Source organism: Pseudopipra pipra, chromosome 3, assembly GCF_036250125.1.
Source record: "Pseudopipra pipra isolate bDixPip1 chromosome 3, bDixPip1.hap1, whole genome shotgun sequence".
NCBI classification, from domain to species: Eukaryota; Metazoa; Chordata; class Aves; order Passeriformes; family Pipridae; genus Pseudopipra; species Pseudopipra pipra.
Window position 1 is genome coordinate 112191220 of NC_087551.1, and position 72089 is coordinate 112263308.

Sequence of the window (72089 nt, forward strand, 5' to 3'; positions counted from 1 at the left end):
AAAAATGTTTCCCTGTGTTTTAATTTGTGATCGCTGCCTTTTGTCCTGTCACTGGGTACTACTGTGCTAATGTGGATATGACCAGGAAAGAAATCTTGTTCCTTTTACCTAAACAAAATATTCAGTTCATGGTAACTTTATCCATAGCTGAACTTTAATTAAACCAGTCCTCTGATGGTTACAGACTCATCAACTTTCCCTGGAACACCTTCCTCCCCTAGTTATCATCCTCCATTACTTAGAGTGCACTTCCTGTAACTAGTTGGTACAGGGGCAAGAGTAGAAATCCTTCTCATGTCACTAGAAATACTTCCACCCTTTTCCTGTAGGCATGGAATGCCCATTTTCTGTCATCTGAAAGGAGTATTTACCCTGAATTTTTATAGTCACCACTGTGAGATCCCAACAAAACAAAGGTGTGAAACTGCACCTATGCATGGCATGAAGGTGAGGGCAAAGTGGATTCAGAGAGGAAGATGGGGAGGCAGAATGTGTCTCAGCTGCCTAAGTGTATGGACCATGAGACATACAGACCTGAATCCTTCTGGACATGTGAGTCAAGGCAAGGAGGGATCACAGAATCAGCCACCAAAATTGTGGAGAAAAAATTTACGTCTTCTGAAAAGAACATTTTTAAGATTTACACCTCCTTCCACATCACTCCAGACAGCCACACAGTGCTCTAAAAGTGGAGTGAAACACTACCAGTCACAAATGTTAACAAATTTGTTTATACATTTGGGTTTTATGGCAGGTTTCAGTTGGCTGAATATGGTCATGTAGTGACATTTGAGGTATCCTGAGATATATCCACAGTGTGGGCTGGCCTGGCAGTTGACAGGAGATCTGTGTACTTATCGAGCTGAAGAGTCCTCCCAAATGTCACTGAAGTAAGGAAACTGTCTCCAGTGCCCCTACAAAGAGCCAGGACACAGACAATCATGTCATTGCATTTGTCTTAGAAAACTCTCTGATCTCTGTGGAACAAGCACCTGGAGACTGTTCACCTCCTGCTATGATGAGTTTGTCTATGGCTAATCAAACAACTCAGATTATCTATAGAGAAGCCAACAGATTTCCTTAATCCTTAGCAGTGAATCTGCTCTTTCCAAGCCCTGAACATCTTTTAGTTCAGCTGATCGTTGCTCATCCTCTTATGGTTTACAATGCAGGTCATGAACTTGGAGTATAATATTCCAGCACTTACGTTTTTAAAGTGCAATCCATGTAGCATTTTAGGCTGAGAAAACACTCAATTAGAAAGCAGCACGACAGTCGCAGTACAATGTTATGTGACAGGGCAAGCAGGAGAAGTAATTGTATTTGTTTAATTTAAGAAATCGAGTGGACAAGGGTATCCAGACCTTTCTCTTACCCTTATTACTTGTTTCAATTTTGTTGCTGGTATTTTTCCTCCTGTTTAATAGGCAAGGCAGCTGACAACTGAATTAGTACTCTTCCCTTAGTGTGCCACTGGCTCATGACAATAGCCTTAGGGGTAAGATATAGATAACTGAGAAGTTTTCTCACTGTTGTGATATATTTTTTCATATGGTTAATAAGGCAATTGAAATGACATCCTGTCACAGTGGTAGAATCCCGTGATTTTGTGATGTCCCTTGCGCTGCCACTAGGAGATGCACTGTATTAATATCCCCCTTGTTTTTTCTTGGAGAACACGTTGAGAGGATATGACAGTCTGCAAAATAAAGCGTCCTTTAGTATTGCTGAGGATTAGCTGCTGTTTATTATCACTAATGGGAAAAGGCTTAGGGCTGAATTGTTGTTGCTCTGCTGTGGATTTTTTTCAAAAGCCTCACAAAGAGCGCCCTTATATTCTAATCAGGGAGTTCAGCTAAAGAAACACAAATAAGAGAATCATCAGCAATTAAATAAAGATTAAAAATAATGACTAAATCTGCATAAAAAGATACTTAGTAAACTGCTTATGAGCAATTACATAGTTTTCCTTAAAAAAAGCCTGTCAAAGCATGTTGGATGCAACTCATTTCCAAAATAACCACGTTAAGGTCGTGATGCCAAGTCCTGCTATTGCTGCTATAAATCAAGGTATTGGCACAGAAGGCCAGATCTCTGTTTTCACCAGCATGACCTGTCCTGCAGGGTGTGAAAGGCAAAGTGAGGAGCCAGTGCTGAACACCCAGTGAGAGCAGGGCTTTTGTCAGCAAAGATCTCCATCAGCACCACACTCTGTTCTAACATGGTAATTGATTATTTCCAAAAGGCCTCTGCACCATCAGTTCTGATTTCTACAAAACCAGTGCCTCAGTTTAAGTGTCTGTTGGAGCCACAGTGGCCACAGGGAAGGAGGTGATTGGAGTGGCAGGGACTGCCCTGTTCTCAATGGACTGGCAATTACCCCTTGGCCAGGCAGAAGTGGAGGGTGGATTTATGCACAGGCACATATTGTTCAAGTGGCCCATGTCTCTGGGCATGCTGGCTGCACTCGAAGGGCTCCAGCTTGTGTGCTGCAGGTTATTAATCTGATCAGTGTCTAAGCACAGGGCTTTTCAACTGGAGCTTTGCTTGCTGCACACAGACCATTGGAAGTCATGTATAGTTCACAGCTCCTGAACTGGGTATTGGAAAACTCCAAGGACATAGATTAAAAAGTAGAATTTTCTCTTTATCATCAAAATCGAGGGACAGCGTATGTATATTTTTATATTTTTATATTTCTTTTTTGCTTTACTGGTGTTGAAATTTATCAGAGATCTGGAGCTTCAACATTTCTCCCCAGCTTTGAGGATCACCACGTGCTCAGACCTGTCACATTCCACACTTTAGGAATGCTCTGTGTTTATTCAGCCCTATATCATTACACCTCAGGTCTCAACCACTTCTTCCACTGTGTGACCTGCCTGGCTTGTTCCAGGCAGTTGGCATGGTTTTTTTAGCCAACAGCCAGTAGAATCTGGTGTATGAGATGGAGACAATGGTGTCAAGCAGCCAGAGAGTACAACTTAATGAAAAACCTTCATGTTCACCAAATGACACATCATGGCCCCAAAAGTAACCTAAAAGTAATCGTCATCTCAATGACTCTAAGAGTCTTTTCAAACTTAAATGACTCTATTCTATGATCTCATGACCAGATCTTGTTCTGCAGGCTGAGGATTGTGAGTGAGTTACCAAATATAGTGATGGTCATGTAGGTGTGCTGGACACAACTCAAGGGTGTTTAATGACACTTGAAATGCCAACTGCTGACCTGCTACCCCAGAAGGAGAAAGGCCACCTTGTGTCACAATTGGCCAGCCTTCCATATGGCCTGGATGTCCTAGAAGGTCTCAAGTAGCACTGGACTCCACTGTATTAGAGTGGGCCCACTTAATCTATTTTTGTACTTCTTTTTCACTTATTTTTGTATTATAAACCCCTGGGCTTCATGCAAGCTTGTAGCTGAGTTTAGAGGCAGGAACTGATCCCCTCTGCATTTTCCTGGAAGGAACAAAACTACTCACAATTTCAACAACACTTTTTTAATAGTTTCATTGAAATAGAGTGCTAGAAAAGAGGAAACAGTAAATGACTTGGCAGAGACCTTTCTTTTTCAAGTTAAATGTTTGAACTTTCCATTTCAGAGGATGTTTTATTTTGAAATCAACTTATATTTTTAAAAGGAATAATAAAGAAACAATAAATTAGCCCCAAATACTTTGCTACTTCAGCTTTTACTGACAGGAGCCATGATCCTACAAGAAGGTATATACAATTTAAGACTAAAGTCTCTTCACCTTTTTGTCACTGTTCAGGTTCTGAGAATAATACATCTACATTTTTTTGCAGGATGGAGGCCCAGTTGAGCTATATCTGATATTCTGTATTTGGAAGCAATGAGCGTATAAATAAAACATCTGAATAGGCCTGAATATTTAATGGTATGTGGGAAACACGACAGGAGGGATGCAGGGTACTGCAGACCAAACAGTAAAGTTCCAGTAACTTAGAGGAAATTTAGAGTTAAATAATGACATATGAGTATCTAGACAGTGATCAGTAATATTTATTTGCTCTTTAAGCAGAATCAAATTCTATGAGACCAGATGGATGGGAATTCAAAAAGATAATACTTTGTTCATGCAACTGATGCTGTGGACATCAGCATCAGAGACCAATAACAAAGTGTGTTTGTTGGAAGGAAAGTCCTCTGAAGCTGCACTTTGTTGTCTGCTATAAAAAACCAACACATGTAATAAGATTTCCACTTCCATATTTTCAGTGAAGAAATTGTTCCCAATATCTAATCTAAACCTCCTCTGGTGCAACTTGAGGCCGTGTCCTCTGTCCCTATTGCTTGTTACCTGGGAGAAGAGACCAATCCCCACCTGGCCACAACCTCCTGTTAGGCAGTTGCAGAGAGCAAGAAGGTTCCCCCTGCACCTCCTTTTCTCCAGGCTGAGCCCCTCCAGCTCTCTCAGATGCTCCTCATCAGACTTGTGCTCCAGACCCTTCCCCAGCTCTGTTGCCCTTCTCTGGACTCGCTCCAGCACCTCAATCTCTTTCTTGTCATGAGGGGCCCAAAACTGAACCCAGAGTTTGAGCTGAGGCCTCACCAGTGCCCAGCACAGGGGGACGGTCACTGCCCTGGTCCTGCTGCCACACTATTGATTACACAGACCAGGTGCCATTGGCCTCCTTGGCCACCTGGGCACACACTGGCTCATGTTCAGCCTCTACCAACCAGCACCCCCAGGACCTTTTCTGCTGAACAACCTTCCAGCCAGTCTGCCCCCCGCCTGTAGCACTGCTGGGTTGTTGTGACGCAAGTGCAGGACCCAGCACTTCACCTTGTTGAACTTCATAAAATTTTCAGTCGATACATTGAAGCCACAGACAACACCGATTTTCTGTAGCTGGTTGGAAAACTGTACTCCCTGGGATCCTGGAGTGCTGTGCCAACCCAGAGCCAAAACTGTAAGAGGATTACAGTCCAAGTAGGGTGCACATTTATGTGAGCATTACTTAACCTGGCTGGGTGTCAATTTGCAGAGTTTTGACAAGAGTTCTTTCTGAGAGTTTGCAGACACTGACCTGTTCTGCATTGCACTATTTTTTTTTTTCCGCATCATGATTTCAATGGAACAGCTCAGGGAAAAAAAAAGTGTTACTGAATAAGAGCAAATAGATCAGACCTGAACCCTTTGAAGGTTTCTAGAGCTTGTGGTATTGACAGTTTCTTTCCTGAATTTGCTTTGTTTTTGTGCCTGGTGAGGATCTGACTGCTGTTTTAGAAACTACTAGCATATTCTACAGAGCACTAAATTTTACAGTACCCCTACAGTAAGCTTAATACCTTTTATCTTGAATACTGTAGTGCATGTACCTTTATTTATAATGTATTGTACAGCCTGTGATGCTCACTAGTGCTGTATTTTTACCATTAACACTCCAGGAAATTAAAGCACTGTAGCTTACATTAGGACAGGGGCAATTCAAGGTAGCCTTACTTGTCAGGGCAGCTTCAGGGAGCCTGAAGTGGTCTGTAAGATTATAGTGAATAAACTGTTACTAGGCCAAAACACTAGAAAAACCCAAATTAGAAAATACAGGCTCACAGAAGGTCATAATTTTACTTTTCAGTTAATTTTTGAGATGCACAGTAGAGGTGGAAGGACATTAAGAGGCAGCAACCAGTGACTGAAAGAAGAGACTTCTCTTCAACCTGGTGGTAATAAAAAGGAGAGAAAAATATAGGAAAGAGTGAAAAAAAACCTGAAAAAGAAAAGCTTGAAGGATGGAAACCACGAAGGAATTCATAGTATCCAACTTAGAAACATGGCTGTTACTTAATTTAGTTGTGTGCCACTCTCTGAAGACACCTAGTCTTTCTCTAGAGTTCAAGTGGAGGTTGAGGTTCCTGCTGTAGGCAGTTGGGCTCCATTTCTGCTCCAGATGGTGTAAAACCTCTAAAAATGAGCAAATGCTCTTGACTCATAGTGGGGATGAAGTGAGAAGACCAAGCTGAGTGATACAAAGTCCCTGGGGGACAGGAGAAAATATCTGCTGAGGCCATAACAGAATTGTGATGGAGGAAAGGAATAAATACTGAACGTATGTGCTGCAAGGAGGGTGGAGGCAGCTCTATCATGTACTGTGACATCTGTTGTACATCATCCGAGGCTGTTAGCCCTGAGAATAAGGAACATGCTAAACTGGTTTTGGCTGGGATAATTTTCTCCATAGTAGCTGGTATGGGGCTGTGTTTGGGATTTGTGGCCCAAACAGTGTCAATAACACAAGGATGTGTTTTTTATTGCTGAGTAGGTCTTACACAAGGTCAAATTCTTTCTGCTCCTCACTTCCCCTCAGCAGCAAGAAGGCTGAGGGTGCACAAGGAGTTGGGAGGGGACACAGCCAGGACAGCTGATCCCAGTTGACCAAAAGGATATTCTAGACCAGATGGTGGTGTGATTGGCAATAAAAGCTGCTGGGGGAAGGTGGAAGGTTGGGTGACATTCAGTCTTATGATGTTTGTCTTCTCACATGGACATTACATGTGATGGAGTCTTACTTCCCCGGATGTGGCTGAACACCTGCCTGTCCATGGGCAGTAGGGAATGAATTCCTTGTTTTGCTCTGCTTGTCTGCACAGCTTTTACTTTACCAAGAAAACTCTCTTTATTTCATCCAGCAAGTTTCTTCATTTTCACCCCTCTTATTCTCTCCCTCATCGAACCAGGGGGAAGTGATTGAGCAGCCGTGAGGGCTCACCTTCCTACTGGGGTTAAACAATTCCAGGTGGTAAGATCTTGGGTTACCCAGATAGGCAGTGCAATGCAATGCAACCAGAGATTTCCAGCTGGGACTGAATACTCTGGAGTTGACCAACCCTACCTGAGGATTTGTACCTGCACAGAACTAAGACAATTTTATCACCTGAAGGAAGGTCCCGTATCCAAGTACTACCAATTTTTTTGCATTTATTTTTACATCAGAACCAGCACCTTTGGGAGGAGCACTTTTTGTTATTCTACAAAATAGATTACAAGGAATACAGAGGTCCTGATCCCACTGACAAAGCGCGTGCTGCTGATCAATGACAAACTTGTATTGACTGAAACACCATCAAGCCCAAAAGATGAAAGCAAACCAGGAATGCAGTGATCTTTTTTTGTTTGCTGGCAATGAACTACGCTGCAACAGACAAATGGGGTTGATTCTGCTTTCCCATCCCAATGTGTAAATGAGGAGTAATGCCACTGAGTTCAGTGGAGTTTTTGTGAGTAAGTGGAAAATCAGATTCAGGAGCACTATTGAACCCAAACCCACATCTTGTAGGAGGCTGCATTTCCAGTTCTTTCTCACAGGAGCTCTTTGTTTGTATTTTTCCCCTCTGTGTCTCTCTTTATTTTCCTTTCCTTTGAAGTCTTAAATCCTAGAGGTGACCAATCTTTCATCCATAATCTGCAGCATTCAAATTAAAGGGAATGGTCTATAGATTCTAGGATTTTCTTCACACTATGGCTAAATCCTAGTAGAGTCCCCTATGAGCTAAGAAAGCCAGGAGAAGAGTGTGAAGTTAAATTGATCTAATCAATGTGCCACATGCAATCATGTTGTGTTCATTACCAGCCAACAAACAAGCTAAAGCCTTAGATATATTTCTCCTCCTTAGTACACTGTTGTTTTATCAAGTGATGGGTCAGCCAAACATGTTCAGCAACCTCAGTAATTCCTGTTCCTATTAATCATTTTGTAGCCTTGAAATTTCCAATCCCATAATCTTCCTGAAAACAGAATACTTCTGAAATCCTTTTTGTGTTATGTTAGGAATAAATGTGATCATTTTTCATAGCAAACCTGTCTATTGCTTTAAAGAAAATAGATAGACTGTAAATAAGTGCATTTTCCTGCAGTAACATTAAACAAAAAGGTTAAGCTCCCACTGACAGGAAAGATGTATTTGCAAGTGATTAGTTATATTTCTACCATAGTGCTTGTCTGTGTTCTTCTTTTGATGTTTAAACAAAGCTCTTGAACACACTGGGTTGTAGTCTCTGATGTTGATTTATAGGTAGGACTGAATTCCAAACACTGAACTAGTAGGCAGGCATTAATAAAAAGGAGAGACTTTCTTCCTGCTGGTTAATATGTGACTAAGCTCTCCTGTTTTAGGCCTCAATCTGTCAAGAACAGGTGTATAATAGGGGAGTCCTTGAGGCGCAAAGACTGGAGCTATACACAAAGGGTTTTGTTCAGCTGCACTCAGGACAAATGTTGAAACACCAATTTACAAAATTGTTTTGACACAGAATTATTTTATGACTATTATGACACAGACATAAAATTATTTAGGTTATCCAGGCCCAAGAGGATTGGTAGGAACTCCAGATGGGCCTAACTAATGTAGGTAATTGGGCAACACAATGGTGGATGAAATTCAACACAGACAAGCGGAAGACAAAATGTGTTGGGAGAAGAGTTTAGGTGCTAAAAATCCCATAGACTTCAGAGAGGTCAGATCCTTCAAGAGCTGACAGGAACTGAACAAATTCTACCCTCTCAGTCAAAATATCTAGCTCAGAGTAGATGACAAATACGTAGAGAATAGGGATCAAATTAAATCTGTCTTTTATATCCCATTTTCAGTTGTAAACAACCTCTTACATTTCAGAAGGTGGCAAATCATCAACAGCCAAGTTATTACCTTGAAGAAAATTCTCTCACAACCAATATCAGTCTAAAGTTCAGAAACATGAAATGGGATTGTAAACGTTGCCTAAATATAGGAGTATGTCTTCCTGAACATGCTAAAGACATACCACTGTTGATTCCTTCCAGGTACTTGAACCGGGGCCTTTGAATTCCTCCTCCTGCTGCTGCAGGCACAGACTAAATAATTATTCTAACAGTTGAATTAAAACATGTAGATAAACAGAAGTCAAATTACACTTAAAAGAATCCAGAAGCCAAGTACATGTGCACTGGTCAGGTGCCACTAAACATCCTCTCAGTGCTGGGAAATTCCATCTTATTTTAAAGTTGTGTTTGTATAAACTTCAGTTTCCAGACATTGGATCTTGTTATGCCCTTGTTAGCAGGGATGACAAGCTCCCTGCTATCAAACATTTCTAAGCACCTTACGCAGTGATCAACTCACCTCTCCACTTTCCCTTTGATAATCTGAGTTGAGCTCCTTAAGCCTGATATCGCAGAGCTTGTTTTCCAACCCATGGATCAGTTTTGTGGCACTCCTTTGAACTCTGTGTAGTGTATTCCTATCCTCCTGAAAATTAGCTATGCCCTCTGAAGGAAAGAAGTTTATGGTCACAGCATTCCACTGCCCAGCTTCAAATTACCTGAACCCCTTTTATGGATGCAAAATTATATCAGGTCTCTTTGTGGTGTTTGCACTGTGGTATAATAATGTAAATTATTTGCATGTCCATGAGATACTTAAAATTTAATCATTTAATACTTTACTCCAACCTTAAAAGGTTGGACTCGATGACGTCAGAGGTATTTTCCAACCTAAATGATTCTGTGATTCTGTGATACTTGACTATGTACCTGTTTGGTGTCTCTGCTAGGGCATGTAACTGCTCTCTAAAGGACAACAACCTCTCAGGACAGCAAAGCTTTGTCTGATGGATTTTTCTTATCGAGAAAAAAACCCTTTTGAATGATAGCATCATGATCGGATGTCATTCCATTAAACATATAGGAAGTGCAACAGAAATTCTTACTTTCTGATGCCCTTACTCCTTCAGGATTCCAATTCCTTACACTGCAGCCCAGAAAAGTTATTTATTAATTTTACTATCCACTGGAGCTGATTTGTTAAATTTACAGGTAAGAGCTGTTAGAAGCCCCATTTGTTTAGAATATTAAAACAACATCATGTTCTTAAACCCATTGTGACTGCATTTGTAAACAAGCCTTGAGGTTTTCAACTCTTTTTCTGAACCTTATTGCTGCTTTTTAAACAAGACCCCTCAGTGACTCAGCAGTAGGTGAGACAAATCAGTTTGTCACCTGCAGTTTGGAAACAGCAAAGAATCCGGTGTATCCCCCTTCTGCTGCCAAACTGATTAAATACAATTCTACAGATTTCAGTTGAGCTAAGGAAGGTTATGTAAGATGAGAATCTGTAGTTTTACTTCTATTTTTGTAGTGGTGTAAGATTGTACTACTGATGTCAGAGTAACTAAGACCAATGAGTCCATAGGTTGAAGTTGTGTTGGGACTCTACAGCTGACAGCAAGCACTTACGGAACATAAAATGGTGTAGGGTTTGATTTCCTTCCTTTCTCAGAAAATGCTTCAAGAAGACTAAAAAAAGCCTGGGAAACATTGTCTTCAGTTCATTTCTTATGCCTGTTTGCTCCCTTAGTGAAGGGGGAACAATTAGATGAGTTCTGAAGGGCTGATTGGGTTTTCACCTGAACAAATGACTTTAAGGTTGACTGCTGGGACAGCTGGGAGTGTTCTGCCTGGAGAAGAGAGGGGTCTCCAAGGAGACCCTCTAGCAGCCTTCTAGTACCTAAAGGGCCCCTACAAGAAAGATGGGAAGGGACTTCCAACAAGACCATGTGGGACAAGGGGGAATAGCTTTAAACTGAAAGATGGTTGATTTAGATTAGACATTAGGAAGAAATTCTTCCCTGTGAGGGTGGTAAAACACTGGCACAGGTTACCCAGAGAAGCTGTGGCTGCCTCATCCTTGGAAGTGTTCAAGGCCAGGTTGGATGGGGCTTGGAACAGCCCGGGATAGTGGAAGGTGTCCCTGCCCATGGCAGGGTTTTGGAACTGGATGATCTTTAAGCTCCCTTCCAACCCAAACTATTCCATGGCTTTATGAATGTTAATCAAAAATTACATTTGTGAGCTACAGTCGGGGCCTTAAATTGGAATAAAAATTTCTGGAAGAATTAAGGATGTTAAAAGGAAATTAGAAAGAAGTCATCATAATCTGGACCAGCCTAACAAAAAAAATAAAGTGCTTTTTTTAAGTGTCTTTCAGCACTAGAAATTGTTAAATCACAAATGAAATTGTGAAATTGATTTTAATAACAGCATGAGTCTTTCCCCACTTTTGTATATAATTGCTAGAAAACTCAACATACAAAACACACAGCTGAATGCACTCCTCGAGGTCCCCATGTCTTGTGACTGCAATCCCCCCTCTCTGTTATTAAAGTAGATGGGAAGGGGACCTGGGAGAGAAGAAACAGAACTGTGCTGGGGAAAAAATAATAATAAGAAGAAATCAGGATGCCTTACTGAACAGCCAGAGTCGTTTTATGTGGAGTTTTCCCCTCCAGCAACCAAATGGAACCCAAACAAGCCTATTTCTCTGAAAACTTGTCCCACCCACCATTCCCCAACTAAAATACATTGTAATAATATCATAAAACAGTCGAGGATGAAGAGTTTATTCTGATGGACTGCTCAACATCCTCAAAGGGTAGAAATTAATATACCTGGGAATCTCACAGTTGAAGCATTTTAATGCAAACTTGCGGTTTGCAGGGAATTGAAATACTTCACCTAAATAATTTATATATGTATCTGTGTATATAAAAAAATGGAAAAATGAAATTTCATAATAGCAATAAGTCTGGGGATGTTGTTATCAGGAGATAATCACATCCCGTGGGGGTTCTGGCACTCAGCTGCTCCTCCTTTTTCCCTTCTCTTCCCCAGTCCTTGTCTCGCCCCTGAGGTATGATTTTTCTCATGATAATTCTTATCGTGCCTTCGTGGTTAGTAATAATAATTAAAATAAAACACTTTATTCACAACTTCCCTGGGTGCTCGGCATATATGATCCAACTCCCCACTCCCCACCCACCCACTCTCGGTTTTCTCTGCCTCCACTATTTGATTAAGTGCCTTGGAAAGTAAGAAAGGAGGAAAAAATCCTATGAGTGGGGTTGTGTTTTCTGACAGAAAATGCAAAAGGCTGTTGTGGCTGTATTGATCGGGCTGGGAGAGCAGCATTGCAAACAAGCAGAGCCCTCCTGAGAAATATACACTGAAGATCCATACGTTCATTGACATTTTATAGGATGTCTAGACTTGCTAATCCACTGTGAAAAATGCAAGCTTTGTAGTATAAGAGGACGGAGAGGGGGCCATGTTTCTTGTTCACAGGAGCAGCCCCCTCATGTGCCAAATTGCCAACAATTTAATAAGGAGGGGACGCAGGTCCAAATTAAGGCTTGGTTTCCATGACTTGGACACCCTCTGTATTTCCCAGAATGCAAAGTTGTAATTAGCCTCCAGCCAGAAAAACGTTTTGAAAGGTTGGTTGAGACACTGGCTGGACAGACTGTGTATGGGGAGGAGAGGAAAGCTGTAGCTCAAATTTTATACAGTGTGAAAGTCTCTGTACTAAATGTTCCTTTCCAAAGTCAGACACTTTCCCGCTCCAGCTATTCCCCTTTCATAGCAACTTTTTTTCCCCCTGTAGACTGGTAGAGGATAAAGCAGTAAATATGACAAGTTCTCAGTGCCCAGTCTTCCCTTTCTATCGGCCTCCACGGAGACTTCTGTAGTCAAAGATGAAAATGGAGAGAGGGTTGGCAGAAACCACATCTAGAGACGACGGCGGAAAACTTGGCTCCCCAGAGGTGGGGAGGAGGAAGGCAACTCTAGGTCACCTTTGTGGCTTCTCATATTTACATGATTGCAGTGATGGCTTAAAGAGATTCAAGTCTGGCTCAGTTGCTCCAGCATCTCAGGGACCAAAACTGAATTTCTGCTGTCTTGGAAAGAGCCCCCCTGCTTTCCTCTTCACAACAGTCCAGTAACATTTCAGACAATTTAAAATAAATGTGTTGTTTCTGTGTAAGGTGAAGGTAAGAGAAGGATACTGCTGTAGTAAAACTAGAGGTCTGTGACATCTATAAAGAAATTAGGTTAGAACTAATGGTTTGTCCTGAATACAAATGGAAGTACTTTCACTAATATGTTGTATTTTGTGTATACAGTCAGTGTTATGGCAGCAGCTCCAGCCAGAGCAATGAAAGTGAAGTTAAACATTTGGGATTTTTTACTAACAAGAAGTAGTGTGGCAACACCTAATGAAACTAAGTCATGTACCCAGAAGTACAACTACATAGAATCACAGAGTCATAGAATAGTTTGAAAGGGACATTTTAAAGACCATGTGGTCCAACCCCCTGCCATGGGCAGGGACACCTTCCACTATCCCAGGTTGTTCCAAGCCTGTCCAACCTGGCCTTGGACACTTCCAAGGATGGGGCAGCCACAGCTTCTCTGGGCAACCTGTGCCAGTGTCTGACCACACTCCTTGGGGAAAAATTCTTGGACAAAAATTACCACACCTTAATTCTAAAATCCCCCTGCTAACTCTGACTCTCCTCTTCTGGAGGGATGCTCTTAAAACCTCTGCGAACAACTTGCACTGAGGAAATAAAACTATGCCAGATTCATGTAATGAATTTTAGTCAGTGCTTTGGTTGTTCTCTGTGCATTTAGGATCTGTTGCAGACAATATTTTCTGCCACACAGAAACAAATGGTCTCTAAATAAATTTCACAGCAACAGCAATGTCTTTGGTAAGATAGGGAGATTCAAATTCCAGCAGCTGAGAAAGCATTTCCCTCAACTGCGTGGAGCCAGTAATCTAGTATAGTGTATACATATATATATCTCCAGTAAACCAGTAGTATTATCTAATACCACTAGTATTTTATATATATATTATATATATAAATATATATATAAATATATATAGGAATGAAAGAGCTCTTTGTTTTCCCTCCCTTGGACATTCAAACCAAAACCTCTTTGGAGATGGTCCTACTAGATTAGGTCAAGATTGCAATCATTGATGGGAAAAGAAAAGATAAAGTATTATATTCAAACTGTTGAAGTAAGAGAGTATATAACCTCAGACTTTGTAGAAAGCTGTACAGAAACCCTATTACATATCCAAATAAAATATTCAGACACTGCCAACACTTGGGTAGGTTGTGCAATCCTGTTTGGTGTAAGGGTTGGACTCCATCTTCTGAGAAGCTACAGAAAACCCATCACCACTTACCAAGAAGTAAGGTTTTAATACTTTCTGGATAATGTGTTCTATTCCAGAGGGTGAATGGGACTCCCAAAGGGCCCATCCCCTTGCCCCCATTAGACCATACAGTATTCTTCCAGAACAGAAAGAAATACACCTCTGGGCAAAATTTTGCAAAGTTCCTCTATTATTTTCTTCTGAATTTTTCAAATCATTGAACAGAATTGGAGAGCATTACCTCTAATCAGAATATATTTTATTAAACAGTAAATATTAGTAACAGGGGAGAAGTTTTTGCCTGAAATCATATGTCTATCTATGAGATTAAATGTTTATGGCTGATGCAGTAATTCTTCACTGGCACTATTTAATATTGTCATTTTCTACCTGGTATTAACTTTATAAAACCTTTGGGGAAAAAAAATCTTACCCAATTTACTGGTGATCTATTAGAATCAATATTGAATGGATTTTCAGCTCTTGAATTACACAATAGATGCTGAATCAGATCTGATGTTAATATTCAGGGGATGAAATACAAACAAATAAAAATCCCTCTCCCATTCTCTGATTATGAAGAGAAACTGATAGTAAGCCAAATACTCATGTCTAAATTCCTATGACCTCTTGTGAACCTAAGATTTTCCAAAATTACTGATGAACTCAAAATGTTGGTCTCAAAAGGCCCAACACAAAAATTTGAAGCTTTAATATCTTCTTGAAAATCAGTCTCATTTATGTTGTTTCAAGCAGGGAATTAAAAATAAATATTAAAAATGTCAGCAGGAAGTCCAACTAATAACAAATGAGTCTGAAAAGAGAGATGTGAATACTTTAAAAAATCAAGATGAAATACTCTAGATAATTCTTTAGTTATGGAACCTCCCATTAGCTATTTCTCAGTTCCATCTGCCTCAAGGAGCAAGTGAAACTAAGAAACCAGTGTTTTTTATAATATTTTCTGGAAGCCAAGTAAAGTATTCCAGGAAGTTCAGCTCTGTGAGAAATTTGCAACTGCTTTCCTTTTTGATGTCCCTCCAGTGACAGGAAAGTCATTTGCCCCAGAGTGTGTATATAAATAAGAAAGAATAACTGCAAAAAAAAAGAGATTTTTTTTTTTCCTTTCAGTGCTCCTATGGAAAAGGGCATTAGTCAAAAGAAGGAAAGTATGCTGGATCGTGACTCGTATTCATTACAGCGTCCTCAAAGGGAGCTGCAGTTCAAAACCACGTATTTTTAAATTAATAGGTAAGGGATCAATATTTTTTTTTTCTCTTTCCAGGATTAGTGTCCTGGCTTCTGACTGAGAAAAAAAAATAAATCTTGTGTTTCTCAGTAAAAAAATCAAGAGTCTGTGACTTGCATATATAGTTAGCCTTGGAAACTCAGTTAAAGTCCTTGTGATAAAGCTCTGAGTTACATTGACCTCCATTGAGCTCTTAGCTGAAAAAATGATCAAATTATGGCAATTCTGCTGTAGATGTACAAAGAAAATAGTGAACTTGACAAAGGATTTTTTTTTTTCATCTAAATGCTGCAGTTAATTTGACTCACTCTTTGTTTTATTTCAAGGCTCAGGCTCTAGATCATCAATACCATATACATGTTAATTCTCTACAGGGCTAGAAAGTGAAGAAATCAAAATAATTCAGTCATAGAACTATTTAGATTGCAAGGAATCTCAGGATATTATCTGGACCAGACCCTTCTTCACATTTCTGTGAAGGAAAATTTCTGAAGTTATATCAGATTGTTAAGTACCATGTTGCCTCACATCCTGGTGCAGCTTAAAGGAATAAGCATTTTACAGACTGGACTGAACTAGAATTTGCCAATTCTATTACCACCAAACTACTGAAATGAAAATGCAGTTTACAACAAGCTAGTGTTTTTTCATTAGCCTTCTCCCTTCCCTCCTCAAGAGTATTGGTCACAGGTCAAGATCCTGATGTGTAATGTGCTGTATAAAAAGCAAAAGTTCACTCCATTTACACCACAGAATTTCAAATGACATTTTAGACTTCCCAGGTTCCCAACTTCCATCCAAGCTAAAAGAATTAATCTCAACAGCATATTGCAAGACACATCATGATGATGAGTTTTATACCCTTCTGCACCAGTGGATGGAGGAGAGGTGGGGTACTGCAGGGTATTTAAAATCTTGTTAAAGGAGACAATGTTTAAGGAACTTAAATGAGATTCTACAGCTTTGACTTTGCATTAGAACTGTGAACTTAGATTCCTATTGTCTTGATTCTACTGGCTCAGCAGCATCCTTCTGAGCTGCTTGTGAGAGAGATTAATATGAATATATAATAGAAAGAAGTGTGTTAGCAATGATGTTTTCCATCTCAATAGAAAAATTGGAGAGAGGAAAAATTACTCTTCTTTTCCCCCTAGCAATTATTTCTTAATGGTAATAAAGCCAAAAGAGAATTAATAAGGACTGTAATGCTTAATGGCTTTTAGACCTTTAGAAATTCTCATAGATTTTAACACATTTTAACATCATCCTAAGTGCTTTTGAAGCAAAGTCTCTACCACAGATTTTTATAGGAACAACAGGGCTAAACCAAGAATTTAACACTGCTATTTTCATCTTCATCAAATACTTTAACCATAAACGGTGCCCTCGCATTTTTCTGTCAAGTGGGAGAAGATTCGATATTATTTCTCATTTCCTACAAGAGGGTCACACGCTATTTCCCCAGAATCCTGCTGAACACAAGCCTCAGGTGTCTCAATGCTCTCGTGTGTGTCAGAAATAGCCTGTGGAAGTCACTCTGAGAAGAACACAGCAACTGAGGCTCACCTAACACAGCACAGATTAGGCAGCATACACGGAATAACAGTGGAAGTTTGCTGTCAGATGTAGGCCACTTCTCTTGTAACTGAAGTATCTTCTGTGGACTGTAACTCAGGAAGGCTGTGCTTCTGGGTGAAAAAATAATATATATTACATGGCTGTTGGTTAAATTATTAATTTGTGAACCTTAGAGAGAAGCTAACTTATATAAAAAGTCCAAGCAGATAAAGATATACTGGATCATTATGACAATGAAAATAGTGTAAGGATACAAGAATGAGAAATACATTACAAGGTGTAACATATGCTTTATTTTTTGCTTGATTGCTTAAACGAGGTAGCAGTGGGAGACCACTATCCTGTGACACTGTTCTGCTCCATTGACTTTATAAACCAAAATAGAATTACCCTTAACTAATACGAAGACAAAATTGCTCTATGGTAACTGTATAGATATTGCTCAGTGGAGGATATGAATTTTTTGTTCTTAGTGTGCTATAACCATGAAAACACTCCAACAAAATACTGCTTGAATTTATGAATGCTATTACAGTTTTTTCTTATTCTAACATCTCCTACACCCATAACCAGTGTGAATGCCACAAAACTTTCTTTCTTTATTTCTTCTTTTCTACTTCTTTACATCACTGTTGCAGTCTAAGACCCCATTCTGGATAAGGACATATTTATGAAAACCTGTTGCACCCATGTAGGTACACAGACTCATACATGTCTGCCTGTCTTCAAAAATCACCCTGAAGCTTGCCCAGGAAAGTGATGTCTGGGATCTGATTTGGACCTGGGGGTTTGAGCAGAGGTTGGGAGGAGTGGAGGCAAAGCCCCCTCTGACAGGCAGTGTGAAGATAAAAGCACCTGGAATTTAAGGCAGAGTCTCTTCAAGTACAGTGGAACTGCCAGACCCTGATCTCTGGCCATGTCTATGAACATAGTTTATTTTTTTAAAATAGACTGGTCTCATCCTTCTGCCCATCTGCAATAGTGCTGAGACCAACCACAGCAGTCGATATTTAGAGGGAGTGAGTGCAAATTGGTCCATACCAAAAGATGTGAGGGATTACTCTAATAATTGATTTCTATAAATAGATAATTTTTGGTATCTGAGTCCATTTTCCTGACATCAATTTACTGGCAGAGGAATAACCTGCAGGTATGAGCCCCAAGGCTGATACAATGTGACGAGGATGGTGTGAACAGTTCCTTCCAGTGCTACCCAGAACACAAACTTCAGGAAACTCAGTGTGGGAAAGGGTTCTCCTAGGCTTCTTTGGAAAAATCCCCTCTTAAAATGTATGGAAAGCAGAAGGAGAAGATGACAAAATAAAACTGGCTAAAACATTGAGCATTTTTCAAAATAGAACCACTGAGGTTAAAGGGACGTCAGGTTAAAGGGGCATTTCAAAGACAGAGAAGCAAATCAGGCTGCAAGACAGAAAAATGCTCTGATTGAGAGGTTGTAGGTGTGTGTCTTTAAAATACAGTATTTTACACTATTATTAAGAAATCACAGATTCATTATCTTATCTTGAGACAAACAGGATCTCACACAGGCCTGTGTTCCTTATCTTCTTTCTTCTGGAAGCTTTGTATGCCCAATAATGATTTTTTTTTTTTTCCAAGAGATATGAGTTATTTCATGGCTGAATGGAAAGAGAAGGCAATAATGAGAATTTCTTTTGCACTAAATCATCTTTGATTTTCAAGGTAAGAAGCTTTTTGGAAATGATATTTGACCTTAGGCTTTGATACTGTAAAAAAAGTGCATGTAGAAGCTTAAATATTTGCTCATATACATCCTGTGAATTCAATAGGATTTTTCACATGATGAGAAATACAGAAGACTGTGAAAGATTTACTATTGCCTTCAGCAGAAATAGACCATGGAAAAATGTGTTTAAAATTCATGCAGCAAATTAAACTAGTATTTGTGATGCAGGAAGCTTTATTTGAGGTACCTCATTTTTTATGCAACTTGGTATTTTATTTGTGTTTTTAATACCTCTAGCACAGTAAGAGATCATATAAGCACAGAATATCCTGAGTTGGAAGGGACCCAACAGGGTCATCAAAGTCCAACTCCTGGCCCTGCACAGGACACCTCAAGAATCACACTATGTGCTTGAGAGCATTGTCCAAATACTTCTTGAACTCAGACAAGCTTGGTGCTGTGACCACTTCCCTGGGGAGCCTGCTCCAGTGCCCAACCATCCTCTGGGTGAAAATCTTTTCCCTGATATCCAAATTAAACCTCTACAGACTCAACTTTGTGCCATTTCCTCAATGCTCACAGGTGTGTTAAAGCTTAGAAGACATTCCTCTTGTTTGCTCTTGTGTGATTTGGAGAAGATAGAATACATTCCTGGTGGTCCCTCTAAAGCAGTTGTTGTGTTGGACCTTATATGTAGAGTTTGGTCATTACATGTATCATGAACATGTCAGGATCTAATTGTGTGAAGTGCAGTTTGTCCTGAGATGTCAAGTTTCACATGATCCTAGAATGGTTTGGGTTGGAAGGGACCTTAAAGATCATCCAATCCCAACCCCCTGCTATGGGCAGAGACATTTTCCACTAGACCACACTGCTCAAAGCCCAGTCCAAACTAGCCTGGAACATTTCCAGGGCTGGGGCAGCCACAGCTTCTTTGGGCAACATACCCAGGTCACGAGAATTTATAAACAAATTTCACAAGGACATTCTGCTCCTTCTCATGTCTCTGATAGGTCAGTACAGGGCTGGACTGATTCTCTGTTACATCTCCCTCACATACAGAGCCCTGGTGGTAACTCTGTGATGGAGCACACACTTGAGAGATACCTGGTTACATAAACTTCAAATAAATCATCACAGGAATTAACAGAAGCAGCTGAAGAAAATCGGAACAGTTTCTCTTCATTGATTATTCTTTAAAAAAAAAAGAAAGAAGAAATATAGCATTATAGATTTAGGTTACACCAGAATGGAATACCAAAATCTGTGTTTTCTTTTAAAGTGCTCTGACAAGGAAAAGCAGAAGGAGAAGGATGTGCTTGTATGCACGTCAACGTGAAAGTATGAACATAGAAAGAGAGGAGGGGTTGTGGTTGCCTTTCAAGAAATGAGCGTGCCTGAATATGCAAATGCACCCTTGCTGCTTTGGTGTTTACACCTGATTCAAATGTATACAAACACATAACAGACAGGCCATTACATATTTTTGCATATATATGTATTTATGCAGGTGCACACAGACACACAAGGGTGTGTTTGACAGATCTAAGGAAAAATAAGGCATCGCATCCTTGACTCTTCCAGTGTTGCTCCCTCTGTTGATGCCAGATTTCCTTTTGCTGTTTCGGGTCTTTTGTGAGTAATAAACATGCTACCACACTGATAAAACTGGAAAAGCAACAAATTTTCCATGTCCTTTTTACACCTCATGCACCGTTAGGGTTCCTTATTTACAGGAGTTATAAACAAATTGACTGCATTTTCCTGCATTCTTTGGAGATCAGATGAACTAAACAGGGCTGAGTTTAATCCAAAAGTCACCCAATGGCCATATCCAAGATAGATTTATTTCTCCACTCTTCATGTAATATTGAAAAAAAAAAAAAAGGCCGGAGAACAATGTTAGGATCTTTCCTGATGCTTGTGGCTGGGTCATAAATCCAGAATCCTCAATGTTCTAACTTACACGGAAAAAAACCAAAACAAAACATTCTAATTGTCACAATATTGTTGATGATGTTTCCCATTTAAAGGTAGCTGTTAATTCCCAAAAAGACTTTTCTGTGTCTCCCATGGCTGTCTGGGGCAAACTTTACGTGCATCTGAGAAAACCAGATCTGGAGATGTTCTGCTCTGGTTCAGCAAAACTGTTCGCCATAAAATTGCAGACAAACTTGTAGAACCTCACAGATTGCCTTTTTTCACCAGTATTACTCAAAGTAATACATGAGATAGTGACTTGATCACATGATTCAGCCAGGCAGTACAAGGCATAAAAGTGGCATCTCTTACTCCAAGTGAAGCATCAAGTTTTGAGACCTAAGGTGATATCTTCTCTGAGTTGACTGAATTTCTGTTTCTTTTGTAAACCTAAAGGAGTTGATCTTGTTGTCTTGGCCATGCTGAGACTCCAGGTAGGGAGCAGAAAAATTGTCTCTGATGTGGAACTTCTGAACACATGGATGTAGCTCAAGTTAGCTATCAAGGGCAAAGCAGTTGGGTATATATAAATAAAGGAATAACAGACATGGAGAACAGGTAGATTTATTGAGATTGAGATGATTTTTAGCCAGACTGAATTGTATAAACAATCCATGACCAGTAAAAGAGCCTAAAGAAGGAGGTGGAGGTACTTTGTGCCTTGTGTCACATCATCGGAATAATAATATCTCACTGCACAATGCTATGAAAATGAAGTCCCTTTCTGGGGCTACACAATACAGTTTAATTTTATTTTCCTCAGAGGTATTAAAAAGTATTGCAAATATGATGGGAACCACTTATACATCGATGTACTAGAAGGTTTACCATTATGAAAACCTTTCCCACTGGTCGTTTACTTCTACTTGACTTTCTGCTTCCAAAACCTGGGAGTGTACAAACACACACACACACACACATAGTTGTGATATATACACATCCATATAAGAGAAAGATTAAACTTTTGCGCTTTCCATTTACAGGTCTGATAGAAAGACATCAAAGGAATGTTCTGACATTTCTGTTCACAATTCCAAGCTATGCTCATAAAGCAGTGTTAGCTGTGGTATTCTGGCTTAATTCCAAGTTATATTCAGCTTACCTAAAAAGGTACTTTCAGGTGAAAAGGTTATTCTTCACTCCCTCTTCAGAGACCCGATGCACATGCTGAAGACAGAATGGCTGCAGTGCTCTACCTCAGAAGTGGCTGCATTTCAGAGGTGAGGGAATAATCCCATTCGTTCAACTTCTGCCAGTAGATGCACCCTTGTGGGGGAATCAAACTTTAAAATGCAGGCTGGAAAATGCTCTGGGACTTTCCAGAGTAGAAAGACAGATTTTAAAACAAAAAGCGAGGAAGGCAAGGAAATAGGGAAAATGAGGAATTGATAAAGAGTGAATAAAGACAGAAAAGAACAGAGGAAAAGAAGAAGTAGGAATTCAGAGTACAAGAATGATTTGAGATTTTTCTAGCTGAGCTCTCAGGAAAAGCTGAAATGTAGAGTAGCTTCTACTGAAGTCCGCAAAATTGTACCCAGTTACTGGTGGCTTGACGACGCTGGCAAAACCAAAGCAATTTAGCCATAATGGAATGAGCCTTCTCCTTGTCAGATGTGATTATTCCTTCTGGTATTTGCCTGAATATTACAGCCCATGGCAGAGGCAGCAGAGCCTGGGCAAAGGAAAAGCTTGGCTCTTGCTCTTGTTGCTTTGCAGACAGGGTAATGAAGGCAAAGTGAGTACAGATTCAGCTGTAGCTTTTGGCCAAACTAAGAGCCAAGCAGATTTCTTGTTTCCTTGCCCTCAGTGGAAATGATTGATAGCTGAACAAAAGCTGTTGCATCAAGTTCCAGATGCACTGAGGAAGTTCTTTCAGCACAGGGTCACTCATAAGCCCAAATGTTTTTGACAGAACAGATAAAATTGATTTAACTTAAGATAGCCATATTTTTATTTTTTTGTTTGTTTTTTTTTTTTTTTTAGCCAGACACCCATCAAACATTAAATATACAATGCAGAGGTACAGTGATCTTAAGCCAAAGCAGACTGTATTCTCTTAAGAGACCTAACTCGTCTTTCAAATGTACAAAGTGCATCATCTATCTGTTTAGGAGGCTGCCATGATTTATTAGAGTCAGATCAGCTACATGATGGTGTGAGTCAGGCAGAATTGTTCCTGCCTGTGCGTTGAACTGCCAGTATCCACCAGACTTCTGCAATATAAATTCATGTCTAAATAGTGTCTGGAAATGCTCCAGAAGTCCATATATCCAGAACTCACTCATGAAGAGGGAGCATCATCAAGAGATGGATATGTGTGGGACTGAGGAGGCATCACCATGCTGCAAAGGGGATGAAATATTTTTAATTGTGTATTTTAATTGATCTTTTTGCTTATTGAAGCTGTGATTTCTGAAGGGCATGGGCAATCTCCCTGGCTCAATGTGCTTGTACAGTCCCTGACATCAGGGGATACACAGTACCATAGTGCACAGAACCCTCATCAAAATAGAATTATGTCCACCCACTGCTCATTCAAGAAAAACTCATGTGAGGTGATTTCTCCCGAGCAATACATATCAAGAATTAATTTTAGAACAGCAGAGATTTAGGGGAGAGTTTATCACCTTCCATTGTTCTCAACCCACAGCCTGCCCGCTGTCCTGTCCCGTTTTCCCTCCCTTTCCCCTTCGTCACCCCTGAGCGAGAGGTGCCCATGTCCTCACTCCAGGCTGGGAGGCGGCCGCGCAGGGAGCCACTCCATGCCCCATCTCCTCATTGTCATTCTGCCCGTGTCCCCCCGTTCCCTCTCCTCTCCAAAGGTCAGCCCGAGGTCTGAGCTGGAGCGTTAATGGGCGAGCGGCGCTCGCCAGCAACTCCTGCCACTGCATAGGCACTTAGTCCCTGCACATCAAGGCACACACGCGCTCTCCGTGCTCCCTCGCCCTCCCTCCCTCTCTCTCTGCCTTGCAAATGACTCTGAGGAGCAGAGGCTGGTGGATGATTTAGATCAGGGGGGTGGAAAGAGGGGGGGGAAAAAAAGCACTCAATTTTTTTTTCCCTATTTTTTTTTTTGAACTGGGCTCCCAGAGAGCACTCAGGGCTGCCACGCAGTGCACGACACCTACCTGCTCAACTGCAGGGAAACAAGCTTCTGAAGGCTTTAATGGGATTTTGCCCGAGGCTGTTTTATTAAGATGTCGGCTTTTTCTGCTGCCTCTGCAGCTGACACCATTCACTGTCAGCTGCCCCCCTTCCCCAGTCCCCCTCCTCCTGTCCCCCCCAACAATGCACCAAATTACTCGCTTCATTTAGTGCTCATGGCTCAGCACAGGCAAATAAGAGGAAAGACTTCGACTTGACCAGATGAGTCTCAACGAGGGGAGGTGAAAAGACACTGCTGCTTAACTGGGGGGGGGGTTCGAGCAGAAAAGGGAAAAGATCAATACCTCTGGGGCTCACTCCCACTCTATTAAAAAGAATCATATTTCATATTAACATAGCCAATTTAGAAGCCACATTTACATTCCTAATTTGCATCCTGGCTTTAAAAGCTCATTTGTAATGCATTGTATAATTATTGATGCCTTATATGTGAATATACCACATAGTGACAGGTTGGGGAAGGGGAAGAAATGCCGTCTGGTTTCAATAAACAAACTAGTTACAAGTTTTAATGAATGTTAGTCAGTAATAAATTACTTTTTTTTTTTTTTAATTTTCCATCTCAGATTTAAAAAAAAGAGCAGAGCTGAATGAGCTAATTAGAGGTTGTGTATTTCAGGAGCAAGAGTAAATGAGATACGGCACAGCAGTGGAAAATGTACTGTGTAATGCCCCTTTCTCCCTTGTTGTGAGTGAGTGGTAGTGGCAGAGGGAAGGATGGTTCCTTTTCTAGAACAGGGCAAACTGAGGAAACCTGTCTGGAAGGCCAGGCATGGTTTGCAAGTGTCATGAAACATCATGTCTGATGTTCCTTATTAACTTCTCCAGGTTTCCTTGTAAGCTTAAGGTGAGCTGAGAGGAGGAGAGGAGCGGACAGGAAAAGTAAAGATTGGTGAGTCTTGGTGTACACATCCTCACTTATCTCTTGGTAGGTTATTTTTTGGTTCAAGTAGGCTCAAATAATGACTATCATAGGATGAAGTTATCTTAGCTGCACAAGGAAAACTGAAAGGTTTCCTAAAGCTGAGGATAATATCATGCATCTAGACTAAGGACTCAGGATGTAGGCTTGCTGCCTCAGCTGAGGGCATGGATGAGAGGAAAGTCTGGGCAATTTGAGCTCTTTGACTTTCAGAAACAAAGTGACAAGACATAGAAACCCTCAAGAGACCCCTGTGTTTACCCATCTCTTGAGTCCCACTTTTTGCCTCTAATCTTGACAATAAATATAACACCTTTATGAATTTCCTGGATCTCATAGGAATTTCAACCATTTGAGAGAAAAACTTCTCACCAGAACATGTTGAATGGGCCTTCACAGGTTTGCCTGATGGCAATATTTGGAATACCCTGGGTTACTATCCAATGATTTTGAACTGGAAATTGGGAATAGAATGATTTATTCCTGCTGAACCCAACACCCTTTTTTATGAGTTTTGAATTTTTAAATTCATGACATCCTATATTTCTCCATTTCATTTCTTTGATCTGTCAGAGCAAATGCTTTCTGATTTCAGCTGTTTTGGGTTTTCTCTTCAACCTTACTGCAACATGTTTTGCTGTTGAGAACAGGACATCAGTGACAGGTGTAGACTAACATATTTTGGATAATGTTACTGTCTGCATAGACAGCATTTGAAATGCACTTCCTTCATATGACCCATAAAATATCAGATTCAAGCAGTACAGGTGGAAATCTAGAATAAAGGTCTTTAAGTAGAAAAATTAGCTAAATATTAAAATATCTTTTCAGAAGCTAGAGAAGAAATAAGAAAATGGTCCTTCTATTTTGCTATTGCAACTCCTAAATCTACTCTCCATTCAAAACTGTTTCTGGTTTTTATCAATTCAATTTCTCTCTATGCAGCTTGAGAAGACAGTCAGGGGCTGTCAACATGTATCTAGTGCATCTCCCTCTTGTAGCATCAACAGAAACTGTGAGTAGGTCACAAAACCTATCTCCCTTTCATGAAATAACATGAATTTTAGTCTCACTGGATGTGAAATTGCTCAGACACTCACTGTGGTACAGGGCTATTACTATTACATTGATAAAATAAAGGAGTAAAATGCTCTCTCATCTGAGAGAGACACAGGATCTCTCTCAGATGCTAAAAGCTATCAGAAAGGAGACAGTGCTGGTCATGTTCATGGTCAGCCTTCTGAGGACACTATTCCCTCTGACCCTGCAACCCCAACTACTTTCCTATCTGTTGTTGTGCATAAGGAAAATTATCCACAGATCCAGATCTTGGTCATCTTCTAAACACTTCTCAAAGAAAAAAGAGATGTAGTGCATGAGCTGTATTTCAGAAATTTCCTAGAAAGCAAAGGGGATGGATCCTCCAGCTTCCTAGTGATTCCCTGAAGAATATTGGCATGCTGTGCTACACCTCTTCACTTCTACCTCACAGATGTATCTAAAAAAGATGGGTATAGGTAGCTAGACTGCACTGAAGAAGACAAATGACATAGAAAAGCATTCTGAGAACATGAGAAATTACACCCTGAAGAGGGATTGAGTATTGAGGCATTGATGTCTTGAGGGCTTTCTAGACTCTCTCCTATAAAAGAGAGAAATTGGCTTTTTAGGTTTGCTATTTATTTTATCCTACAGTAGACATCCAAAATACATCAAATGAATCCTGTCTTGAAAGTACTTGTTCTTTTTTCTCTTTATAAAAGAAAAACTTTATAAAAATATGGTTTGCTTAGAAGTTGAAAATTATCATATATGTGTCTAATATAAGATTACTTGATCCCTGCCCATGTCAGGGGGTTGGAACTAGATGATCTCTAAGGTCCCTTCCAAACTAAACCATTTCATGATTCCATGAATCCTGCCTTCAGGGTTTAGGAGATGTCAGGTTGATGGGAAGAGGTACCAGCTCAGTGATGATAACTGGAAACATTTTGTTGCTCTCTGCTTCCTCATACAGCCCTTTCCCTGGGATTAAGTTTAAACTGAAAGCAGCCAGGCTTTTCCAAATGTTTTTGGAATGCTTACCCATGTCCCCACCTGAATCAGTGACATCACTTTCTCTTGCCTCCATCCTATAATAAATGGTACTTTCTTACATGCACTCAAGTTCAAATTTTCCCACACAATCCTTTAAATGCAATTAACTTTAAAAATAATCTTATGTCACTGGACTCAGAGTGGACTCTGGTTAATGACAAAAATGGGAATAGGATCAGGGCTCAAAGCAAAGGGGGAAAAAAGACTCTTCTGTGGAGAATGCATGATGCATCTTTTGTTTTATCTTCCTCCACAGTTTCACTCTGCTGCCACTCAGTAAATACTATATATTTACATGTGCCTGTGTTATACAAAACAGTTAAGAATTCATTGAAGGTGGTTGAGCAATCCAATGTGACTGTACAGTCATGCAATTTTGTCTTCAGAAGACATCAGTGAAAATGATTTTTTATCAAGTATATTGAGTGTTAAAAGAACAATAAAAAAAGTTAATTTCCCATTTTCTTGCTATGTAGCAGATCATCCCTGTAACACTGTTGTCCGGATGAAGGAATGGAAGGAGTTCAGCAACCTCAGTTTTAAGCACGTAGTTTACATTAATCACTGAAGACTCCTAATGGAGAGAGATCAGAACTCCAGGCAACTCCAGCTTTCAGGTTTCTCAGAAGAGACGAGTTCTGTTCTGGAAATATTAATCTTTCTGCTCTGATGAGATGCAGTGTAGATGAATAACAGGGACCAGAAGTCTAATCTTTAGATGATTAACGTTCCAAAATTAAAGATGTCAATGAGGATTCAGGCTTGGCATAAGTTTGTTATTCCAATTACCTGACTGTCAGGCACACACCTGGCCTTTCCCAAGGCAGAAGTATTGGCTATACAGAGAATTTGGACAGTTTAGGAAGATGGGTTATGACTGTAATACCCAGTAGGAGCATTGGTTTGACTGCTCTGGGAATAGGAAAAACAATAATAATGTTCGTATAAGGCTGAGACTCTCTGGGTGAGTTTCCTTGAGGTTTTTTTGTACCTTGTTAAGAACAAGATTGCAACATACATTCTGCAAAATGCCTTCTCTGCACTAGAGCAATGCGGATATGACAAAATCATTTTGCTATAAACTTTGTGCCTTGCTGAGAAATCATATACTCCAGAGGGATATGTGTATACATTTCTTCTCCATCTAAAAAATGTAGGTAGAAGCAAATGCAGATACATGCATATATAGACACAAATATGTGTTATTATCCCCATATACACATGTAGTTGTTTAGTGTCTTTTACAGTTAGGGAACAGGTTTGCCTTCAGGTATTTCAATTTAATGATATGAAGCACCTCAGCTATGCTACAACTGTTAAGCTGAATTTTGTTTTGCATTTTGATTATAAATTAGAGGAATGGTACATTAACTCTGTTTTGAGGATAAGATTAAAAAAAGGCTCTGTTTATTAAGCTGCTGCAGTGGTGATATTTGCAGCATACATTACATTTATAATTGACTTATTAAAACTTATACACTGCAAATTATGGTGATAGCACCCACAGGCTAAAAAATCATCAAAATATATAATGGCAATTTAAGAAGGTTTGTATCCACAAATGGGAATTTTTATCTGGTGTTCTCTTGTTGTAATGTTTTACTCATAGCTTTGGCAATATTCAGATATGTAGTTGGATTGCTGCAAAGAGATATTGAAAGGAAGCACGACAGAAAGAGACTCAGAAGAAGTATTGGGTGATAACACCAAAAAAGAGCCAATGTATAACAACATAAGACAGTATTTCAGGTAGCTTCTACGTCAAACTTAAAGGAAAGGTTTTGGAGTCAACTAGGTCATCTTTTACTCTAGGCTATGGATAATGTAGACTAATCCCTCACACCTTGTCTTCATAAAAATGTATTACTGTCTCCATATATACATTATTGGAACAGTGGAGATTAGCACAGTAAAGATTGCAACAAACTCAGAAACAAGGGCCATAAAAAGAGTTGACCTCTTAATGAGATCTAATGGGCTCCTAATGGTTGCCATAAAATTTTTTATCCTCCTACCATGTGGGCTCCCACAAAAGAGCAAAGAAGGAGTGTGGTGAGAAGCCCCAACTTGTCCGAGCTTCGACTTGAATTCCCTTGAAAATCACAGAATCACGGAATCACGGAATCACAGAATCAACTAGGTTGAAAAAGACCTCTGAGATCATCAAGCCCAACCTTTGACCTAACACCGCCTTGTCTACCAGACCATGGCACTAAGTGCCACATCTGGTCTCTTCCTAAATACCTCCAGGGCAGTGAATATTTAGGGGCAAAGCAATGACATGGACTTTTTCAGGCTTAGTGACACTGCACAAAGGTGGTTGGTAGATCAGAGATGGGGCTGAGAAGGTACCAGGCAAACAGGACAAGAGGAAACAGTGTAAAGCTGTGAGTGACAGTCTGTCAGGTTATGGTATAACCCAACTACATAACCCATGGCTGTAGGACTTCAGCCATTATGGCATTTCTGATTCTGCAATGACTCTTTTCCTTCAGCTTGTTCACACGAGCAAGTAGCTAAAGATTTGTTGGTCTGGAGATACTGGCTCTTATCTTCTGTTAATCAACACAGGAGGTTTAAATTTAGACCTTGTTTGCAGAAACCATTTACAAGCATGAAAAAACGAGACACAAAATGGCTAGTGCTGAGGAAGATCTTAAACAATTGTAGGAATTTATTTTTGTAATTGTAGGTGATTTGTTTTCCTGATAATAGGAATATAATGCCCTAAGATACACAGAGCACCCACACACAATCAGAAGAAACAATACAAGGATCTAGGTGAGACCCAAATTCCTCTGGAGAGGTAGCCAAGATCAGGAAAGACACCTTAACATACTCGTAAGGGAAATGAATCTTCTCTATTGACTGTGTTGATCTGGTCTCCATTGGCTCTAAAGGGAACTTATCTCATTTGAATACAGAGACCTATATTGTTCCTCTATAGACATTGAAATGGAGCTTCCTGAATATGGAGCTGATGCCACTTTATGAGGGTAAGCGATTATCGCTTGTTGGTAAAACATGGATGAGATGCACTGTGTGATACAGACATGCCTAGAGTCATAAAACTAAGAACCAAGACAGGAATTTAACTGATTCCTGCTCTTGTGTCACTGCCACAAATCTGCTCACCTCTCTCATAGCTGTTCAATCACTGGGATTCAAAATACGTAGTGTGATGGGTTACAAATGCGTCTGACACGGGTGCATTTACACTGAGGCTCTTGAAGCCAAGGTACCTTGTAATGAAACTGCTCATTCCTGGGTCTCACTTCCCCTCTACATTTTTAAAACTTCTCTTTTTGCTTCCCCAACTCAGACAGAAATACTGGGAAAGTTTCAGTAAGTTCCTTCCACTGTAGGGTTTTGTGCAAGGTCTATCACAGAAATGTATCATGCTCTGAAATTTGACAGAGATGTGACAAGGCTTAGGCATTCTGGGCTGCTCCAAGACAAGAACATATTCTGAAATTATGTGACATTCACTTCACTGAGGTGTTCACTGAATGTCACTGACTGTGGCAAGTCAAGTTACAAAATGCTAAGATAGATATGGATCAAATCCATGAGTAAATACCTTTTAGTTCTGCTGAAGAATGGTTAACGTTGCACTTCATATCTGCAATACTGTGTTAACACAGTTTAAGTGAAGACTGGCTGAGGATTTGCACCCATGAAATAACATTTATGGAGATACTAATGGTCATTGTAGCAACATATATGAATCACAGACCTTTGAGAGCCTGAGCCCGCAGCTGAATGTGTTTTCTAGGGTGGAACACTTTTTCTCAGTGGTCACTACGAGGTTTTTCTTGGTCTGCATTGCAGCAAGAGAACATGTTCAATCATGCACCTCCTGGGGGTGGTCATGGTTGGACAGCCCAACCAAAAGCAGGCAAAGCTAAAAAGCACAAGTAAAATTCTGACTACAAGATGTCTACACTAAGATAATTTCGCTTGTATCAGAGTTAGTAAATGTGTAGGCAATGAAATTAGATCATGGACAGATCAAATCCAGATCATCTCAGTGATGAGATGCACTGGCATTATTGGAATTTTTGCCTAGGAAGATTCATTACCAGTCTTGGCACAATCCTGCCCTGCAGACTGTGGTTGTGTTTTTCACCTGCAGGAGATCTCATGGTTTTGAGTTCATTAAGTTATTTACATCAGGGTAATGTACACCACGAGCTTTCGAATTTCCAGAACAATGAGTTGCTCAGAGGCTTTCCATTCATTTTTTCTTACCCGTTGGACATACTCTTTGACCCTCAGCAGACTGAGAGAGAGAAGCCTCCGTCATGTTATAAAACCATTAGCAGACCATTAACAGAGACTCTACTCAGAGATGTGTTAAGAAAAATGGTGATTCTGTAGTTAGTACTGTTTGTAAATGTGATTACATGCACAATTGATTACATTTGTGTATCTCCCACTGACATTTATATTTATTATCTGATAAAAAATATTGGTGTATTAGGGTTCATTTAACTTTAAATGCCAGCTCTTTCGCTACTGGATTTACATTAGACCACACGAATGCAGCTGAGCTAGTCAGAAGTAATTTGTGTATCATAATCATGGAGGGATGAGAGAGAAAAAGCATTAAAACTTTCATAATTTTCAATACTGCCTGATTTCTATCTCTTCTGCTGTCATTTATATCTGAGATAAACTTTTCAATGCATATGAAATGTTAATCTTGACTAATTTAAGTGGATGGCTGTGAATGATTTTCTCTTTTAATTTGTTTATTAAAAATTATCACAGCAAAAAAATACATTTAAAAAAGAGCCATAAATAAAGGAACATAAAAATATTTGCAATTTCATTAGTTCCTGGTGGGATCTTTGTTATGGACAGGTCTGGACAGGGTAAATGAAAAAAAAAAAAATATTTAAAAAATTGAAGTCCAAAAGACATCAAATGTTTTTTAATTGAGATTGGAATCATTCCAAGTTTGACTTTCAAAAAAGGCTTTGATATACAGTAGTTCATGTTGGGCTCATGTTGTGCCTGCCAAAAATCCAAAGTAGATCAGAGCCTTTTTTGAAATAAACACAAGCCTAATCTGATGTAGGTATTTCAAAACTCCCACTGCTTTAGTTGTAACATCATCTGTTACTGAATGATTTATAAATCATCCCTCTACAAGCACATTTCTATGAGGCTGAGGGTGATATATTTTAAGTTGGGACACAAGGACATGTTTAAATTCCATATTGCAATTGATAGAGACCCTAAACTGTTTTTAAAAGTATTTGCGAATTGTACTATCTCTGTTTTCCTGTATATTAGACAAAACCAGTAGCTGGAGTACAAGGGTATAATAGAGTGTTACTTCTTTGCTTTTCCACTGGGTAGAAAACAGACAAAAGGGCAGAATTGCCAATAAACATTTTATTCTCCTTGATTTTTGATCATACAGGAATTTAGTTGCTTTCTAAAAGAAGAAAAAAAAACACCTATTTTTCCTTTTTTTCAGAAAATACATGTTCATGACTAGGATTTGTTTAAAACAAAATAGTTTATTCGAAGGGATCATTTTATGTTGGTGGTGCAGGATCTGTCTCAGCTCAGTTTACCTCTCTAAAAGCAACACGTTTCTCATTTACACCAGAGAAGACTCCTTCTGGAGTTGATCCTTAGATACTGTTCATCTCACAGACCTGCTCGCCCTGACACTGGAAGGAGTGTTTATCCTCAGGAAATACCTCTGTGGGACAGCTTCTGCCACCTCAGAGGGAAATGTTCACCTTTTAATTTTCAAGTTTGATGCAGAGGAGGGAACAGGGAATACCCTGAAACGGGGCCGAGGCCGGTGAGTGCTGCCCAGTGCAGCACTCGGTCAGGGATCCTGCAAGAAACATGGAGAGGAACTGCTTCCAACAGCAGGTTTATGTTGGATATTAGAAGGGAATTCTTCCCTGTGAGGGGGTTGAGGCCCTGGCACAGGATGTCCAGAGAAGCTGTGGCTACCCCATCCGTGGAAGTGTCCAAGGTCTATTTGGACAGGGCTCTGAGAAACCTGGCCTAGTGGAAGGTGTCCCTGCCCATGGATGATCTTTAATGACCCTTCCAACTCAAACTATTCCATGATTAGAGATAGAATAACTGTTATGAAAATCCAGAAAGGATCAGTACAATTTCCTTTTTTCCTCCTCACCTTACCTACAGTTGTAGAAACCAATCCCACTGATTTTCAAATTTCAGGATTAAATTAAAGTACTGATTCCTAACTTTGTTATAACGGGAGCATACATTTAGTTGTTATGGACATATTCCCTGAAAAAAATGTTATGGTGTAAGTGTTTTTGCAGTAGAATAAAGGTAGACTGACAACAAGGCATTTTAAAAACAGAGATTAGAGATTTACATTCTGAGATTAGAGGAAAAGCAGAGCAGAAAAAAAAAAGGTTACCAAATTCTAATTGTTTCATGAAAATATTTTACATTGCAGTTTACATATTTCAATTGTATGAACTGAATTTTTCTCTCATTAGACACAGTTTTCTATTCTTTGCACAAAAGCAAATTGTCTGAATTCATATATTAAACCTAACTGATCACGGTCACTTTTATAATCTGTCACATCAGAAGAACCAATCAATTAATTCCAATGTTTGAAGGTGAGGACATCATATGCAAGTCTCCAAAACCAGTACATAGATCAAACTTACAGTGCTGCAAAATTCTTCTCCAATATGTGCTGAGCTTGATGAATCCACATTAACACTGGCTTTTGTCATGGAAATCCTGAGTGATGATCTAATCTGATCCTATGAAATGATGTCATTCTAGATTAGCGATTAGAGAGTGGAAGAGTGAGTTCTAAAACCTCTTCATAGCATGTTGTTATAATTAGAACCTCACTTCACTTCTTGCTTTTCAATGTTTACCAGTTTATTTTCTTTCTTTGTCTCTGTTTTCAGTAAAATATTTCTTTTTACAAGCATGTGTCAGGCTTAGACTGATATCTCAGTTAGACTGAGATATCAGGTGTCTTCTTACTGGAAAGAGTTAATCATCTATCCCCAAAGAGCAAGGTGAATCCAATAATCAAATATTGAGCTCCCTTGCATTAGTTTGGGCACAGTGGCAGGGATGCTAATTTTATTTTAATATGTTAATCTAATAAACTGATGCAGTTTATTTCATATCTTCAGGGAGAGGTGCTGATATTATCTCAACTTTAGATGCATCCTCACTTGCCTGTACAGATCAGCCTTCCACTTCATCAGGGTGATGTTACTGGATATGGCAATTTATAATTGGAAATGGCAGCCTGGAGATTTTCTAAAAGCTTTGGCTTTTTTTCTGAATACTGTGGAATTTCATTAATTATTATTATTTTGACTATGAAAAGAGGATTTGCCCAAGGGCAGTTTTGAGGCTCCTTAAAGATTATTTTCCTCCATGGAAGGTTGCCAAGATTTCAAATTTCTCTGTCAAGACACTCAGCTTTTTTGGTGGGAGGTGGCTGGAGTGAGTGTAAGCATTTATGGCTTTGGGAAGGAGACCTCAAGCATTTCTCATTCTCTTTGAGGCTGTTTTACCTCCCTGGAGTGGGGGCACCTGTCACGATATCACAAATTGTAGCCCACCAAACACTCCTCACCAAGGCTGCTGCTTGCTGCCTTTCGCCTTCGTACAGCATGGGGAGGGAACAGGCAGCCCCATTCCTTAGGAGAAGTATATCCAGCTCACAGCAGGGTGAGTCTAAGCAAGGTGGGATTACTTGTAACCTGTCATAGGCCAGAGAATATCTTTCCTTCTCCAGAAAGCCCCTCCTGCAAACCAGCTTAAGAAACAACTGGAAAAAGGAAGATTTCTTACTCACACTGAAATCTGAAGCTGGGAATCACAGTGTTCTAGAATCTGAGAATGGCTGAGGTTGGAAGGAAACTCCAGTAGCTCAGCTTGTCCAAAACTAGAGCCAGTTGCAGAGGACCATGTCCAGTTGGCTTTTGAACATCTACAATGGTGAAAACTCCAGAGTGTAAATCACCTTTTAAAAATAGACATTTAAGTAAGGAAAGTACTGAAAAATAGCTCTATTTTGTCTAGGTTTTGGAAGAAAAGGGGTGAAGGAAGAGCAGGGCTAACCTTCTGCAATGAGAGCAAATGAAATGAAAAGCTGAATTGCAATATTTTATCAAAACCTGAAAATTATCTTAAAACTTTTGAAAGATAGAACTCTCCTCTCCCTTAGCTTTTTTTTTTTTTTCTCCCACCAAAGAGTTCCTTGTGGAGCAACTCTCCTCTTTCATCCTCTTCCCATTTCATATACGCAGAGCAAACAGGATCACGGCCCCTTTATATTCTGAGCTCTTCAAAAAATTCCCAGCTGATGAACAAAACAGAAAGAATTTGGGACCCACCAAAGGGCTGTGAGTGACTCATCTGTCTAGAGCAGACAAGTCCTTGTGATGAATCACTTTTCTTTTGATGCAAGCTTAAAAGTAATTAAATAAAAGGTGAAGATACAGTATTTTAAAGCTGCCTCCACTGCAGTAGTGAGATAAAACCAACATCAGCTTTAATTCTGAAGCCTTGAGGTGTAAAGATAGAGGTAAAATATCATGTCTGGCCATGATGGGAGGTTTTCACCTTCGTATCAGTGCCTGCTGGAGATTAAACATCCACGGGTATTGCTCCAGAAGGAATGTTGTAGTCAATGCTTCACGCTGACCAGCTGCAAATCAAACCAGTCAGAGGTTGAACTCGATGATCTTGGAGGTCCTTTCCAACACTGACTGCATGATTCCATGGAATGAGGAATCATTCCATGGAATGAGGCACAGCCCCCACCCCAGCTATTCAGTACCATAACAAAGGGGTGATAAGGACAGAAAACTCTAAGAGCCTTATGAAGGGGAAAGACTGAAAGAGAGGGATTACTAAAATAATTAGAAAATTATTCATTTGCCCATTTATCTTTCCTCCTTAACTCACTTGCCATTTTGTTTTAAGACTGTGGGACAAAATTAGTTTTCTTTTATTTCAGGGAAGAAAGGGCTGAAGTAGGAAGATGATGACCAAGGAAAATATGTAAAGTTTTCAAAAATATTCAAGAGGAATATCAGAAATGGGGTATTTTAGTCAAAATTCCAAATCTAAAAGTTATAGTCCCTGTTTAGCCAGGTTTTGCAGGCCAGAATATAGACTTCAGGTACACTATTTTTGTCCATCCACAGCTATTTTCTGTGGATCCATGAGGAGATCCAAGGTTGCAGCACCTGCAAAGTAGAGGGTCAGCTGATGGCTGCCTGTCCATCAGCTAGCATGGACCACATGTCCTTACAATAAATCCATGACTGGAGTACTTAGGAGGGGCATTAAGGGCCTTTTCTAATATGGCCTTTTAAAGGAATACAAATTTTTCAGCATTTGTACTTAATCAATTCTTTAGCTATAACCAGTGAAAAAATCTGTACCCTGAAGGGAGAATCTGCTCCCATCTCATTCTTTATTTTTCCCTGTTTCTTCTTTGTTCTTTCTCCTATAATTTTCCTCTTTTCTGACTGTGTTTTCTCTAGTCTTCCACCTGTCTTTCTTTCCCTGCAGCAACTCCTAACTCACAGACTCACCCTAGTCTCTCTACTGAACTGATCATCAGCTGAAGAGATTTAGGGCATATGCAGAGACTTGAACACTTCTTCTGAATATCTTTTTCTTTTGGGTTTGCTTGACTTCACAGTTAAAAAAAATTGGGAAATCTGTCACAGAAGAAAGTATTCACAGCTGCCAATATTTTTATTGCAGAAAAAAATGAGGTAAAAATGCAAGGACCTGCATTCCATACTATGGTGTTAATTGTGCTACATAAAGATGAAGTCCCCTGGGATTAGGACCAACAGATAATACATCAAGACTGTCTCTCCAGCAGTAATTAACATTTGGGCAATTATCTGGTCCCAAATACAGATGTCACCATCTGACTTTATTCAGCATACTCAGCTTCCTTACCCTCCAAAAGAAGGTGGCCACGTGCACACATGGGAAGCTCCTGGTCTTAGGTGCATCTAAGGTACAGTGAATCACAGAATCACAGAATGGTTTGGGTTTGAAGGGACCTTAGATCTCATCTCGATCCAATCCCCTGCCATGGGCAGGGACATCTCACACTAGAACTGGTTGCTGGGAGCCCCATCCAACCTGGCCTTGATTCACTAACATTTCCCTGGAGGTACAAGGGTGTATATAATGCCAGGCATTTGTGCCCAGCTTTTAACCCACTTGTATCTTAGATGAGGAAGAACTGTGGTGGATTTGGCATTTGGACTCTGTATTTCACCATCTTTCCATTTTCTCCACTCTTGAGGCGTCTTACAGACCAGATGAGCCAAAGGAGCACAAATGTGGAAAAGCTCCTGTGGTGGTGGTTCTCTGGAAAAATTATTGAAGTGGCAGTTGAGCTATGACTAATTTATTTAGTATTCAGAATTTAGTGAATTCTTTTGTCACATCACCCATCATAAATAAAAAGAAAAAAATAGAAACCTGTTTGATGCCTCAGGCATGTTTTAGTTCGTTGTTCAGGTCAGTTCATTTCAATGCTTAATTTTTAATGGTTCATTTAACATAACTGTTTAGACTTGAAAATATTTTCACATAAAACTTAGGATTTTGGGGTCAGTTGCTGTCACCTCAAAACATTTTAAGTCTCAGATGACACATTCAACATCAGTTGGAAAAGGTGGTCTTTTTGCTTGGGCACTTGAATGGGACTCAGCAGACTCAGTTGAATTTCAATCTCTGCTACTGACTCTTTATGTGACCTTGGGTAAAACATTTATGTCGCATCTCCAAAGATTTTTGAGTACAAATATTTCCATTCACACAGTCACTTGCATAGTTTTCTTGTTTGCCACTCAGAAAAGAAGGAATTTGCTACATGGAGAAAAATGAAACCCACAGTTTCTGAGGTATCCAAAATCATGTACTGTTAGTGGGTATAGGAGCTTCTACTTAAAAATTATTGTCTGATGCACACATGTTTTTAAACCAAAAGCACTGTTATGGTGTGAGATCTACTACTCACCTCTAAACCATAAATAAGAAAGAAGTCTTTCAGTGCTGATGTGCAATTTCCAATTTTTCCCTAGCTTTTCTCACCATTTTTTTTGTTCCTTGCAAAAACGAAACTGCAAGAAAGTAAGCAAACATGAACTTCACATTTTCAGGCTCTCCAATAAGCCTTCCTCTCTATTTTCTTCTTCATTCCTGCTGGGTCTACAGTCGTAGAATCACAGAATGGCTTGGGTTGGAAGGGACCTTAAAGACCATCTTGTTCTAACCTCTTGCCATAGGCAGGGACATCATCCACTAGACCAGGTTGCTCCAAGCCCCATCCAACCTGGCTTTGAACACTTCCAGGAATGGGACAGCCACAGCTTCTCTGGGCAACCTGTGCCAGGGCCTCACCACCCTCACAGGGAGGGATTTCTTAAAAATATCCAATCTAAACCTACTCTCTGTCAGTTTGAAGCCATTCCCCCTTGTTCTATCACTCCAGGCCCTTGTAAAAAGTTTCTCTCCATCTTTCCTGTCGGCTCCCTTCAAGTACTGGAAGGCCACAATTAGGCCTTCTCCAGGATGAAAAATCCCAATTCTCCCAGCTTTTCCTCTTAGAAGAGGTGCTCCATCCCTCTGTTCATCTTGGTAGCCTCCTATGGACTTGCTCCAGCAGGTCCATGTCCTTCCTGTGCTGGGGTCCCCAGAGCTGGAGGCAGCAGTGCAGGTGGGGTATGTACTGTGTATATACTCTATACTAAGTGTATATTATGTCTTTCCTTCTCCTCAAATAGCTGTTTGACAGAGATAATTCCCTTTAGGAATTTCATAACTAAGACCACTGTTTACAGGTGGGACACAATCTAAGTTTTGATTGATCAAATGTTTCTTGTATTTAATAAACTATTAATCATTTCACTGAACTCTGGGGATTTTCATCTTCACAACTTTCCTACATTCTCAAAAAACAAACCCATGCATGTAGAACACTATTAATGCTGCTCACAGTGTCTCTGCAGATAAGTGAAGCAAGAAATATGCTGAAACCAGGGTTATAGTGGCTGAAAAGAGGGTAATTTATAAATGGATGATTATATTCCTTTTGTCAATTATTCTCTGCTCTTCAGACCAAGAGCAGTGGCCTGTCTTTGAATAGAAATAGATATATATGACTAATTGTAAAATCAGACCTAAACCCATATCTGGAGGGAGAAACTCCTTCCCTCTTTTACACTTAGAGTAACACCCGTGACCTACACTCACCTTTAAAGCAGCTGACCTGGCTCCTGACATCATCACACTTAAACACTTAAAAATTAGAAATCATAGTTTTTAATATATTTTCCTCAAAATTTCAGTGCCCCTTACACTCAGATTTTCATGCTTGTTCTGCCTAGCCCAGTGAATGTTAATCATTAAAGAAATAAAAAAAAACCCTGAGGTTCTTTGTACAAAGTGTACATTTCTAGGAACAGTTACCCTAATAAAACCAATTCCAAATATTATGAGATCATGCCATTTCTTTGAAATGCTGGAATAATTCATAAAACTATGATGACATTCTCTTACTGGAGTAGATAGATAATAATAATTAGAGGAGAAGATGGTTTTCTTTCCTTTCAGAAGAGAGGAGTTTTACCTGTTTGCCCTCACTTCTCCTACCTGTGAAAACGATACATCACTATTTTGTGTAGGATTTGCAAGGCCAAGGCAAACCTTGACTTAGCAGTCAGAATTTCAGGCTTCACTCCTGAGAGCTGAGTTCGGCTTGTTTATAATTCCATCACCAACATGAAAACAGCACTCATTAACCCTCCCATATTCCTTTTCCTGTAAACTTTGCCTACCTTAGCCATGTAGGATGTGCATTTTTGAGGGCATGGCTTTGCTTACATGCTGTGTTTGTGTAAGACCTAATAACAGGAGACTTTGTTACGCACCTACTGCTATTCCCAGTGTTTGCAAAGTGCTTTAAAACCTTCTGAGGAGCAGTAATCGATGTGCTACAAAGCATTAGCACTGTACAGAGATCCATACTCTACTATATACAAATGGACTGATTTCGCTGCCTTCAAAGGGAGTCAGGAATATAAAGTCAGGAATAAAATACTACACACAAAGCTATTCATTGATGCAGTGAGACAGCTCCAGCCACCTCCCAAATTTTAAAATCTAGATGTAAGCATAAATGCAAAAAAAAAAAAAAAATCAAACCCAAATTTGATTTGAGGGCGGTTTTTTAGAAGCTCTCAACACTTAGGAGAGGGATTTTCTTCCCCAAACAGCCTTCTCTAGTAATGTCAGAGCAAGCAGCTTTCAGACACAATCTCAGGGTACTCTTTGCCAGAACATCCCTCTCTGCGTAACTTCCTTCCAAAAGTGAGTCCAGGCGCTCTCCCATTCTAAGGAATCCGCTCTGATTGTACAGGAGCCGGCGGCCGGCAAATCACCTGACAAAGAGGACCGCGGCGTTTTAGCATCGGGGCTTCCCACAGGAGGCATTACACCTTCAAGGGGGAGAGGCAGGAGGGAAAGGGGGGCAACAGGGGAAGGAGGACGGATGGGAGTGGCAAGGCACCCGGAATGTCACAGTCGGCTGGCCACGGTTGTCAGGGTTCACTTCCATTAAGCTTTGTGTCAGTTCAGAAACTTTACACATGAGGCTGTGTGAAGCGTTCTGCCACTGCTGACTGCCCGGGGCTAGCCCACAGTACCTATCTTGTCACTGGTTTTCCAGAAAACCTCTCTGAGAATTAGTTGCATATGTTGGCCAGGCGAGGTTTTGTCTCTTATTTGTTAGCTTGGGACTAGATTTTTTAAATTATTATTATTATTAGATTTGTATGTTGTTGGTTTTTTTTTTCTGAAAGGGGTGGGGCTTGGTTTGGGGGTTTAAGGAAGAGCTGATTGATACTAAATACTGAAAAAGTTAACTGAACATTTGGTATGAGAAAAAAGAGGGGTTATGGTAAGAGGTGAGTTCTCTTATCACAAAGAAAAGTCTCCACTATGCACTTTTAGCTAAAGCTGTAAAAAAAAGCATCAAAAGTGACTGTAACAATGTGATGGGATCTGTTCTGAGACTGTATTTCATCTACCCTGAAAATGTAGAGATTATTATTAAGAACAATCCAATAAATTTAGCTTGCATTCAAAAGGGGAGAGTATATTTCTATATAAATATTCTGTAATAAGTTTGGAGAAGTCTCACAATCTCTAGCCCTTGTTCTTCTGACAGATTTCAATTTACCAGATTCTGCTGGAAATGCAACACAAAAGTGAGGAAACAATCTAGGAAGTTCCTGGAATGTGTGGAAGATAATTCCCTGACAGAGCTGGTGAGGGAGCCAACTAGGGAAGGTGCCTGCTGGACCTGCTGTTTGTGAACAGAGAAGGACTGGGGGGTGATGTGGTGGTCAGAGGCTGTTTGGGGCACAACAATCATGAAATGAGAGAGTTTTCAATTCTTGGAGATGTGAGAAGTCATCAGAACTACTGCCTTGGACTTCCAGAAGGCAGATTTTGACCAGTTTAAATGGTTGAGAGAGTCCCTTGGGAAGCAGTCCTGAAGGGCAAAGGAGTCCAGGAAGGCTGGACATTCTTCAAGAAGGACATCCTAAAGTTGAAGGAGCAGGCTGTCCCCATGTACCTAAACACAAGCCAGTAGGGAAGAAGACTGGCCTGGTTGAACAGAGAGCTCTGACTGGAACTCAGGGAAAAAAAGCTAAGAGGTGGAAACTAAATTTTTTTTAAAAATCTGTATATTGTTGTAGTATTTGATCAATCAGAAACAATTACAAAATGACTGTATGTGCACTAAAGCTTGAAGGTTTTTCTCCAGGAAACTTTAATCTCGATTCTGTCTTGGTTATCTCCCATTTCCCTCTTTATGTTCAGTTAGAAAGGAGTGTAATTTTATTATAAATTACTTGTTCCTACATGTGATTGAGGAATAATGATTGCAATAGTGTCTTCTACACATTGTCCAAATACTAAGAAACCATCCTTACTGTGAAAAATATGCTCAGACTCTGCAGAAACAGAGCCTGGGAATGCCAAACTGAACTTTATGGGATGTCCAAGCACCAAGATCTGTGCTCACACTTCACACCACCATCTCCCTCCTGCTTTTGCTTTTCTCATGTCTCAGCTAATACAAAGGCTGGGAAAGAGATAGAAGGAAAGTAGAAGTATATGTCTCCATTTAGAGGGTAAACCTGGGACCCAGAAGGGCTGTATTTAAGGTCAAAAGCTGTCCCAGACAACTTCACATGTGTATAATGAAGAAGGTATTTATCTCTCAGTGAATCACAGGAATTTAAGCAGGGGTCTGAGCTCTTTACAGAAAAGGGGTCTGACATTGGCTCCCTCCATGCCTTTAAATAAATACATCTCTGATCTACATTTCATTTTCCTTGGCTGATAGTAACCAGTTAACATTTATGGATCAAGCTGAAAACAGTTTTTCCTCTGATTATAAACCTTAGGGTGCAAACTTTGTCTCCATCTCTGATCTCTGCCTCACATCTCACCAGTCAGGCTGCTTATGTTTAACAAGTGAATAATGAGGCTGGCAAAAACAAAGTTGAACCTTTTTTTCTTTGTGATATCACAATTTCACAAGCCAATTCCCTGCTCCAAGGAAACACTTCTGTTACGCTTCTCAGAAAAGCAAACGTTTTTTTTAATTTATTTTAAGTTGCTCTTTTAGGTTTCATATCCCAGGCCTTTTTATTTTCCCTTCCTCAGGCTTTGTTTTTGAGTCGCGCAAAAAGGAAAAAGGGCACGAAAGGAAAAAAAACGGCAGAGAAGAAAAGGGAGAAAATGAAAGCTGAAAATTTGTCAGCCAAATGTTTTCAAAACATAACATTTATACACTGAACTTAACTTTCCTTCTCCTTTAAGTCCTAGCCCAGATTCTTTAAACTTCCAGGGGGTGTAATGGCTCAAAAGCCAGAGCTGTCATCAGGTTTGTTTAACACTGAGAATAGACACCCATGGAAGAATGTGCCTGGTGGGAACATGGTCCTTCTACTGATGTTGCTGCATTCTGAAGTGGGCAGTGAGGAGGAGACCCAGCAAGGCTCTGATACAGAAACCTGTCCCTGCTTCATCTCCTCCTGCTCCCTTTCCCACCCACTAAAGCACTGAAGTAACCACAATAAATTTTAGGGCAGTGCCTTTATACCTGGACTGTGACTCAGGCTCATGGTGTTGCCTTCCTTGTGCAAGCAGCAGCTCTTCCTCTAGCTCTGCACAATAAATAATGGAGTGGATGCCTTGGAGGGGTGTTCCTCTGACCTCGTGATCTTGAAGGTTGTGGTTACACCAGTAAATAAAATGGGCTGGGGACTCTCCCTTGGGTCCTGCTGGGGAGCTTTGGCTCACATCCCCGCACACAGCCAAACCCTCAGCCTCCAAAATAGGTCAGCTGCCTCCAGCCTGCCTTTTGGGAATGGTCTCTACTCTCTGCTAACCCTGGTCTGTGTCCTGGCTGTGCTTATACATCACAGTGTGGATGATCAGACACAAAGCCTGTGTCCTCACCTTGTTTATACAATAAATCATTGCTCAAGAGTCTACTGAAGATTGTACCAGCAGGGAAGGGGGAAAACAGACATCTCCAGCTTGGGGTTCATTCCTCCTGTTTTTTGATTTAGAATGGGATTGTCTGAGGCAAAATATCCTGATCCCTGTCTGTCAGCAGTTTATTGCTAGACTTTGTGTCTAGAAAAGGCATCTGCTTCCCCTCTGCCATCAGTGGAGAAAAATAGGGGGAAAAGTTTAAATGAATCAATCTTAAGACTAAAAAAATGGGTTATATGGTTACATGGACTGAGTTACCTTCTGAAAGTTTCCCTTCCTATTAAAGAGGGAAATCCTAAATGCTCTTATTTCAAATTAGTGAAGTTAGGAAGATGGATCTAACCTGTCAAGAGCTGCTTTAACGTCATTGCTAAAAAATATGAATCCTTCAATCATTAGCCAGGACTTCTTTAAAAATGGCTGCCATAAGGTGACATCCACCCTGTAACATCTCTGGGCTCTCTACAATCAACAGTGAGAAAGAGGCACTTCTAGGATATCTTTATCACCCCGCAGAAGTTATCTGGGACATGGCAGATGAGCTATCCTTTAGAAATGTTTGGGTTTTTTTCTTTTTTCTTTTTTTTTTTTATTAATGGTCAAGAAAGCCCTGGGTGAGTGAGTCCTGTCTACTCAAATACAAGGCTTTACTTTTTAGATGACCAATATTGTGTAAAATGAACCCTGTCCAGAAAGACTAATTTGTTCCAAGAAGTTGACTATAGCATCCCAAATAATTTTTAATCAGGTAGCCAAAGTTGTGGCTGCTCCATCCCTGAAAGTGTTCAAGACCAGGTTGGACAGAGCTTGGAGCAATGTGGTCTAGTGGAAGGTGTCCTTGCCCATGGCAGGGGTTGGAACAAGATGATCTTTAAGGTCCCTTCCAACCCAAACCATTCCATTACTCCATAATTTGTATACAAACTCCACAGAATATATGTACATTCAGAACAAAAAAGAAGTCTCTGACTTATTTGATTGAAGAGATCAAACATTTTCAAATATCTCACCCTGTTTTGAACTGCAAATCCTGGGGAATGGCTGAACTTTACAGAAGACCATGAATCAGTATGTGAGGAAGTCTGTTATTCTCAACTTTCCTCTGGGATTGTGCCATTGCATGTCTGAATGAAAGATCACTTCTTTTGAGGAAAGTGTCAAGCTGCACTGCAATTTTCTGACATAAAAAAATTCCAGGGAAAACCAACCTAATATAGTGAGTAAACCCAGGTGGGCTTGTGTTTCCTTATGTCTCAGCTACATACTTTGATAGAAGAATGGCGATGTGCAGGCAAAGTTTAGTTGTCAGATCAATGGAGATGCATTCCAAAAAAAAAGTCCAGGCATGGAGTTTATCAGTATTATAATGTCTGAGAGAGATGTCAGAGGTACTGGTGCATCTCTGAACCATGATATGTTAGTGTGAGATTATAAACATTGATGAAACAATCCAAGGAGAACCCCTTTTTATTTCTCTGTATTTCACTGAGGAGCTAAAGAGGTTCCTTGTTCTGTGCTCTTAATCCAAATCAAACATGTGTGTCCAGTCATTGTCAGTCATCACTAAAACACATCCACTTCTAGAAGCTAAAAACTTGCATAGGTACATTCCTTGTCATTATGGTGGTGTGGAAAAAAAAGCCTTTCAAAAGTGGCTCTAGACCCGGCCCTTAGGTATTTGGGTTCATGTGAGCAGAAGGCAGTTGCTAGTAGGGCCTCTGAGTTATAAGCCAGCTGGGACAGAAGATTTTCTGGAGATATCCAGAAGGGTTTTACTGAGATGAATCTCTCAGCTTCCAAAAAAAAAATTTTGCAGTATCATCACTTATTTGCTGCTAGGAAAGTGGGCTACTTTATCAAGCATGTTCAAATCCTAAAACAAATAAAACCCCAACCAAACAAAACTCTAATGCTGTCACCACACTAGGTTTCAGGGAAGACTGATACTGTTTGTTATTATCTTTCTTTGAAAACCAAGGCTCAGTCCTTTGGAGAGGAAGACAGCAGAAGTGACCTCAAAGAATGTAGTTTTGAGCTACTTATTCGTCAGTAATTAGGTAAAAGTTAAGCTGGATTAACTCTTCTTAGGAAGAATGGTGCATTTTAATTTTTTCTTTACCCAATGTGTTTGACGGGGAGTTTTTTTTTTGGGGGGGGAGGTTTACAGTGTAATATAATAATCAGTAACCATTTTATTTGGGGGGTTTATGGTTTATATTTTCAAATGTGAGAAAGGCATCAGAATGTTGTGGCAGGGTCATTTTAGCCTTCTGTGTTAAATCAGAAGAGATTGATACAAATTTTAAAACTAATGGGCAGGTTTTGAAAAGCCCAAGAGGGATTCAGTTTGCTCACTTTCACAGCTTTAATGGGAATGGCAAACCTAATTGTGGTTTGTGTCTTAAAATTATCTCCGCATTACAACTAAAGAAATATTCACTGAAAGTAAGATTAAGGGCTGGTGAATATCCGTGTTAGTTTTCCATGTGCTGCATCTATCACTTATGGGTTTCATATGACATAAGTATTGTCCTTTGACAGAAAGATTATTTCTGTGTTCTTAGTGGAAAATCTATGCTTAAATCCTATGGAAGAGGTTTGATTATAAGCACAAACACAGATTTATGCTTGGACTAAGGCTGTTGCAATTAAACAGATTGTATTTCTCCCCCATTTGGGACCTGTGAGTGTTAGCATAAGCATTCAAGTGATTTTATAGGGGAAAAAACAATTAATGAAGACCTACGATTTCTGTATTCTGTTCCTGGCTTTGCCACGTGACACAGAGGAAATTTTGGCTGGAAATTAAATCCTCCTTAAAATGAAGGCAATTCTACCTATCTCCTTTGTAGAACACCTTGCAGTCTCTTGAGAATTAGCAGCAAGCAACAATATTGTTACACTGCAAGGTAATGTGCTGAACTAACATCGAGTACAAAAACAGAGGCTCACTCGTTAAAACTCCAAATGCTCTTTAACTATTGGGGATATAATTGCAATAACAAATAACTCCCCGCTGTGTTCCCATTATCCAGTCCTTTCTTCAATGCTTGAAGTGTGTAAGGTGGGAATTGCAAGCCATTGATGTCCTGAAGGGAGAGATCAGAAAGGTTTTAAGTTGTTGGAGGTGTCATAGAGGTTCTGGCAAAATCAGGGCTGAGGTGAAGAAACTCTGTGGATGCAGTCAGGTTTCAGATTGCAGAGGTATTTTACTCTTCTTTCAGAAAAGCAGCTGGATACTGTATATTACACAAGCTCATGTACAAAGGGAAAGGTATGGAAATTAACTTTCTCTCTGGCTATGATAAACTACCAAGGGAAATTCATAGCAAATCTGTCTGCTATAGTTAGGGCTGAGACAGAGCCATTACAGAAAAATAAATAGTGGCAATGGTCAAAAGAATGTCAAGATGCTTTCATGTTGGCTAAACAGACACTTATATCCTCCAGGGGTTTAGTGCACTTTGTCCCGTCCCTGCCAATCTGTTAAACTACTGATGCTTCACTGTATGAGGTCAGGAGTGGTGATTTCTCACATAATACCAAGTAGCCCAGAAAAGCCTGTAGCATTTGCATCGAAAATGCTTCCTAAGGAGGAAAGGGACTATGAACAGAGGAGGTGAAAGGAGGTAGTGGGGAGGAACTCACAGAGACTGCATGCAGTGTAGTAAAAACTCAGCAGAAAACACGGCCCATTTGATAGGATTGGTTTTGAGGCTCAGTAAGGGAATTCCAGCAAAATTCACTTCAATCATCAACATTTAAAATTGGCTTTAATACATAACATTAAATGAAACAGGAAGTACTGGAGAATCACCATGTGTTTTGGTCTAAAATGTCCTGGTGTAAACCCAGAGTCATACCCAGATTTAATATATACCACATTTTGCCATGCTGAACAATGAACAGTGGATTCAGCCATCCAGAATTAAAAGTACAAGTCCTTAAAACTTGAAAGAAATGAAGTCCCACACCAGCAAACAAGGCTTCAGTGAAAAACAGTAAAGCCTGAGTACAAAATCTGTATCTGTAGACACAAACTGAAGCTGGTCCATCCCTCCTGCTGCATTGCCAGCTTTTATCCAGGACACTTACCACGTTCTGAAACTATTCCTAGACCCTGTGTAAGACTTATGTCAAAGTGGATTCCCAAAAGGTATTTTGGAGAGTAACACAGTTTGATAATGTGACCACAGTCAGAACATGCCAGTTGGCTTCTTGAAGGGAGTAGTCCTTGACATTTTTTTGTTTGTTAGCAGAGATACATCCTTGTAGTAAATCTTTCTCAGAGTTGCTGTTGAACTTCTGTCAAGGCAGAGTGGACAAAAAAATATGTCAAGAAGAAAAGCTACAGGAAGCCAACGATGTTGCTGCGTTTAGGTTTTGGGAAGCTCTCAGAGATGAAGAATTAAGAAAAGTTTGACCTAAGTAATCAACATTGCAATTTGAAGAAATGACGTGACTAGTGAGTGGAGAAAAAAAAGATAATGATAATTCACTGCTGAGAACGATATCCAGACCCTAAATTATTGCACTTTTGCACTAAGTGTAGCTTACTCTGGCTCCATGTGGGATAACCCTGGAAAGGAAATGTCTATGAATAGTAGGTTAAACTATTCATAGTAGGTACATGCAGTAAGGGGGGAATAATTTGAGTATGTATTTGTTGTCAAATACTTTTTAAAGGGAATGTTAATTTTTAAAGTACCTTTTTAGGATAACCATCAATACAGTAATATTTTTCCTTTACAGGAAACCCATTTTAATCCTATCATCTATATGATTTTGCTTCCTTATGGCAAACAAAGGTTCCTTTCATCAGCCATCACCTTGAGATACCAGATCAAAACAGAATCCACACGCAGTGTAATCCAAAACATACTAGAATTTAAGAGGAATCTTTTCTAGTGAGTTCCTTGATTTTTACATCAGAACAATGGCATACAAATCCTAAGCCAATATCTCTTCCTTCTTCTAAACTGGAATTACAAGATAATGGGGTAATTTAACATGGAAAGGACTCAGGAAGTCTCTAGTTCAATGAGCTGCTCGAAATAGGGCCATTTTGGAGGTCAGAGCAGGTTACAGTGTGCAGCTCTGTTTGAAAAGCCTCTGAGGATGAGGACACACAACATCTCAGAATGAGTTTCTCCAACACTCGACTGTCACAGGGAAATTGTCTTTCATTATTCTGGTTGGAATCTCTCTTGTTTCTGGTCACACCCCCATTGTCTCTAATCCTCTCACAATGCACCATATGTGAAGAGCCTGGCTCTTAATAGAACCTTCTTATAGGTTATAGGCTGACCTTGGATCTCCTCAAATAACCACTTCTCTGAGTTGAACAGGGTTGAACAATCCCACTGTCTTCCAGCACCAAGCAGGTACTCCAGCCCCTGACCACCTTGGTGACCTTCCACTGAACGTACTTCAGTTCCTCAGTCTTGTATGTATTAGGGGCCCCAAACTGGCTGCAGTAGTTTAGCTGTAAACTTGTTGCTGCCAGAGCTCACTGCTGACTGGGGACCAAGGTTGTTGGCCACAGAGCTGCTCCTGAAGCAGTCAGTCCAAGTCTGTACCACTGCAAATGTCTTTTCCTTCCTATGTGCAGTGCATTTGTCCATGCTGACTTCCATGAGGCTCCTGTTGGCTCTTTAATCCCTGCTGTCTGAATCCTTTCGGCCCTAACTCAGCCTTGGACAGTATCAATGGGTCCCATCAGCTTGGTATCATCTGACAGCTTGCTGAAGGCACACTCCATCTCCTCCTTCAGGGCATCCACACAGAAATTACACAGGACAAGTCCCAGGAGGGATGGTGAGTTACTCACTGGCCTCCAGGTTGAGGATGACCCATTAACCACAACTCTCTGAGTTCAACCCTATAAACACCTTTTTTGCCCTTCCCATTGTTTATATTTAGTTCCTTCATCTCAATCTTTCCAGAGCAGGAAATAGGTGTCCTTTTTTGTAATTTGATAGCACTCAATTAAAGGGAAAATCTGTGACACAATTAAAACTCTCTGTCTTATCACAATAACAATAAACGCCAGAAGTGACAATCTCAACTATCCAAAGGATTTTTTTTTTTTTTTTGTCATATTGGTGGTCTGCATTGAGCCAAAACATTTAGAATAAGAAATATACCTGGGGCAATTACTGACTGATTTCTAAAGTCCTTGATACAGCCCAAAATTCACTATCTATGCTGTAAGTAGAGTATTTGACTCTAGATAATATCAAGTTGGTGGTAAGAAATGATTCTGGCTGCCCAGGTTTGATGATAGACAGTTCAGCACATTGCTTAAATAGCTAGGAGCAATGCCAATTAAAGTGAAATTCTGCTCCAACACTGCCTTACAAGCCTTTTAAACAGACTGGCAAATCAAGAAACAGACTTCACTGAAATATTACCATGTGTACATGTGCAGGATTCAGAGGAACTTTGGAGGAAATTCTTTAAACCTTCATTAAAAAATACACCTAGTATCACAAAGCATGAAAAATATTTTCTAGGCAGCTGGTTAAAAAAAGAGGGCAGCCAGGGGAAGTCTTATATGTTCATATTAAAGTCCAGAGCAGAAGGTTCAGGTTGCTGGTTCCATTACAGAAATATCCCTGTCTCTATCAAAAAAGTCTGTTTCTAAAGGGAGCTCTTTATTCACTGTGTTGAGATGGAAACACGAATTTGATATCTATGAGAGGCCAACAGGGTTAGCAAGAAAACAGAGAGAAAAAAGGACAGAAGTAACCTTTACAAAGCACTTCTCCATCTGATACTGTTGAGTAGACTTGGCTGAATAATCCTCCTCAGATATTATTCATCAATGTGAATGCTGACATTTTTCTCCCCCATTTCTGCAGCATAATGATTTGTAAATAATTCTTATTTGCAAGTAGTCTGCTAGTAAAATTGCAAATGTTGGCCATCAACATTCAAGTGTTTGCATATTGATTCTTTTTTTCATTTTCTCTTCCCCCCCCGCCCCCATGTTTCCTGCCAGATGCAACTATAAAAGAAATTCGAAGGGATGAAGCCAAAATGATATTCAAGTGTGTATTTTCTTGGAAACACTGGGAGGAAGCTGCAGCTTCTGTGGTGGGAGCGAGTGGTCTGAGGCTTAAGCAGCACATTAAATGGCTCACAGTAGCAGAAGCCAAAGCTCTGGACATTACACACACAGACTCTGATGTCTCCCAGGAAGGCTGGGATCATTAGTCCTGGTTCACTGACTTAAAGTTGGAGGTTCCTGATGAAAAGGACATAACACCAGGCTCAGGCTGAGACTAATGGGAAACAATGCGCATCTGCAGACTCTGATGTTGCTAATCCAGCTCCTGCTGAGGATGAACAATTGGAGCAAGGGAATATTCCTCAAGCACTGACAAACTGCAATTGAGGATTAGAAAAGCCCCCTGAATGTCTGAATTTGTAATATGTCTCCAAGTTGGCATTATAAACAGTTGTCCCATAAAGCAAAGAACCTTTTCTCACTAAGGAGTATTTTACCAAAAATCATAGCAGTGGTAGGATTCTGGTGGTGATGGATTCTTTCTTTATTTATTTTTTATCTTGATGAATTTTGTAGGAAATTAATGTGGATGCTTGCTTCAGCAGCATATAAATTATGCAGAAAGAGCCCTGGTACCTAAATACAGTAATTTTTAAGTTCAATACTTATAATTTAGTGATACTTTATGTCATCCCACACACCCATATGCCCTGTGTCCTCTTGAAGGCTCAATGTAATCAAACATACAGGAAAATCTGGACATTGACCAACTTCAGCGTTCAAATATCTTTCTTGTTGCATAAATTAATGTGAGCCAGACAGTGCCAGAACAAAAATCTGATTTTCTGCAGCCTTTCATTACTAGAAAATCTCTGGCGTGTTTTTGGCTTTCCAATTACATGTGTCCCAGCCAACTGCAGGCACTCTTCAGGAATTAGCTTGGGCAGTGACCATTTCCAATAACCATGTAGGATGCACCCACCTGTTTTGGAGAGTAAGAGAGCTCAACAGTGTGGATGTAGCCAGAAAATTACAGTTGTTCTCTGGGAAGGAGCCACAGGACCACTCAGCCTGCCAGGGTAAACATGGTCTGATTGTCCTGGGTAACATTTCCTGCAGTTCCAAATAGCCCTACTTTTTATTACAGTAGAGGAGCTCTCTGGAATCAAACTGATTTGCTTTTAACAACTCAAATAGAAGGTAAAACCAAGGCATGTCACCAAGTGTGTCATTTGACTTCCTCCAAAACCCAACAGAGAACTGAGCCCAAACAAGTTGGACCTGACATTGTAGAGATGTCGCAGTTGTGAGGATCTTTTCATTTGCAGACCTACGTTTTTTAGGCTGGGGGATGAGCTTTTGGGTAGTAAGGTTCAATCCACTGACAAAAAGTCCATTTCTTTTAGTTGCTTTTCACAAATGATACGAGGATTCTTGAAGTTCTAGGCTGCATCTAATCATAGAATCACAGAATGGCCTGTTTGGAAGGACTTTAAGGATCATCTAGTTCCAACATTGCCATGGGCAGGGATACCTTCTATCAGAAAAAAATTTACTCTTTAATTAATCTTTGTTATACTTAATAATTGCTATGCCCTCTCAAAGTCTCCTTTCAAATCTTATGTTGGGGACCTATCCTGGGATAAGTTATGTTTTTAAGATAAGCGGGGGGGGGGGAGAAAGTTTGGTTTTGCCTGTTGCTTAAATCCAAATTCACAGCTTTCAGTGAAAAAATATACTCCATGTAAATTCATCAAAAAAGGCTCCTTTGCAGTTCCATTTTACTGCAAAAGTCAACAAACAGATTCAATCTGTTGACTCAACTCAGCTGAATTACAAGCCTGTAACAAAATTTACAATCCAGTTTGTTTTTTCCTTCTTAGTCTCAGATTTGGAATTTTACATTGTTCTATAGAAAAATTATTTTCCTTTTTTTTCTTTTTTTAATAAGTAGAGGGATTTTTCTTTGAATGCTGAATGCTGTAGCACTGTGGTAACCAATTCTGTTTGCTCATTTTCATAGGCTAGGGATATTCTTTGCAATCTCTGTTAAAGAAGAACGAACACTTAAAGACAAAGTGGAAACAGAAAGACTGAACAACTGTTAGATACATATTTGATATAAGCTCAAGGTTACAGATCCTACTTTGTGTCCTCTTAAAGAGAATTAATTCTGCCAAATACACATCCTGAACTCCTCTTTAGAATCAGGCTGTGATTCATCTTCTTCTGAAGCAGACATCTGATATAAATCAGTAACTAGTTCAACTAAAGACGTTTGTTGCAGACACTTAATTTCTCATAAAAAGATAAAATTAAGGGAGTTGAATTCCACCCTTTTCAACTAAATTTCTGTGTGTTGACCCAGATTCCTAATTGTACAAACCACTGTGTAACTCCTTTTAGGAGCTACGCCCATTTGTACATATTGAATGTCTTGCCTTTTTCTTTTTTTTTCCTCTCTTCTTACACCGGTGACATCAAAAGGTAAAAAGTGTAGATCAAAGCTCCTGCAGCAGATCAAAGATAAAAGCAAAAAGAAATTCAAGAGCCACTGTCAGTTTTCTAAAATCATGAGTGGAAAAGGATCATCCCTTTATTTCCCTTTAATTTTGGGTAAAGCCAATAACCATCTACAAACAATCAAGGTTTGAATCCCCACTCTGAACCAGTTACAACAAACTGGTGGGGTCTTGGTATTCTTATCCTTGAGGAATTTTTTGCTGATTTTTTTCTAAATCCAACCTGTGTCTTTGATTTGGAATCCATATTCCCTTGAACCTACATATACTCTTAACATTTTTTTCCTATGGCAAAGAGCTGCCCAGGCCAACTCTGCATTGAGTAAACAAACACCTTTTTTATTTGTTGTGTCCATGTTGCCTGACAATTCCATTTGATACCCCCTTGTGTTGGGAGAGCCAAGGAACAATCATTTCCTCATTTTCTCCTTGCCACTCAAGATTTTTAGAAATGTCACATTTTTCTTCAAGTGTTTTCTGCTTTTTCTTCTTTTTTTATCCCTTTTATTTTTTACCCCCAGGCAAAAAACCTTGTCTACATAATAGTTTGACATTCTTGTTCCCACACTGTCTTCTCGTTCGTGGCTTCTCCCAGAAAGAAAGCAGTAGCAAATTCTTTATGTGGGGTGAAACAGGAAAGCAGCACAATGAAGAGTCAATAAAAATATTTTGTTGTGATACAAATGTCTAAGCATCTCCAGATTCAAAAGTATTAAAGCAAAATGATGACAAAGTAAGAAATGGAGCATTTTGTCACCTTTCTTCCTCTGAAAATATGTTATATTTGAAAGAAATATTTCTTAAGTTACTTTGCTTCTCTATTTTCTACTCTTTCATTTATTTGTTAGCTGTGACTCAAGGCAAAGATGATGAAAAAAAATGTAAAAATTAGGAAAAGCAAGTATTGTGATACTTGAGATTCTAGCTAGGGAAAAAAAGTGTCATAAATTTAATCAGACACACTATAATTACAATAAGCCTATCTTAGTTTCTGATACTTAAGAATTTCTTGCCCCAAGAACTCCTGTTGACTCCTATGCCCCACCCACCCCAAAGCAGGATTTTAAATTAATTCAGACTAATTGTGTCAAATTAAGGTGAGGAGTTTGCAGACAGATTGCTGAAACCAGGAAAAAATTGTTAGACAGTATTTATATAATATTAGTTAAATATAGTTTCCTTCCACTCTGGGCATCTTTTAATACATATCTTGACTTTTAGACAGTTATTTAAGGAAAACCTCCTCTTTTCAAAAGGACCAACTCCCACATTGCTAAGACTTTTCTTCTGAAGCTGCTGGCAACAAAAGCAACTTTAAAACCTCAGCTGTCATTTTTTCAATGGTAACTCTGCACAATTCTTTCATTACACAAGAAATAACACTGAGAACAAACTTCATGATGTTTTGTGGGGAAATCTTAATTAATGCACTGAAAAATAACATTGCTGGGGAAAGCAGTAATGACTTCTGAATTTTAATAAAATTTTTAAAGAATACTTGAAAATATAAAAATTATTTTTATAAGTATTTTTATATTATCAGAACCTGGCAAACATGGTGTTGGTGTCGGGCTGACAGTTGGACTTGCTGATCTTAAAGGTTTTTTTCCTACCTTAAACATTCTATGAACTTTTATCTTAAAATAACTTTTGATTTGAAAGTACTAATTCAGAAATATTCAACGATAAATTGTCTTTTAATTTCAAATTAAATGAAATATTTAAAATTACCCACATTTAGTTTTAATTAAAAGTTTTAGTAGATGACCACTTATGAGATTTAGGGGTTTTATAGAGGTTCAATACAAGCCAAATAAAACCCCGAAAGACAAAAGTATTTCTTGCTAGTCCCTAAGATGCATTTTTAGAAGGGCGTGAAGGGACAATATATGGGGAACAAAAAACAACTTCCTTTTCTGTTTGACCCCCAAATCCAGAGATCTGTTCAGTAACACAGTAACTTCATGACAGGATGATATTGGAACATTTGATATTTAAAGCACACCAACCACACAACTTCTGTCAAAGTTAATTATTAATATGACAGCTTGAAAATTTATCCACAACTTTTGAAGTTTCTCCATTAGTAGAACAACACTCCTGTTCCAGTGCAAACATAATGCTGAGTTTGAGGCAATACCCCCACAAAATACCTGTGATATTGGTGCTTCACTGACTTTCAGGACCCAATTCTGCATTTCTGTTCTCTTATTCACCTTTTACAAGAGCGAAAGCTCAGCACTCTCAGTGAAGAAATACTGGTTTAGAGTGGTCCAAGATGTAAGAGAAAAAGAAATTAATTCCTTGCACTGTATTAAACCTGCAATGTGAAATAACATTAATTCTGTGCATAAAAATAACACGCTGATTGATGACAATGATGTGGACTGAGAACCCTGCTAGTTAGAGAAATCATGGGTTTAATTCCAAACTTTTACAGCTTCAGTGCCACTACACCAGATTATTTACACTCAGACCATAAAATATAGGCACTTTTGTGCTTGCTTTATCCTTATATGCAGGTAGGAAAAAAGATGAACGTTATAATATGGTAAAATCAGTAATTGACTCTGTTGCCCGATTATTTTTTGCTTTAACAAGGATTATTTGCTGCCTGTAGTTCACAGGAATTGGTTGGAGAGGGAGAAGGTGGGTGCAGGGTTCCTCATGGGAGTAATTCACTTGTTATTAAGTGGTTCTGCCAGGTATATGGTGTATAAAATAAATGAGCTAGTGCAAGCAGATCCTGGAATGTTCTTATGCAAATATATGCAAATAATTATACTAACAAAGCAGTATTGAAGAGGGGAAAAGCCCACTCACTGGAGTTTGGCTTTTCTTGATTATGAGCCATGAACTCCCAAATTAAAGGACATGAGGCTGCCTGGATCTGCTCCCTAATGTGTGATTTATAGATTGCAAAATAATATAGCATGATGCAAATTAGAAATTTTTTTTCCACTAAAAAAGTTAACTTTTTTTTACCTGCTCTTGTGTTTTCAGATTGACCAAGTGTATTTAGTACAGATGTCATGAATTTAGAAAGCCAAATTTGGCTTCTTTGGCAATATTTCTTTGGGTTCTCCAATGCTCCTGTTGTAAGCCATGAGTCACAAGGATTGTTTTGTTTGTTTTGTTGAGTTTGTTTTTTCTTAATTTCTGACTGAAATTAATAAAAATGTAAAAGTAGAGAATAATGGATATCAAAGTACTTCAAAATATACCTATCAATTAGCCATCCAAATATTTTTGGAAAAAGTCTAAAGAAATAGTCATTGCAAAGTAAATCTGGTAGCTACTCATAATTCAATTCACTTTTCCTAGGATAATATTTTCAGTAAGATTTTTTTTCATTTTATTTGTCTTTAAAAAAAACCTTAAATTTTCTAAACATTTGATTTTGGTTTGCATTTTCTTGTGTTCAAAATTTCCAGTTTTCGGATGTCAAAACCTGACTATTTTCTGGCTTAGAATTTCTCTGTGGAAATTTTTATCAAGTGGGAATCTTCAGATGTAGCTGCAGTTCTGTCAAACTGTTATTTAACACTTGAGAGAGGAGGAAACAATCAAACCTCTTTATTTTAGCCCCAAGTGTCACTTTCAAGTCTTCTTGGATCATCTCAAATTCAAAAATTATTATCTGATGTTAGGAGCTTGAGGCAAATGACTTCTCTTGGAAATCAGGGTCATCCCGACCATCACATTTTCCTTCATGTGTATCAGGATTTACACATTAGTCAGTATTTGGCCACAGGCAGGTGAAATAAGACCAAAAGCCAACACTGGGAGAGTCACCCCAAACTTTCCCGCAACTTGAGCTCAGCCTCTCTGCCTTGCTCCCACTGCATCTCCATGACATGTGTCCTCCTGGTTTCCTAATCCAGAGACAAAACAATGTCTAAAGATCTCTGCTGAGAAGCAATGAATATAAAAGCCCTTGGTACCAGTTAAAGCATTTACTCCTTGCTGCTTCCTTGAGGGAGGATGTTCCCTGTGGTTGTTGTACTCCTGGGTGCCTTAGGCTCCAGGATGAGTAAACCAGGGAACAGACGAGAAAAGAAATCTCCCCCTTCATCCTGCCTAGGGTTCATTTGTGACCCTTGTCCTGCCTCAACTTCTTGGGTTTGTGGTTTTGTCTTTTTTTGTGTGTGCATGAAGCCCCTGAAAAAATAGTTTTCACTTGGGTTTTCCACTTTCATGTCACCATGCTTCGCTTGTTCTTATTTACTCATTTTTAGGTTTGTCAGATAGGCCCCCATCAGTCTCTGAACACATTTACATAATTTAAATACAAAATGCAAACATGCTGACTAATGTCTGCCTTAAATAGACTCTCTCAGGATAAGCTAGACATGTTCCCTATCTCCAGCCCCTCAGGCAAAACCTGAGAGCAGAGATGAGCTTCATGCAGCACCCTGCAAGTTGATGGATTAAAAGCTGGTTTGGGCCAAGTGAGAGAAACAAATTCCAAAGTTCAGGGCCCTCCATTGATGGTGCCTAGGCTGAAACACAAGTCTGAGGAAAACAGGGCATTTTGGGAAAAGTATCAGAGTTTAACCATGTTCATGACATTTGAAGTACTCTGTCATGTTGGAGCAGGTCCCCATGTCCTGAAGGAGCATGAGGTACGTGTCAAATTCCTCATGGTTAAAGCTGTTTCCAGGCAAATTTTGGTGAGCCTGGGAGACCCCTGTGACTCAGAAGGCAGGAAAATGCTCTTCCTTTAACCAAAATGAATCATCCCTTCACAGCTTCTCCTTTCTATGCTGGTTTACTGTCTTTCTCTTACTTCACTCTTCCATGGCTGGGTTTTCAGACACCTTGTCCTTCAGCCTTATACATCAAGGAATTCATTTCATTTAACTTCTGCCTTTTAGGAGGTTAAAGTTTTCTCTGAAATAGTTGCCCATGAAGCAAAGATCTACAGAAGGGTGGCCAGAGAACTTCCTTGAAACAACTTTTCAAGGTGAGATGAGTTGAATCTTTCTCCATTGATCAGAGGGCAAGACTTGATGGCAGGTTGAGATCAGAGGCAAACTCTTAAATGGCTGCAGCTGGATGAGATGAATCCCACAGCATTTCTGGATAGATAAGGAAGGGTCTTACTCTGGGAGGTCATGAAGAGCCTTTCACAAGAGTGATCTGCTGGTATCTGATCACAGAATGATAGAATATCCTGAGTTGGAAGGAGACAAAAAAGGATCATTTGGGTCCAAATCCTAATAACAACATCCTGTAATAATAATCCTGATAATTTTGAAGAAAGGGCTTAGGTATTCTGTAAACATATTTTAAGGCAGTTTCTCTCTCTGATATATTTAAAAGGTTTAGCAAAAAGGAGAAACAGGACATTAATTATACCCAAGGAATTATGATACAGACCTTGAAAACTAGGCAGCCAAAATCCTGGCAGAAATGGACATTCCCATGTCAAAGAGAACATCTAGAAAGCTTTCTTTCACCTTGGTTTCCTTTTCCATATAAGAAAAATCTCAGGCACCCTCTTGGAGAAAGTAAACACGTAAAACATGTAGACATATCTTGTGATATGAACTACCAATCTTTTTAAGGAAATTTTTAGGCAGTACCTAAATGAAAGCAAGACCATATGATTTAGCCAGTAGTAAGATTATAGAGTTAGCAAGACTATAGTAATAGTAAGTTCCAGTGGACATTGATGATTATAAAGTGTCTGATTTTGTGATTTGTCTGTATTTTATTTTATTTTCCATTAGATCCTGGTTTTAAACATTACCTGGCATCTGCAGGGCTACAATTTTTCTCTCCTTCATTTTCTTGAGTTGCTCATATTTCAGATTTCTGCTAATGAAGAAACTAAGCAATGAATTAATTGTTTCTATCTTTGTAACTATAATTTTCTTAATTTTGATGTAAGTAAAATTGTTTCTTGGTAGAGTACTGAGACTACACCAGTGCTGCTGGAAACTTTGCAGGAATACTTATTCCTGTTTTTGGTTTTCCCTGAATGGTGTGTTTGGAAATCAGTGTCACCATATGAGCGCAGGAAAAAAATAAAACTGCTCCTCAACATCCTCATTGTTTGGTCTTTGACAGATATGAACCAAATTCCCCTGGAGTGAGCCTGCAGGGTTCCACACAAACAGAGTTTCACACAGACTCTGAAAATTAGGAAACAACTTTATGGAGGCTGGCAACTTTCGACCTGTCTGGTTGAAGAAATCAGAACAACTTCCTTCCTGATGATTTTATAATTCCACTGAGGCACTTTTGTTGTCATAATAAAATAAAGAAATTCTTCTCTGTTGCTCATTTGCTCATTTGATTAAATAATAAAGCCTGTTGTGTTGCAAAGAACAGTTTTGTCCTATTTCCCTCAAGCCAGTTCAGGTTCTACCTTTCTCTTTAATAACACAGGGAGGGGGCAAAAGCAACAGGTTCAGCTTGGTGGTTTCTTCTTGGAATAAGTCTCAATAAAGTGCATAAAAAAATTCTAAACAATTTAAAGTCTGTGAAAACACTTTAAATGTCCTGAGTGACTCTGAGTATAAAAGGTATAAAAACTCTGGAAAAGAGGTGTTCTGGGGTCCTGTGTTGTTGATGGTTTCAAGTTCATGCAACTGAAAAGAGAAAAACAAAAAGTATCAACTGGAATTTAGTCAAGCAATTAAAGGCAGAGATCTGAAATAACCTCACTTGCTCAACACTGAGACAAATCACCAAAAATCACTTTCTTGGAGATCTCAGCTTAAAACCATCAGCTTTTCCTGGAAAAGTGCTGTGATTGCACACAAGCTACCAGATTTAAGATGAGACTTGCTAAACACAATCCTAATTCAGAAAGTGTGAGGGAAACATATCCCAACGGTAATTCATCCTGTCCATTCTTCCTTCTAAGGATTGATACTTTTGAAAGTAATTACCTTCCTCCACTGGCTGTAAATGAAACCCAGAAAGGTAAATTTGGTTGGGTAGCTCAGTGTACCTGGCTAATGCAAATATTTTTCTATTTTATTTTGCTTGAAATAGTCATAATGATTAAAAAAAAAAAGCAAACAAACACTGAAACTCATGAAGTGATTCACTGAAAGTCACAGGACAAGGAAATGGCAACAACAGAACCCAGATCAATGTAATTGATTTTGCAAACAGCTGGAGCTGCAGTTTAGAGAGGCCAGTTAGAATGAACCATCTTATCAGGGAGTTGATACGGCATTGCAGCTCCACCTGCTTGTTGAGGCCCCCATTTAAAAATAAAAAAATAAAAAAAAATAAAAAAGGCATACACTCACCAAAAAAACCCTACACAAACAAGCAAATAAACAAAATATCTATTGTTCTGTTTGATTAGGCAGGTCTGTGATATCAACAGAGACTCAACTTGAGAATTCAACCTGAAGACATAAATCTTTAGGATGCCAAGTTTAATTTGTTCACTAACTGTATAACTATTTATTACAGCACCACAGTGTAGAAGAAGCTCCTGAGAGCTGGAACCACAGTGAGAAAGGTTCATATCCAAGAAGAAGGGCAAGGAAATTTTTGATTCTACAACCAAACTGCAACCAACTTTTATAACTGTCCCTGCTAAAAGACAAGTTAATAGAGTAAGCAGACAGAAAAACCTGTGTTCACATACAAATTTTATTTACAGGGGAGTTTATTTACTTCTTTTAGTCAGAAGGATGATAATTAAGTCTAAGAATGAACACAGTTATACCCTAGTAGAGAGATGCTGCACTAGAGTATTCCCCTTTTGGGAGCAAACCATATTGGATAAATAGTTCTATTACTGTGCTCTGGCTGGGGAGGCTGCCCTGATGCAATTACACTGGTATAATTGGTAGTGCTTTGGTGTAGAGGCAAGGCTTCATTGTGGATAATTTGTTGACAAAATGATTAATCATTTATCATTTGACAGTTAATCTGGAAGTCTATTAATTCACTTCTTCCTCCTCCCCAGCCTCCATCCCCAGCACTCACACACACATACACCAGTCTGGACCAATAATCCAGACTGGTGGGCCACTGGCAGACTCACCGTGGGGGATTGAGATCTATGTTGCTTTTAAACTCTCTTGCCTGGTACTGGAGAGACCAAATCTGCCTTTATTTTTTATTTTTTTCTTTTACCCTGATTTCCCATTTTAATATACAGCTTTCAAGTCTGGTATATTCGGCACAAAAACTGGCCTCCTGACCTTGTCTTTCAAGCTGATGGATGAGGCAATATCTGACCAATTACATTTTAGTTGCAAGCCCTGTGTAAATGGAATATTTCTCAGGATGTGGATAGAAGTCAGTAATATTTCCCTTTATGTTTAAATGGCTTTTTAGCCACTTAGAGATTAAGTGGTGAATATAAAGGGAGAGACCAAAAAAAAAAACTTTAAAAGGTGTTAAATTTATCATGTGCCATAAAAGAAAAGATATCTAATAAGCCACCAGTACTTCTTGGGTGGTTTTTCAGTTTCGTTTTACACTTTTGAGATTAAAAGATACATGCAAAAATATGTACAAAGTACCTTTTAGAAACTTTGGAAGAGGTCAAGGAGAAAATAGCTGGATTTCAAAAGCTGAGCTTTTCAAGGATTTTCTCTGATTTCTCTAAAACAAGATAGCCTCCTCCTCCTCTTAATAGTTCTTCAATGCCTTTTTGGTAGCCAAAATCTTTGTTCTTTTTTTTTTTTTTTTTTTTTTTTTAAGCAGCTTTGTAAAAGAAGAACTAAAAATTAATTATGGCTATGGAACTTTTGCACAGAAGAGTTTAAAAAGCACAGACGTAAAGAAGGGAAAAAGATGAGGACCCATTTATCTCATATTGACAGGACTAGCTTCAAAAGATGACCTTGAATCATAATCATCCTAATGAGCTGAAAATATTTCACTTTAACAAGTGAAACTATAATCAAATCAGTTTCTGAAAGCTCTACTAATGAGCATTTCCTTTGATGAAAACATGGTTCACTGTCTTAGTCTGCAGGAGGTGCACTACAGTAAGAGGCCAGCTCATGACAACTCATTAGCTGACCTGGGGAGAGACTAATTTGAATGCTTTTGATAAAAATTTCAAGGCTTTTTACTTAAATTACAATTTATGCACTTTTATAAATAGTCTAATTTTTATAAGTTGGGGGAAACGGGTTAGGAAGACTTCAAAGTCATGGAACAAAGTTTGTTTACAACATTTATTCTGTAGGATCTACAGAACTTTCAGGGGAGAATATTTTCAGCTAGTACTTTTTTTCTCCTTCATAAAAAACAAATGTTCTGAATTCAACCAATTCTTATGTTTGTTTATGCACAGAAGAGGTCTGCCCTTCCCATCTCCCTCCTTTCTTGACTGATGAAAACACTTTAAACTTTATAGCATTTAGCACTGGCAATATTTAAAGTCACTATTATTTACTGTGAGCTACTATATCAATTATCTCCAGAAAAACAGGCTTGTCTCATTAGGAATCTCAGTAATTCATTCAATTTCTTTAAACTAGTGGCAGAACTTAAATGAGAAACGATTACACAAATCTGGTTTACTACCATTCAGCCCCCCTCCAGGGCTTATTCATTAGGATTATTCATCATTTTAACTCCTGCTCTGCTCCACACAGAGAAACAGTTTTCTGTTTTTCCTCCCTGCATGGCAGAGTTGCTGTCAAAGCTGCACTTCACACTGAAGTGTTCCCCAGCTGTTTTAAGTTTCACTTCCAGCCAGATCTTGGTTTTCAGAGAGTTTTCTTTTCCCTCTCTAGCGCTGCCTTTGCTCCAGACTTTCAAGGCTGTTCCACTTGTGTGTGTGTGTTATGTGTCAGTGTGCTCCCCTCAGCCTCTTTGTGCTGCAGAAACTACACTGAGAGGTACAGCCTGTGCAGCTTGTCAGTGTTTAACAGGCTATCCTTACTCTGACTGAAGTAGAGAATGTGATACTTCCAGTTTATGTTCCACTCAGCAGGTGACTTTTCTGTGGTACACACAGTAAGGGCTTTATACATGGAGTATAAAAGAAGTTACACTTTATACTGTGCCTGCTTCATCCCTGGGAGTGTTCCAGGTCAGGTTGGACAGGGCTTGGAGTAACCTGGTCTGGTGGAAGGTCTCCCTGGAACTAGATGATCGTTAAGGTCCCTTCCAACCCAAACCATTCTATGATTCTATGGTTCTGTGAGTACAGAGGTCCAGCATAAATCCATGTTGGCTGCCTGGGATATACACTGCAGAGCTCAAGGTGTCTCAGGTCAGCTCATTAGGTGTGGAACCAGCTGCAAAGATCAAGGAAAATGCACTTTATTATTAGCATGTTGCTGCTGGAAATTGCGGTCTGGATTCAAAACTTGCTGAGGGGATCTTCCTGATGTCCCCCATTTGTGGAGTCACTAAGGTTGGAAAAGACCTCTAAAATCATTAAATTGAACATTTACTGAACAGCAACCACCATGACCACTAAACCATGTCCCTCAGTACCATGTCTACTTGTCTTTTGAACACTTCCATGAATGGTGACTCCGTGACTTCCCTGAGCAGTCTGATCCAATGCTTGACCCTTCCTTCAGTGATGAAATTTTTCCCAATATTCAGCCTAAATTTCCCTTGGTTTAACTTGCAGGCATTTCCTGTAGTCCTGTAGCTACTTACCTGGGAGAAGAGGCCAATCCCTACTTAGCTACATCCTCCTTTCACGTAGTTGTTGAGAGCAAGAAGGTTCCCTGAGCCTCCTTTTTTCCAGGCTGAGCCCCCCCAGTCCCCTCATTACATTGCTATTGGGACAAGGCTTTTCGGTGGTTGTAGTAGTTTGGTGGCTCACCGTTTTGGCATTTGCAAGTGCTGTCAGCAAAGCCAGTCTTTCAAAACTATTAGAATATGTAATAGAAATGGTGAAATAAAAAACTGTGAAAGAAAATAGAACCAGTGCTTGAAGTAAATTATTCTTTTTATTTGCAATCTTGTTACAAACTCAGAACACACACTGGTCTGAGCTTGGAAGGTCGCAGAAATTAATAGCGTTGTGCTTCTGGTCCCCATCTCAAAAAAACAAACAAACAAAAAAAGAAAATAAAACCAAACCAAAACAACTACCGGCCTTGATTTTGATTAATTTCCATTTTGGAGGAGGCCTCATAGAATTTTAATGAATTTGGACAAGGCAAAGCAAAGAAAGATATTCTCAAATCTTGAAGTGCATCATGGAGGAGGAAACACACTGACTCATCTCTGCACAACCAGAAAATGACAGGGAGGAAACTTAAAAATGTAAAAATAAACAGTAGTTCACTGGACTTTGCTTTAAAAAAATATGTATATTCATGGCTTTATCCTGTCACAAGTCAAAGGTGGGAGTGCAGCTCTTCATGGGTTATACTCAAGTTTCCTTTCAAGCTTTATTACAAGGCCAGGCTGTACGAGGCTCTGAGCGACCTGGTCTAATGGAAGGTGTCCCTGCCTGTGGCAGGGAGTTATAATGCGGTGATCTTTAAAATCCCATCCAACTCAAACCATTCTGTGATTCTATGAAGCTTTTGTGCAAATCAACAGGACTGAACCACTGAGAATCAGAGGAGTTTATCACCTAAAAATTAAGCCAGCACTTGGAAGCTTTAATCATTTTTTTTTTAATCTCTTGGGCTCTGCAAATCTTTGTGACAATATTTCCATCAAGGGGAAAAGAATAAAAAGCAAGAACTTTTCTTACTCCCCTGTAAAACTATCTACTTTTTTAAGTCCTTGCAAATGTAAAATAAAAGCAGTGGTGGTTTGACAGAAGTGGGAAGCAAGGGAAGGAAAAAAATCACCGAGAAGCCTCCAGTAGCTGTGGTGGTGAAGGTGATGTGATAGGGATTCAAACTGCAGCAAGCAGGTGGATGGAAAGGGTTCCTCTCTGGAGGAAGGGGAAAGTGGACTTGCTAAAGACTCTGACTGATGATCCCTGTCAAAGTTAGTTGCTGTGACTGAGGAATTTGCCAGCTTAGCTGTCAGCTGTAGTCGTGGGCTGCAGTGTGCTGTTCTCTTACCAGAGGCAGCAGAATGGCTTTATGCTTCTGGAATATTAATTTAAAGTCCTTTTGTTACAGTTTAGGTCTTGCTAAATCTGACAGGGACTGTTAAAGTGAGACTTAAATTTACATGTGCCAATTCTTATTGCTTCAGCACCTTCTTACAATCCTCTTGGAGCTTTTGTACCTCTTGTGCCATAGTGGTGTGATGATTATATGTTCCCAGAAAAGGCATATTTTGGGGTAGGGTATTTCTAATTGTAAGCAGGAATCACACACCTCATTGACTGACAAGATCTCCTGTTACCTTCCTTTTCCTCTTTCATGAAATAGTAATAAAAGTACACATCCTTGTTTCCTGAGAATTGCACTTTAAGCTTTGGCGAACTCCTTGCAGCCCTCCACTGAATGTCCCTCTAGAGTGACACTGATATATCTGGTGGGAGAAGCTCTGAAGTTTATTAGAAAACCATTATCTCCTTTAAATATTATTTCTTATTTCAGGAGTTAATTCTTGTAGTATCAAAAAGGGTATTTTCCTTTGAGACTCATGAGAGCATGAAATAAAAAAAAAATCACAACATAAATAATAAAAAGAAATTTGGTTGAAACATATTTCTAATATTTTCTTTTTTCCCTTTACAGAAGTCTTAGTGGGAGAAAAATCAAAGGATAGCAAATTGTGCAAGAAAATACAGTTAATTATGAAAGCTTTGTGGCTGGCCCAGCATCCAGCTGTTCCAATTAAGAGAAGAAACTCTTCATAAAACTGAGCAAACAAACTCACCACAGAAAAGTAGAATAGTAGAAATATTAAAAATTCCAATTGGTGGATATATTAATAACTAGAAAAGTTTTATGATTCATTTACAAAATTTTTTCATTGTACCTTTTACCTTATTCTTTTTTTACCTCTTGGTTGTGGCAGAGCCTAGAATGAGCCATTGGGGGAATCAAGAAAAAAACCCCTGCATGTGCTGAAAACTTCAGAAACACTAAAAAGGGTGCTCAGATGGACAGAGTGAGCATGTGTGTAGTCTTTCATAAATTCTGATGTTCTCACAGATGTTAGTACAACAGAATATTCTTCCAAACATTTATAAAAGACATCGTGCTTCACCATGTACTTTAAATAAAATAATAATATTCGAAGGAAGAATCAGAAGGAATTATGCATGACTTGCAGAGCTAATCATACAGCTTGAATAAAAAACATCAAATGGTTGCAGCAAACAGCTCATGAGCAACCAAATGTCTGAAAATTATTCATCAAAATAACTCTGCTAGCACTTAATAATCATGTTGGAAAAAAATAACACAAAGAGGAAATAAAAATGGTGTCAGTCTGTAAGCATTTAAAAAATATATTTACGCTACTGAAATATAATCAGACCAGGACATTTGGCTTCAGGGGCAGAGGATGGGGTGTGATACCACTTCATTCCTAGGACTAACATCACCCTACTAAAGAAAAGGGACCATTTTTAGAATAAAGTTCAGTGAAAGAGTCTGAATTTATGATTCTTAGACAATTTCTCTACAAAGACCCAGCCAGACAGGAAGTTGTTCCCACCCTCCACCTGCTCCATCTAAACGTCATGGAGACATTTAGATGAAAAAGCAAAGATGATGAACAGACTTAAAGGGGACTCACAGAAAAGAGGGAGAGCACTTTTCACATGGACAAATAGTAATAGGATGACTGGGAATGTTCTTAAATCAGAAGAATAGAGATTTAGATAAGATATTAGAAGGAAATTCTTTACTGTAAGAGCGGTGAGGCACTGGAACAGACAGCCTAGAGAAGTTATGGATGCCCCATCCCTGGAAGTGTCCAAGGCCAGGCTGGATGGGGCTTGGAGCAACCTGGTTGGAAGCAGTCCCTGACTGTGGCAGGGAGGTTGAAGTGAGATTGTTTTTAAGTTCCTTTCCAATCCAAACCATTCTGTGATTCTATGATACTATAATTTGCTCCTTCCTGAAAAGGATGATCCCAATACTGACACTCTTTTCCCTTTTCTTCCAGCCTCATGGTCCTGTATGTCCTCTACCTTCTACCAGTCTCAACCCTCACCAGAAGGATTTACTCCTTAAGCCACCAAAACCTGGTAATCGAAGAAGAAGCATGGATAGCTCTTGCTCTTTAAAGTGTGGGACTATGAACATCAGTGCCAATATCCCTGAGGAGGAGCCAGGCTGTAGTGTAGAAGTGGAAATCAGTGAGTATAGGAAGGGGTAAAAGGGAATTCATTATAGTTTCATGGCTGGCAGTGTTATCCTATCATGAGGTTTGGTCTATGGATGCCTACAGGTGAGGATGACCATTTCTTCTATAGGGGGATATATAAGAAAAAAAAAGCAGGAAAAAAGAAAAAATGTTTCAAAAATGAGAATTATGTGAATTATTTCCATCTTTACTCATGGTGCTCAACAGTTAGTTATTAAGAGATTCTGAAAGAAATATCACTAAAGAAGTAGTGCATAAAATGTGAATTATGTAGGAGAAGGTTTTCTGAGTAATTGGAATTTTTCATTTGCTAATATCAATATTAAAGAGAAATGTCTACATGTATGTATGTATGCATAGCAATGCTAAAATGCAAACATCAAAATGTATCTGTTTATCTTTTAGGATGCAAAAGGAGATATTAGAAGGGGTATATATATTATATTGTTATATGCATGTGTTCAGAATTAAACTGAGGTGATCATTTTAATGCATAATTTCTACATAATCCAAATGGAGTAGAAATTATTTTGAAAGGCTGTTTTCTAGTGATAGATGTGGAAAAGTTAATTTGATATAGTCCTGTACCATGTTCTCCTTTATCAAAATCAATTGTTATAGAAGGAAAAGTGATTCAGCTGAAAATATTGTATTGTTGGTATTTATATTTATTCTGACCTTACTCAAACTTCCTATGTTTCACTTTTACAGAGTTTTTTCCTGATGAGTGTTCTCTTTCCTGCTTATTTGCATCTTGGCACTGGTGCATCTCTTCATGGCTGGTGTTTTAGGTGCCAATGAGCTTGACTGATGATCTGAGAAGGAGTTTATAGGGTCAGGAATGGAAAGCAGAGGCCACCTCCATGTGCCAAAGCTGAGAGGAGCAGGAACCTGGTGGGACCTTGTCCTCCAGGTATCTCCTTTAATGCTCACATCCCTGTTCACTACTCAGCTCTGTGGCTTCTCCCCAGCCAGATGATCTCCTGCTTTCCTCTCCCTGCACTTTACCTGGTTCAGGTGCCTCAAACCCTGGGAGAGAAGGAATTTCAGAGGTTTGCCTGAGGGTGTGAGGCAGGAAGCCACGTCAGACAGAGCCTGCTGTCTGACCCAGCTCTAATGTTGTGGATTGCTGCCTCCAGGATGCCTGTAGCGTGTCTACAGCTGCCCACATGGTTCTGCTGGCTCTCTGAGCCTGAAATACAGTTTAGACCTAGTTAGTGGGAGCAGCACAAGAAGGGACTCTGATTCAGAAAGCCACTCTAGGGAGGGAACACATCTCTTTGAAGATCTCTCTGAAGAGGTTTTGCTTGGCTCCCTGTTTGTCCCTCTGTCCTCATGACATTGACAGTTCACAGAGATGTTTCTCAAAATACGTTTCATACTTCAAAGGTAGAAAAAAAGGGGAAAAAAATATTCTCTTGTTTTTAACTACTTTCCCTGATAGTTCTGTTCTCCTCAAAGAAAGAGCTTGTTTTCTAAGCAAAAATTCAATGAAGGTTTTGAAAATGTCATCTAAGACTATTCAGGAAATAGTGTCTTGGTTTTTTCCCAATGCTATGGATTGCTGTTCCTTTAGAGGGAACATGTATAGTTAAATTGTGAGGCAGGCTGAACTCCACCTAGTATATATGTATTTGTTTGTGTATATACATGTCTTCTACTCTACTCTGGTGAGACATCACCTGCAGTGCTACCTCCATCTCTGGGTTCCCCAGCACAGGAAGGACATGGAGCTGCTGGAATGAGTCCAGAGGAGACCACCAAGATGATCAGAGAGATGGAGCACCTCTGCTATGAGAAAAAGCTAAGAGAATTGGGATTGTTCAGCCTGGAAAAGAGAAGGCTTTGGGGTGACCTAATTGACCTTCTGGTACCTGAAGGGAACCTACAGGAAAAATGGAGAGAGACTATTTACAAGGGCCTGGAGTGACAGAATAAGGGGGAATGGCTTCAAACTGAGTAGGTTTGGACTAGATATTAGGAAAAAATTCTTTACTGTGAGGGTGGTGAGGCCCTGGTACAAAGTGCTCAGAGAAGTTCTGGCTGCCCTGCCCCGGAAGCATTCAAGGCCAGGTAGGATGGAGCTCTGAGCAACTTTGTCTGGTGCAATGTGTCCCTGCCCATGGCAGGGGGTTGGAATCAGATGATGTTTCAGGTCTCTTGCAACCCAAACCATTCTATAATTCCATTATTTTGATTCTATGTTGGTACACCAGCTATCCCTACCTAACCACCTAGAAGATGAAGAAACTGAGAAAACAGATGATGCTTATGTGGAGCCAAAAATCCATTTTAGCTTGTATAGTTACTACTCCTCAGTATTTAAGGCTTTATTGATGGTCCACAGCCAGGCAGCGCTAAAACTGACAGAACTGGCTAGAATTTACCTCCATGGATCTTCTTTTCTATTGCAACAACTCATGTGCTTAGGACATTTCTGCTTTTTTAAATATTTTTCTGTTGGCTTCCATAGCACATGTATCACTGGATGTAGTGGAAATGCAGAAAACTTTAAATCAGAAAGATTTGTGCTTATTTTTTTTTCCTTTTAAGTGGTGGCTAAATATTGATACACTCCCATATTTTTCAATCTTTTTTTTGCATCACATTATTCACATTTTCAGATACCTCTTTGCACTTAGCCATGGAAATGGTTGTGATCCTAGAGGAGGAATACTAAATCTTTGCAAAACACAGAAACCCTCACATCCAAACATTGGACTTGTGTTCACTTTGTGTATAATAAATACAATTTTCCCCCTGTCACTTGCAAGCTGCTCTGTCATTGATCTTGGCTGGAGGTTAATTCTTTTTCATAGGTAGTGAAAAGGACTGTGTGAATACTCCTCACCTCCTCACAGTGCAACATGAGTTGTCCTCAGTATAAATCATGACAGTAACACTTTTTAGCTCATTTGAGTGACTTTGCTGTGACACAGATTAGGATATAGTGACACATTGCCTTCTGGCAGCAGGACTGGGTGACATTAAACTCCAGCTGATGGCAATAAACAGCCAAAGACACGAATGTCTGGGACAGGTAGAGCTTAGATTGCAACACCAGCAAGTGGAGTCATGGAGTAGGAGTAAGAGGTGCTGAGAGATTTTCCAGTTATCAGGACTGCACAGTTTTATTCTGTTTTTTTTTTAATAAAATAGAAAATAAAATTATAGACACTTTAAATGAGATGAGCAGCTTTTTGCTCTCAACTTTTTCTGGTCTGAGTGTGAACAAGATGACCAAGGGGATTCCTCTGTCTTCCTCTAAGGTCTCTTAGTCTTCATTTTTACACTTCTTTTTTTTCTGAGGTCAATCTCTCTTTTTATTTAACTTTTGTTCTTATATTACAATTTCATCACACCAACTTGACTACTTTTAATTTTTCTTGCCATGAAAGAATACAAATTAAATGGGTTTCTGGTTAATGTTTCTGATGTTTAGTCTCTCATTTGCCCTGGTAAAACACGTACTGTTTTACCTTGTCATTATTATTTTCTTATGGTGTCCCCGGAACAATAATCAACAATCTGTCTTTATTGTGTTTGAAAAGGTAAAAAAAAAAAATAAAGGAGCGAAAGTGAGGTAGCTTCCCTGTTTAAGACAAGTTAGATCTAAAGATAAATGGGATTTTCACTGATGCCCTAAGAGAAATCAGGCTAAATTCTAATTTTACTGTTATACTAGCATCAGATACATCAGTTATGGCTTTGTTTGATGGATTGGATAACTTGGGAACAAGCACTGAAACTTGATTGTTGGTATATGGTCTGTTAGCACAGATCTGGAACAGTTTTGTCCTGTCATGGAAGACAGTCAGGAGTCCTGGGATCAATAATGGATGGAAAACTGTTCCCAGAAGCAGTTTACAGTCAGCAACGTTGTTTTATTTTAGTAAAAGGGATGTGGCCAAACCATATTGGCCACTCCTAGGGCCAGAGAATGTTACTTTTATTAGAATATATGTAAATTTATTAATATAGATGTAATATATTGACCAAAAATTAGGAGCAACAATTACTGAGAGTACATTGAATGCCCAGGCAAAGGAAACAAACTTTTTCACATACAAGTTAGAGTGCATAACCAAAATGGTTTGGGATGTTAGTCTTCCTTTCTTCTCTTTTCTCTCCTTTCTCTCATTCCCTTTTTCATAAATAATTAGTTAACCTATGGCAAGAGGAATAACCTAAAGTTCATTTTCTAGGCTTAAATAAAACATTAGCTGGTTTGGCATTTTCAGATTTCAAAAGCTTCTTTCAAGAGGTAAAGAGACTTCTTAGATATTAAAGACTAAAGCCAGTGATAATTGCCACTGGGTTAATTGGGAATGAGAGAGAGCAAGCTTGGAACCCACTCAAATTAGTTATAGATTAATGAAGCCAAGGAAAATAATAAGTTAACATTGTAATTGATAAAGCTATATCAAAGGCTGTATGTTTTGCTTGGGTTTTTCACCAGTTATGTGTACCCAGAATTCTCTGCTCCTCCACCAAACTGTTAATAGTTGAAATCCTCATGCTCTGCAAATCCAGAATAACTTCACCTCTCTCTTCCACAAGGGCAGGATTTCATCATACAGACAGTCATTGCTGCTGCATGGGGAGAAAGAGAACAGCTCATCACACCCTTAATCCTTTAAGAGAAATCAGTATCTCTGCTGTGCTGGAGGCAGTGCAATACACCTCCTTTAGCTCTTAGAAAATAAAATATAATTTTCTCAGATAACAGTTAATTTCTAGGATTTCTCAGGAGGAAAGGGTAGATACATAGGGATTACCTCTCGCCCAGGATAAGCAAGTAAGAAGGAAAATAACTCTACCTAGTAATATTATAACATGCACTGATATATGCAAGTTAATCACAGACATTTGCTATCTAAAAGTTACGTTTCTCGTCAGAGAAGAGGGATCAGCAGTATCAGAAAATAATTTGTCTCATGGTAATGTAGGTAAAATGAACTATGTGTCTCACACCTTTGCTTGGCCTAGGAGTGATAATAAATGTGTGTTAGATAATTTCTAAATGGGAAGGAATCCACACTATCCTACA